This window comes from Heterocephalus glaber, unplaced genomic scaffold (genome assembly GCF_053883595.1).
Source record: "Heterocephalus glaber isolate CG9 unplaced genomic scaffold, H.glaber_assembly_v1.0 deba00001465, whole genome shotgun sequence".
Lineage (NCBI taxonomy): Eukaryota > Metazoa > Chordata > Mammalia > Rodentia > Bathyergidae > Heterocephalus > Heterocephalus glaber.
Genome location: NW_028258312.1, coordinates 4,558,474 through 4,630,562, shown reverse-complemented (window position 1 = coordinate 4,630,562; position 72,089 = coordinate 4,558,474). Strand labels below are relative to the sequence as shown.

Here is a 72,089-nt window from a genome sequence, read left to right as displayed (position 1 = left end):
GGAAAAAATGAAATCAGAAATAATTTCTCAGATAACAGCAAACATTGTGCCCATAGTACAAGACATGATTAATACATCTAGAGAAGACACAGATAAAAAAATAGAGGAGCTGAGGAACATGATGGAATCCCAACATAGGAAACAAATGAAATCCATAAAACAGATGCAAACAGATTTGCAGGAGATTAAAAACTCCATCAAAAGTCTGCACAGCAGAATGAACCAATGTGAGGATGGAATTTTTAATATAGAAGATAAGATTTCAATTAGTGACCAGGAAAAGAAAAATTACTTCAAAATTGTAAGGGACCATGAGAAATCAATCCAGCAGCTGCTGGACAGTGCAAAGAAAAATAACATAAGACTGCTTGGAGTGAATGAAGGAACAGGAGAGTGCAGATGACATAAAAAAGCTGTTCAGAGAAGTGATGGCAGAAAACTTCCCAAGGAGGGGGAAAGAACTTGACATACAGATAAATGAGGCATATAGGACTCCAGCTAGCCTGGATTAAAAAAATTTACACATAGGCATATAATAGTTTGGATTCCAGAAACCCAACAGAAGAACAAAATTCTACAAGCAGTGAGAGAAAAGAGAAAAATCACATACAAAGGAAAGCCCATCAGAATCACAGCAGACTTCTCAATGCAAACCCTCAAGGCAAGAAGAGCTTCGAGTGATGTATTTCAAGCCCTAAAGGAAAACAGCCTCCAACCCAGATTGATGTACCCTGCAAAACTATCTTTCAAAATTGATGGAGAAATAAGATACTTTCATGATAAAGAGCACCTTAGGAACTTCATGCATACCAAACCAGCACTCCAAAAAGTTTTAGACAGTATCCTAGGAAAAGACAAAGAGGATGACAACCCCAGGAAGTCCAGCAGAATGAATCCATTGAGTGTGACAAGTTAAATGCAAAGGGGGAGAGTCCAACAAAAAGAAAAAGTCATGACAAGGCTTTTAAAACTTTTTACTTCATCTCCCTAATGAGTGTATAATTCAATCTTGTTATTGTACTGATTAGTATTTTTCTGATTCTAGTGTTGGATACCTTTCCTTGTGCTGTACTGGCTATTTATCATCTTCTTGTGTCTACTTTTTAATTGGGTTGTCTATTAATGAGCTGTAAGAGTTCTTTATATATTTTCATCATAGGTTGTGTGCATTGTAAATATGGTCTGTTTAAGGACTACTTTTCATTTTAATGATGTCATTTAAAGTTCTAAATTTTGATGGACTCTCGTTTATCAATTTTTTCCTTTTATACATCATGATTTTGTATCCTAGGAAGTTCTTGCCTACCCTAAATTCATAAACATTTTCCTTTATAATTTCTTCTTAAAGTTTTATAGTTTTAGACTTTCATATTTAAGTTCATAGATCCTTTCAAGTTATTTTTATGTATGAAAATAAAGGGTTGAGGTTAATTTTTTATATACGGATTCCAGGTGTTCTAGTGTCATTTGCTGAAAACACTATCTTTTCCTCTGCTCTTGAATTGAGTTTATATTCTATAAAATGTTAATGTTAAATAATCTTTCAAAACTCAGTGGGCCATATATGTGTGGTTCTATTTCTAGATTCTCTGTTTTATTCCAATGATCTATATGTCTTTCCTTATACCAACACTGCCTTGATTACTGTAGCTTTAGGGGAAGTCTTAAAATTAAGTACTAAACGTCTTTCAACACTGTTTTTTTGTTGTTGTTTTTTGTTTTTTGTTCTACTTTTCTAGGTCCTTTTTACTCCTACATAACTTTTAAATTTCAATATCCAATTCTTCTTTTATAGCAAGTATACATAGACTTGAATTTTTATATATATCTTGTGTTTTCTAATCCTGCTAAATTCAAATACAAGTTCTAGGGGCTCCTAGAGATTTCTTAGTATTTTCTCTGTAGATAACCATTTCATCTATATATAAAGATTTTGCTTCTACCTTGACAATCTTATCCTAATTGTGTAATTTTATTGCCAGACTATTTTGGTTTAGGCCTATGTTTCAAAGTTTAATGGACAGATGAAGAGTAAGCATATCTGCCCTTGTTCTCTACCTTAAGGAGAAAGCATTGTATCTTATCCATTCATATAAGGCATTCTTGCTGGAAGTATGGAGTACATGTCTTTATTCTGTTGAGAAGGTTCTATTATACTTCTAGTCTCCTGATAGCTTTTACCATGAACAGCTGTAGAATTTAGTCCAATACTTTTTCTCCAACTAGTGACAGGATCATATGCCTTTTTCCTTTCCTCTGTTAAAATGATGACTTTTGGGGTTGGATCTTCCAATGCTGAACCAACACTTCCATCCCTATAATGAAACCACTTTCTACATACTGCCAGATCTGACTTCTAATAGTTGGTTTTGTTAAACAAATTTCTATGTATGTTCATACTTTTTTCTCCTATTATTTTTATCCAGTTTTAGTATTAGCACAATGTTGATTTCCTAAAATGAGGGGAGAAATGTTCTTTTTTTTTCTGCTTTAAATATTTGATATAATTTATCAGTTAAAATGTATACAAGCCTGTTGTTGTCATATAAGTAGGTTTTCAAGCTAGGAATATACTTTCTTTAATAGGTGCTACTCAAATTTTATATTTCCTCCAGAGTTAGTTTCATTAATTTGTCTTCCAAGGTATTTCTTAGAAGTTGTCAAATTTATTTCAAAACAGATTTTTCAAATATGCTTTCTATATCCTTTTAAATTCTGTAAAATCTGTGGTAATGTCTCCTAGATCTTGATATTGTAATTTAAAAACTGCATAATTGATATTGTGTAATAGGAAGAAAGGTCTAAAGGAGCAGGGGAAGTGGGAGGGGTAGGGGAAAGGAAAGAAGGGAAAAGAAAAATATGAGAAAAGGACAAAACGGAAACAAAGTCTTTGCAAATAGGGAAGGGTGGAGGGGGTGAAGCAGGGCATGGGAAGGGGAAAAAAATACAAACCGAGATATTCATGTAATGGTACAAGATCCCAATGATGTATGTAAATGTATTTTATAGGTAAAATATACAAATAAACTTAATGGGGAAAAAAATAAAATCAAATTAAATTTAAATATGACTGTCTAGTCACATTTCAGTATTTTAGTACAGAAAGAACATTATCCTTGAGATTTTTTACATATTCTGATGTTCTTTTGCTTTTCTCAATCTGGGAACATTGGATTGTTCAGGTAAATATTGTACTATGACTTTGGTTGTGGTTCCAGCCCTTCAGCAGTTGCTGTTTCGGAGAGTATTGTTATTCTAGTGCTGCTTCAGTCTCCTTTGTAATCTCATTAATCCAAAACAAGGTTTACTGAATGCTACAGTTTCAGTATGGCTTAAATGTGTTCATTCAAACATTCGCTTGCTGGAAGTTCAGTCCCTAGCGTAGTGGTAGAGAGATAGATGGTGGAAATTTAAAGAGAGAAGGTGGTTAGGTATTTGCAGGTCCCAATCTTGGCAGGGTTTTAAGTAGTTCTCTTGGAACCTCAGGTAGTTCTTGAGAGATTGGATTGCTACAAAAAAAAATGAGGAAGAATGGCCATTGAATTCTTTTGCTTCCTTCTTAAGTGTGACTGGTGTCTCTGTCTTGTATGTACTTCCACCATGATGCATTCCCCATGTTGTGATAGAGCCAGGAGGCACCAGAGGCTCAACTGATAGGGCTCACAATCTTTGACTTCCTGCCTACAAATTGTGAGCTGAATAAATCTATTTTTTTGTTCATTACCTAGCCTCTAGTGTTTGGTATAGGAACAGAAAACAGACTAAAACACTGAAGATTTGAAGGTTTGGTATTACAAAACCAATTATTCAGATCCACTCACATTATCTCCATTGAGATTAGGTGACTTAACTACGTAAACAGAACAAGTAATTCATTACTTTCTCATTATCATTCTCTACAACAGCCCTTTCTCAATCAAAAGCTATATGAAGAATATAATTCAAACTTCGTGTAAGAATAAACAATCCAATTTCTTTGCATGCCAATAAGAATCAAACCACAGGGCCGGTGATTTAGCTCAGTGGTTCCGCCACCTGCCTTGCAAACACAAAGTCCCGAGTTCGATCCCTGGTACCAAAAAAAAAAAAAAAAAAAAGAATCAAACCATGTGGGTGACTGAGGAAACCTATTTGGGCTGATTTGGCTAGCAAATATAAATGCAAAGATATTCTTTACTCACTTCTCTAATACATTGTTTTATATCCTTTCTTGGCTACAGTTTCCCTACTTGCTCAAATATTGGTCATAATAATCACCTTTTACTTGCTTTCCTTATGAACAAAGTACTAGTTCCTCCAGCACATCTAACTCTCATAGAACCATATTTACGAGTGTTTCTTCGCCAAAACTCCCTATTATCTTAGTAAAAGATTTTTCAGGGGCTTGGCTGTTTATTAAAACTAATCCTAGAGGGAAACACCAAAGATCTACATCATTAAAATGACCCCATGCCCCTCAAAAAAAAAAAAAACTAATCCTTGATCATTATAGTTCACAGAACCATTAGTTTAGGAGAGGAAGACAAATTTCCATGGATATGGCAGTGTTGCTTTTTCTTCCCTTAGGTGATTCACGTATTTATGCCCTATTTAATTGACAGTAATTGTGTCTAATGATAGCTTTTCATTTCCATTATTTTCTAAGATATAATGAGATAGCATGGACATAAAAGGTATCTCAGCTTCCCTCGACTACAAATCTAAACCAACATTCTTCATTACACTAAAAAATAAAAGAGCACTTGGATTGATAGAAGCTAATTGTTTTAACAATTGAAGTTTCGAATATTAGTGTGGTAGATAAAGCTTGATATATATCAGACAAAAAATGTAAATAACTCCTCTCTGAAACGACATACATTTTTGTAAATCCAAGTTGATTAGAAAAGTAACCTCAGTCCTGAAAATGCATGAAAGCTGACCGTTCGTGTATATCATTATATCAGAACCAGAATCCTTCTTGAGTACTTATATTCTGTATTTAACCAAAAAGCATAAGCATGTTCTGAAGTTCTTTATTCAGCCTATATGTATACTTAATTTGTTTTTATAAATAAAAATTGATGTTTTTAATATATCAAAAATCTAAACCAAGTGAAAACAGGACAAGAGATGAGTGTGCATTAAAATTTACCACCCTCTTTAATGTTTTTCAAAGTTGAATTGAAGGGTATAACTTGGATCTGTCACCAATTCAAGGGCCTACTACTACTTTCTCTCAAATCTGGTTTGGGATTCACACATAGGAAAAGTGAAATTACAAAGTATCTTGCTCATATTTAGCCATCAAATTCCCAAGAAAGTGAAGATTCTAGCTTGTCAAAACATCAGAATGAAGAGAGAAAATCACCTGACTAAGTCATAATTGTCAATGTGCTAACTCCACCTGAGGAGACTCAGTCATTCCCAGGATTCTGTGCTCATCTTGCCAGAGAGAAAATTATGTAGAGAAGGGAGTACCTCTTGGGCAGTGGAATGGAAATTTCCTCTCATGTACGGAAATGTGAGATACGTGGTATTAAGTCATTTCCCTAATAAAACAAAATCAAAGCCAAGAGTTAGAAGCCAAGTTAAGAAAATTCAGTAGCAAGTTAGTTGAAGTAAATTTTTGAGAAACATAAGGATGTCAGAGGCCAATTCCACTAAATTTTGGTAGCATATACTCTATATCCAACAAATATTGTAAATACATTGTAAAAAGAGAATAGAAAAAATGTTTGGTGATTTTGTTTTGTGTGGTTTCTATTGTTTGAATCTGAATATTTTAAAGCAAGAAATGTTTCCACACTCTTTCAGTCTTCATCACTTATTATTATCTGTACCGGGTCAAATTCCCTCATCCAGCTACTTATAAGTATCTACAGGCATTTGAGCTGGTGGCCCTTTGCCTTTAATGAGGCATGCTACCTGCTTATTTATAAAGTAGAATTTACTTTTTCCTAATGACTGAAGAGTTTTCTTACTCAATACATTCGATTTTATCTTTAAATTATTAATAAATTACTCATACGTATGTGATTTCATTTTATGCAGTGAATTCATGTTGCTTTCATTTTAGGATATTTTAACCCGACTTTTTTCTGTGAAAAAATGGTATTTAGTATCCTATGAGCAACATGAGAGATACAAAATAATGCTCACAAATACAAAGATTATTCACTGATTCCATCCTGTTCCTGAAAAAGAAGTCAGTCATTTGAGATCCAGCATCACCTTCTTTTATCCTAAAATGCCATTTCTCACACAGGATGTGTGAGCCCACCCCTTCTTTATAAAATATTTAATGCATGATCATGATGTGGTCAGTGATGTAACAGTAGAAAATTTTAATATTTTTCTGTCTTTCAAATACAGACCTTTAATCGTGTTTACTGTGAAATGAATTTTTGACAGATCTTCTGGCAGAAAACACCATCATGGGCCAGGGATTTAACTCAGTGGCAAGCACAAGGTCCTGAGTCCAATCCCCGGTACCAAAAAAAAGAAAACACCATTAACTGGCATTGTGTATATTTCTTCTTTATCTTGAGCTCTGTTCCTCCTTGTGCCTTTCTTTGATCCTTATATTCTCTATAGACTAACTTTTCTATGCATTTTTCATGCATATCCTTTCTCAGCTCAAATCCTATTGCAGACTATTACCATTCAATTCCAATATCAAATTCTTCCAAAAGAGAAAGTCTAGCTCATTTTAGTCAGCGATCTGTACAATCCCTAAATTGTTTGAGAAAGTTTGGTTTTCACAATGCAAACATATTTCTATGTAGAAACAGAGGACTGTTCTTACTGAAAAGCCTCCTTACAGATTTCCATTTATACTTGAACTAAAAACATACATAGACATGAATTGTTTGTGTAAACATACTGATTTGTATCAACTAGTTGGAATCTTTAATGAAAATATATTTCTGACTAATCTATAATAGATAGTTAAGATTCAGTAGATTCAATGACCCATTAAAGTTCAAACTTTTTAGTTCAAAATAGACTTGAAATATTTTGGTATAGTGGTACTGACGCATTTGTATATATATATATATTTTTTTTTGGTGCCAGGGATTGAACTCAGGACCTTGTGCTTGCAAGGCAGGTGCCGGAACCACTGAGCTAAATCCCCGGCCCTGTATATCATTTTTAATTAATTAAATTTAATTTGCCTTCCATGGTACCATTTCTCACTACTGTCATTTTCAGTAAGTACATAAAGGAAAATCTCACACACACCCCAAAAAATAAAATAAAATTTAAAAGTTCATGAGGCAGCTTATGTTACATTTTCTGTAATATTTCTAAGATTTTTTGTTTAATATAAGTACCTGTGAATATATAAATTTTGTTTCAAGCAATATAGTTACATCATTTATTCTTTCATTTCTACAGTATAGGTAATTGGATTTCAAAACATCCTGAGTAACATGTTCTGAAGAAATAATGGAGTAAGTGCTTGAAGGTAGATCATTTGTCAGTCATGCCATTATTTGTTATTTTAAATGAAAAAAAGTAAGCCTTTGGTGGGGCATGCATCTCAAAACTGGGGTGCAGCAGGTAGACAGATTTTCCAGGAAATATCAGCAGATATGTAACTAATGTGTTGTCCAAAAACTTTTCTTCTTTTATTAAAAATTCATTAAGTTTGGGGGCCGGGGATTTAGCTCAGTGGTTTTGCCGCCTGCTGTGCAAGTGCAAGGACCCAAGTTCGATCACTGGTACAAAAAAAAAAAAAAAATTCATTAAATTTGTTGGTACATTTTAGGTATACAATATGATGACATTAATCATGGGGAATTTGTACTTTTACATGATATATCTTGGTTCTTATTTTTTTCACCATTCCCCTGCCCTCCCTTCAACCCCTCCAGAACCCCTCCCTATTCACAAAGACTGTTTCAGTTTTTTCCTTTTCTATTTATTCCTTTCCCTTCTTTCTTTTCCTCAACCCCACCTGCCTTTTCCTCTTTTAATGAGGGCAAATATAGACAAACTGACATTTTCCTAAATCATATGAATGGTTCCTGTTTTGTTTTCTGATACTTAAATCTACAGTGCTAGTTGAATTAAAACTAAACAGACTGCTACAATGAGCTATCTCTTCTGATTCTTTTATCTTCTGATAACTCTTGAGCTGAGAACACCAAACCCTAAAAATTGGAGTCCTTTGGGCTTGATCAGCATGTACAAGATATAATCAAAATGGAAAATGAATTTTAAAATTATTACACATAAGTAAAAACACAGTGCCATTAATCTCTCTTAAAAAAAACTCCCCTTCACTTTAAATATGCTTATCCCATCATTCTTGCTACTTTACAGAGAAGTTCTGGAAGTATATTTCATAAATGCCTTTGCAAGATGTGATTTAAAAAAATATGTTGAATGCTGCTACCAAGTGCCATCCAATAGAAAGGCAAGCTCCTAAAAACATTACAGTGTGTCCTCATCCACTTTACTCACTAAATCTGGCACTGTGTGACCTCTGTCTCTTCCCCAAAGTCAAAATGACCATAAAAGGTAAACATTTTGAATCAATTCAGAACATTGAGTTAGCCATGATTGCACAACTAAAGAGACTCTGTTGCAGGAATGATGAAATAAGTGTGTTTAAAGCCAAGGAGAGTATTTGGAGGGGGATTAATGGCACTATGTCTTTCAATGTAATAATATTTTTTTAAAGAATTTAAATGTATTTTTATTCACACCTGTATTATGATCTATTTTATTATTTATTCATTTATTTTATTTTATATGATTCTTGAATTCTTGGGGATTACTTGGCTTCCATGTGCTCACATGTTACTCTGATGTTCGTTTTTTCACAAACACCTGCACACAAAATATTCATTTTAATCATTTTTGGATGAGCAGATTTCACTGAAAAGATGAGGACAGCAGGATGAGATTGTGTCCTATCCAGAAGACAGTCTGCCTCCTCTCCATATCCCTTTTCTGTAACTCTCTCCTTCTTCCAGAGGTTCTGCCCTACAACATCTGCTCAGGACTCAACTTCTCTTTCCATCTCTGCTTCAAATCCTGGCTCCCTCAGTTTTTCTAGGAAGCTCTAAATTTTTCTTCCAGATACAGAATGCTACTTCCTAGCTCTGAAAGTCTTGTGTTAAGTTCCTTGAGGGACTGACTCATCTTTTGTCCCAAATATTTATCAAAACATTTTTCCAAATAATACTCTTCCACCTGAAGGAATTCTGTTCCCAATTATGAAGATAATATTTTCTACTTTTCTCTCTTTCCACGCATGTAACATATACATATGTAAATACACACAGAAATATATACAGAAACACACAAAAACATAACACTTCATTTTGCCAAAGGAATTGATAATTGATTTTAGAGTTAAAGAAATACACACAGCTTATTATGATTTGGTTCCATTTTTTTTTTTGTACAAATCACTGCTCAAGAACATCAATATGTTTACCTCAACTTGGATTCGTTAACTACACTAATCCTAACATTCCTTTCTCTTGCCAAAATAATTGAGAAATAAGATATTTATATACAAACAGTACAGTACTGAATATAGAACAGGAGAGGCAAAAATAGCCATTAGATATAGGTGCACATACAACCCTGGACAGTTATATTAGAAAGGGGTTAATTGTAGAAGGTTCGGTATCAAACTGAAAGGATTTTATGAGTTTTTTTCTAGTTTCATACTTAGACCTATTATTTATTAGCATGTTTGTTAATGACTACAAAGGTTCAATTTATATTTCACTTTAGTAAAAGATTGTGCCCTTCCATTCTAGGATGATCTACACAACAGAAATAATTTAGGCAGAATGCATTCCTATCAACATTAATATGTTCAGAATGTTACATTAAGAGAAAAGAAACATAGCACCTTCATAAGAAGTAGAGTAGGATTATAAGTAATTCTGGAAAACATTGCAGAAACCCAAAAGGAGGACAATTAAATTACATACAAATTAATCAGTTAGCTAACTGTCACTGTTAAAAATAATTTTAAATATTTTTTCTTTAAGACAAAAAATATATTTTCCCTCTTGAATAGGGAAAAAAACCGAGAAAATTACAGAGTTAAGTGACATGGTTGTAATCACTTTTCTTCATTGATTACCACACACTTCCTGGAAGGAACTTAGAGGCTTATGCAAAGCAAATTAAAACAAAATGGGAAAAAATTATACACTAGCATACAAGTGACCACAAATAAAATTTTTAACTTTGAAAAGCAAATTATGATAATTACTACAAAGTTATTTCAGAGAATAAACTCTTATAAAACTTTAAAGGAAGAGGAAGGGGAGAAGAAAGGGGATTTTTAAAATAAACAAACAAATTGTATTATGTACATGTAACCACTCTCTAAGATGATTGTAAATTGCATGTACTGAAAATATGTACTAATAAAACAATTTTAAATGAAGAACTATAATCCAACTATGAGCCTGTCCATGTCAATATTCACACCATCATACATAACCAAAGCCTCACTATAATAGACAGTTTGGGGGAAACTGGACAGCTTACAAGAAAATCCTTGGTTCTACATTTGCCTCTCCCTTGCTTCTCATACTATTTGTGCCATAAAATCTAAATATCCTAGCCACTGCTTGTTGGCCCAGTAGTGCATACCTTGCCAAAGGTGGGTTAATTAACGTCTCCGTTCCAAGAATTCAAAACTGGAATTTAGAAGCACCAATTACCCTAAGTTTAACTCTTGAACATAAAGAACATAAACTTCCAAGGTATAAGGTAACCATTTTTATGAGAAAAGTCCAAAAACCAATGTAAGAGAGGGAAAAAAGATAGAGAGAAGCATACTCATGGTGACTGGCAGCTTTTCCTTTCTTGGTTGTAATGCGGTATCTTCCACCGTAGGGTACCTTGTTGTTTATTCCTTAAGAAAGTTTTCTAATAGTTTCCATTTGCTTAGCTTCTACTAGCTTGAGTTATTCTTCATTACTTGTGATGAAAAGAAACTTGAAAAAAGTACCATCATTCTTCTACTCACGGTATAATTGTATATACCTAAGCTATTATTTACACCATACAATTCAATTGAAAAGAGAGCCATATAGCATCTTCGTTTTTTGTCTGAGGAGCTTAATATACTACTTGGCATATAGCAGGACTTTAAAACCATTTTTGAATGAATGAAATTTTATATATTTTCAACAAATTCACATATAACTCCACTGTGAGAAACTTGATTTAGACTTTTGAAAGTGAGATCTAAAACTTGGCTGACCTCATGACTCAGTAAAAGGAAAAGAAAGCTATTGGACACCAACTCTTGTCTTCTTACTCCCTCTAGACCTACAAACCAACCTGAATCTGCATGCATTATGTAGGTCCCTACTCAGTTCTACTTTCTCTCTGACGTTGTTCACTCTGTAGTGTTTAATTTCCTCCTCTCTCCTGGAACATTATCATCAGTATGCAATCATTTCTTTCGTCTTCAGAAATACACACCTGTACTTTTATACACTAACTTAACCTCATAACCTTTCTGGTTACCAGTCCATTTTTTAATTTCCTTCATGAAAATTAAATTATAAAATTATCTACAGTCTCTATTTTTTATATAATGTTCACACTTAAACAACTATACTGGGCTTTCATTCCCTACTGCTCTTTGAAATTTCTCATCAAAATTAACAACCCTCATGTTACCAATTCAAAATATGGCATTTTATCCTTATTTAACTTCTCTATATCAATTCACCTAGTTGAGCAATTCCTCCTTCTGTGACAGCACACCACTGATATTTTCCTACCATCAGTGGCAAAACAAAGCAATCTCCTTCACTGGTACACCTCATCATCTTCTCTAAATTTTGGGCTGCCTTAGTACCAAGTCCAAGCATTCTCTGTTTATCAATCTGTGAATAAAGGTTGTAGTTTGTTTTGTTCAATGCAGACTGGCAGTACTCATCAAGAATCATTATATGTATGGAAGAAGTAGATCTGCTCCCTCCCAAACTTCCTGCTCTTTTGCTTTCTCCAGTTTTGACTGGGTGAGTGTAGCTGTTTCTGTAGGCATACGTTATATAAGGAAGATATAAACTTTCTAGGGAAGGCTGTTTTGGGGAACAGTGTAAGACAGTGATCTTAGATAATCTACAGTGATCTGATAATCGACATTTGCAATTGCAGGCATCAGGATTTCCACAGGAGTGAACATCATAAAAAGTGTCCAGAAATGGAGCTGAGGAAAATATTGGCTAGAGAAGATGATTAGAGCCTTTTCCTGAGAATATCTGAGATCTCTCCAAGAAACTTCCTGAAATGTTTTGAAGAATTTTGAAAGGAAGGTAGAGCATCAGCAATTTTCACATAAAACAATAAAAATGGACAAAAAACACACTTGAAATCATAACCCTTCTACCTCTTGACTAACATGGCCTGAGAAGTAATAATGCATCTCTCATTTCAGTATTCTATCATTTGAATGTATTTGCAAATCTCTCATATAAAACAAGTATTAGTCTGTTTGCTTTGAGATTCCAACATATTCAACAGCCAATATTAGATCCTGTTATGGCTCCAATATTGTCACTTTCCTTGAAACTTAAATAGCTCTAAACATCTATCATACTATTAACAATAATAAATATATTGGTACAACATATCTGCTTGACAAGTTATTGGTAATATTAAGAACAACTTTGAGAATTTAAAAGCAATGTATTTATATTCTAGTAAGTTTTATTCATAAATGATAAGATAAAGTCTAACAAATTATACTCCCAGAGTCTTTTAAGATGTAGGAGGATTCAGCTGCCACAGGCTTTTGACTTTTCAGATCAGAGTTTACAAAGATGTGTGGGTGATTTCAGTTTGAAATGCCTATCATGATCTCTCTGTTGGCTATTATTGTATTATTGTATTGTATTGTATTATTGTATTTTATAGCCTACTACTTAAAGGGAGAAAGGACAAATTAGAAAAGAAAAACTGGTGAGAATAACTGACGAAGAGGGCTATCTTTAGGATAAAATAAAATAAAAGGGGGAAAAAAGGAGAACAGAGAGAGAAAAAGAGAAAATACAGGAAGAAGAAAATCAGCAGGAAAATGGAAGAAGAGGAAAATAGCATAGGAAAGATGGTAGAAAACTGATAGAATCAGTGAGAGGAGACAAAAGAGGAAGGAAAGGGGAATTGAAAAGTAGGCAAAGAATTAGAAGACACTCTAGAGTCCCCAGTGAAAACTCTTGTCAAAAGTGAAAAATGTAGAAACCCATGTAAGTCTCTGTGGGACCAACAGAAATGGGAAATGCAGTTAATAATGTTTGCCACAGGTTTATTCTTGGAACTGTGTATACTTCAGTTCATGATCTTAGTCATCAGCTTAAAAAGACAAAATACACATTTCTAGGAGACTACTATGTCCTCAGAACCATCGAAAATGTGCTACCCACAGTATCCATGAGTTTAAAAATGGAGAAGTTCAGATTTTATTACATTACTTGGTATATGACTCGAAAAACCTAGTCTAAAGTCCAGTGAGAGGCACTGGTCTGCAGCAATAGAGGAAAACCAAAGATGTGTAATGATATTTTTATTAAGCTACATGTGTACCACTTGAGGTACAGCCCATTGTCTTCGGAATATGCCCTTTTACTTTTTAATTGACAAATTAAAATTGTATATATTTATTATATACAACATGATGTTTTATAATGTATATCTATTGTGGACTAGCTTAATTGATAAATATAAAAATATAAAAATAGAACTAACATCTAATTCAGCACTCCAACCACAGAGTATATACACAAATGAAATGAAACTGGTATTCCAAAGAGACATCTACCACTCCCATATGCATTACAGCACTATTTTCTAAGCAGTGATTTTTTTTTTTCCAGTACCAGGGATCAAACTCAGGACCTTGCGCTTGTGAGCCAGGTGCTGTGCCACTGAGCTAAATCTCCAGCCCTACAGCACTATTTTCAATAGTCCAGAAATGGATTCAACCAGTGTCCATCAATGACTGAATGGATAAAAAAACCTGATACACACACATGTACATACATACATACATACACACACAGAAGAATACTATTTAGTCTTACATTTTTTATAATACAGCTGAACACAGAGGATATTATGTTAAGTGAAATAAGCCAGGCACAAAGAGACAAATATCAATTATCACTTGATAACATTTATATATAGAATAAAAAGATACTGAACTCATAGAAGTAGATAGTAGAGTAGTAGTTACCAGGAATGGAGAACAGTGACTTTTTGTAATTTTCTTGACCTTTAGTTGATTTGAGAAATCACAAGCAAGGAAGTAGCATTATGAATATTATGATAGTTACTACTATTCACTGCAGTACAGAACAATGTAATTGGCTCTAAAACAGGAATTCATTTATTCTACAGCATGAAAACTACTGCACTTCGAGGGCAATGTTTCACACACCATGCTTACATGGGTTATCTCTAGTTATGCCTCAATAATCATGTGTTAATTTTCCTTCAGTTTTGAGCTGGAGTTTTTTTCTGAGTTGTATTTGGCTTTTATTTTTCTTGTTCACAAAAAGTTTTTGCACCAAATGCATACTATTTGTGAAAAGTTTATATGCACTAACTTGATTAGAGGAACAGTCAGTCCAAGGGCTTTTTTTTTTCAATCATTGCATTTTTTTCCATTTTGTATACCATATTTGCTTTCTGATTCCTTCTTTATTTTGCTTGACTATTTCCACAAGGAATTTTTTGAGATAAGAAACAAAAGAATAAACTTCAAATGCATGTGTGTCTGAAAATATTGTTCCACTTTTACATTTGCACTGGTTGTATATTTTTAGGTTCAAAATAGTTCATCATAATATTTCATGATATTCATGTCTTCAAGTGTTCATGGTGTCCCACAGGATAAAAAGATGTTTAATAACATCCAGATTCCTATTTCTTTACAGAGGACTTATTTTTATTGCTTCTATTTGTTTCCTAAGGAAGATTTTAAGTTTTTCTCCTTATCCTTGTATTCTGAATTGCATGGAACCAAGCATGGTAGCACACACCTGTAATCCCAGCACCAGGGAGGCTGAGGCAGAAAGATTACTGTGAGTTCAAGGACAGGCTAAACTACCTAGAGAGACTCTGTCTCAAAAAACAAACAAATGGAGATATAACCATAGGTGCTTTTGAAATTGTTGCTATTTTATTTACTTCTCATTCTATCTTCTTTTTGTCTTTTTCATTAAATTCTATAAACCCATCTTTCTTTAGCATTAGGGATTTTTACTTTATTGATAGTATTATTTTGTGTTGTTAGTGTTTCCTTACAAATATTTTCTTTTGACCTTGTGCCTGCTGGATTGGTTTTCTAGAACTCAATGTTTTCTATTGATTTCTGGCATATTACCTTTATTCTCTATGTTCTTATAATCTTAACTTTTTCTTCCAGATCTTCTATGAGTATTATTATTCTACGAGTATTATTACTATCGTATTTTTTGTGGTACTGTGGCTTGAACAATGGGCCTTCATACTGAGCTGCAATTCCCAGTTGCTTTGTTTTGTTTTGCTTCTTGAGACAGGGTCTTTGCTAAGTAGCTAAGTTTCCCAAGATGGAATCAAACTTGTGATCCTCCTGCTCCAGCCTCCCAGAGTATTGAGATTACAGGCATGTGACACGATGCCCAATAGTAACATTTTGATAATTTGTAGGAGTTCTTTCTGCCTTTCAAAAGTTTGCTTTCACTGCAGCAGATTCACTAATTTGGAATTTATAAAAGATATAATATCCCCCTAAATTTTTTTAAATTCTTTTATTGGTACATTTTAGGTATACAATACGTTTACATTTATCATTGGGTGCTTGTACCTATACATGATGTATCTTAGTTCTTATTTTTTCCTCCATTACCTGTGCACCCTTCACCTCCTCCACCTTTCCCTATTTACATAGATTTCATTTCCATTGTTTTTCTTTTCTCATAATTTTTCCTTTCCCTTCTTTCCTTTCCCCTTCCTCTCCCACCACTCCTATACCTTTGGACCTTTTCCTATTTCAAATTATCAGTTATTCATTTTAATCATTTTAATCCTTATTTACACTTTCAGTTTCTCACACTAGAGAAACTATTCAGTATTTACACATGTGTGTCCTATTTATTTCACTTAAGAGTATGGCCTCAATATGCATTCATTTAGCTATAAATGTCTCTAGTTTCTCATTCTTTATGGCTGTGTAGTACTATCTCCCTAAATTTTTGAAGGCAATAATTAACATTTTTAAACATCTAAGAAGACCACAATTTGTAAGAGTTTTAGAAATTTAAGAAAACCATATACTATGTTGTCAAAACAAGAATATTTTTCACACTGGAAAAAGTATGCTATTAATTATAACCTTGGAAATCAGAAACTAAAATTCTCAGGCAAAGGAAAAGGTACTACAACTCTTTTAAAAGTGCTTTTATATTCTTCAACTACCTCTTTCCTCTAAGTTACTTGGGCTATTCATCCTTCCTGCTACAGCCTCTGTGCCACTATTTTTTCCCCAAATGGCTACCCAATCTTAATTCTTTGCTTACAATAATTTGAAAATGGTAAAAATTTTGGCTAGCTATATTATTAGCTAAGTCTTTAGTTAACTTACCTAGATTCTTTCTCACAAATAGGAAAAGTAACCACAAACTATGAACTTGGGTGGGCCTTTTGACCTGTGAGCATTCAAAAGTCAAAATACAGAGTTCCATTGTATAATTCAATTCTGTTATGCAGGCCTTGACTTTCCAGGGTATTACTCAATTTTATTAGAGATGATTTATCTTAATTTAAACCTGGGAAATTTTTGCCAAAGTTTAGATTTAGAAGGTAACATACAGAGAATTCTTTGATAAATTCCCTCATTTCCTATCCACACCAGCCTTCTCTACCTTCAGTATTTGCTGTTCTGAGAGAGATTTGCTCTGGAAGAAAAAAACTGGCTCTCACATGTGCTTCAGTCATTTCTTCTGCTGCAAACACTGGGCTGCATCTCTCTGTTCTACAGATTTTTCACCATTACCAAATCATCCCAAATTATCTACTGAAATCATCTTATTGAAATATACCAAACTCTTTGACCCACTGATATTCCCTACTACAATTCTCACCACTTTTTCTTTATAGTAGTTTCCATGTGCTGGAAAAGGAAGAAACCTATGTTGTGCTTTGTTTATCATAATGAATGGAAAGTTGTAACAAAGCAAATATTCACCAACAATAATTGTTGATGAAATTTACTTTCCAAGTAATCATTATGCAGCAAGAAATATGTTATAAAGTAAAGACACAAAGGTAAAGAACACAGGCCCCTCAAAATGTGCAAATTTAATGGGAAATTTATTTTACCATGATCCCTCAGTTTTTAAGTTAGGAGGTAGAATTCACGACTGAACTTATCATTATGTGTATATTTTTAGGTCAAGTGCCTAAAAGTATTTCTCTAAAGTAGCATTGTATTAATGGTTTCAAATTTCTGTAACAGTGTAACTTCTTATATGCATAGAAAAATGTATTTACTTCTACTTTGCATCATATGCCAAAATATTTACTGAGTCCAAGATTTATGTACAGAGATAATTATTCTTTTACTGCGAAGTTTATAGTGGAAGGCAAATGATCTGAATGATACTGAATATTGAGAAAACACACTGGTGACTATTGGCTATGTTTCTTTCAATAGCTAATTCTATATTTTACTTTGAAAAACATACTTTCTTTTAAAGAGATTCTATAAGGAATTTTGAAGGTGAACAGACTTAGAATGCAACGTAGGGCATGGTATTAGTCAGCTCTGGCTGTCATAACAAAATACTACAAACTGGATAGTTTAAATATCAGAAATGTATTTTTCTCTCTGTTCTGGAGTCTAGAAGTCCCAGATCAAGATGATAGACGATTTGGTTTATGGTAAAGTCTCTTTCTGTCTTGTAGATGATCACATTCTCATTGTGTTCTCACACTATTGGAGCTTGTGAAGATCTCAGAAGAGGGTCCAGGCTGGAAACTTGAGCTTCTGGTAAGAGCACCACAACACTGTCAGACACTGTCCAGGTAGTCAGGCAGGGAGCTGGAGCCACTTCATCTGACCTTGTCTCTCCTAATGATTCCCTCAAGTCTTTTCAGGACAGGGAGGCACCTGGACCAGCATTAGTATATTTATTAAAGGTATAAATAATCAATATGTATTTTTCCTTTTTGATTATTTTGCATTTGCTTTGAAAAAGTTTTGTCAAAATATAAAAAGATCTTGTTGACAGAGTATTACACACAAACACTCCAATTGTGTTTATATATTTGCTTTTGCTTTGTAAAAGCTCAAAGGACCAAAAGCAAATAAACTCCAAATCTTCCCAGAGGAGAGAGAGAGAGAGAGAGAGAGAGCACCAGTGTCTCGCTGAGACTCTAAGAGATAGAATTAGGAAAGGAGGAAAGGTTGGTAAGTTCAAAGCAAGTCCAAAACTTAGAAAGGCAAATTCCCATTAGATCTTAAGGCTCAAGAATAATCAGCTTTAGGCTCCTAGCCCAGAGGTAGCAGCTTCCAGGCCACCGTTCCACTGTTCCCAGCTCAGAGGAGGTGAGCTGCCTGGGCACCAACAGATTCCCCCCCCTCCCCCATCGAAATGAGGAGACACGAAAACAAGTCTCAAAACCAAACTCCCAGATCACCTACAGCAAACCCAAAGGGAAATGGGATAGAACACTCTGATACTCAACCACCTGGACTCCCTGAACTGGCAACAAAAGAGGATCTGGAAAAAATGAAATCAGAAATAATATCTCAGATAACAGCAGAGATTGTGCCCATTGTGCAAGACATGATTAATAAATCTAGAGAGGAGCTGAGGAACATGATTCAATCACAACATAACACACAAATGGAATCCATAAAGTAGATGCAAACAGATTTCCAGGAGATCAAAATTCCATTGAAAGTCTACATGGCAGAATGAGCCAATGTGAGGACAGGGTTTCAGATATAGAAGATAAGATTGCAATTAGTGAACAGGAAAAGAAAAATTCCTTCAAAATTGTTAGGGACCACAAGAAATCAATCTAGCACCTGCTAGATGATGCAAAGAAGAATAACATTAAGACTGAATGGAGTCAACGAAGAAACAGGAGAGAGTGCAGATGACATAAAAAACCTCTTCACAGAAGTAATGGAAGAAAACTTCCCAAGCAGGGGAAAAGAACTTGACATACAGATAATTGAGGCATATAGGACTCCAAATAGACTGATCAAAAAATAAAATCTACACATAGGCATATAATAGTTAGGATTACAGAAACCCAACAAAAGAACAAAGTTCTACAAGCAGTTAGGGAAAAGAAACAAATCACATACAAAGGAAAGCCCATCAGAATCACTGCAGTCTTCTCAGTGCAAACCCTCAAGGCAAGAAGAGCTTAGAGTGATATATTTCAGGCCCTCAAAGAAAGCAGCCTCCAACCAAGATTGATGTACCCTGCAAAACTATCTTTCAAAATGGATGGAGAAATAAGATATTTTTATGACAAAGACTACCTTAGGAACTTCAGAAATACCAAACCAGCACTCCAAAAAAATTTTAGAAAATATCCTAGGAACAGACAATGAGGATCACAGCCCCAGGAAGCAAAGCAGAATGAACCCATCAGGTGTGACAAGAAATTAAATGGAAAGGGGGAGAACCCAACAAAAAGAAAAAGTCATGACAATGATGTCAACACGTACCAGTTATAACCATCAATGTTAATGGTCTCAATTCACCAATCACAAGAAATAGACTGCCAGAATGGGTCAAGAAGCAAAATCCAACAATATGCTGCATACAAGAAACACATTTAATTCAAAAGGAAACTCATAGACTGAAAGTTAAAGGGTGGAAAACAATACTCCATGCAATGGGAACCTGAAACAAAGCAGGAGTAGCTATCCTCTTGGCAGATCAAGTAGATTTCAAACCAACACTGATTAAGAGAGATGAAGAAGGATACTACATCCTTGTAAAGGGAACAATCCAACAGGAAGAGATGACAATCATAAATATCTATGCACCAAACACTAGTACGCCCAACTATATAAAACAAATACTAACACACATGAATAGTCATATATGCAGTAGTAGAACAGTAGTGGGGGACCTCAATACCCCACTGTCACAAATAGATAGATCAACTAGACTAAAAATAAGTAATGAAATAATAGAACTCAATCGAACTCTTGAACAAATGAACTTAACAGATGTTTACAGAGTCTTCCACCCCACAAAATCAGAATATACATTCTTCTCAGCTGCACATGGGTCATTCTCCAAAAGAGACCACATACTCACTCATAGAACATGTTTAAGTAAGTGCAAAGGAATTAAAGTTATCCCCTGTATATTATCAGACCATAGTGGGATGAAATTGGAGATCCATAGCAAAAGAAACTCAAAAAATTTAATAAACACATCGAAATTGAACAACACACTTCTGAATAACCAATGGGTCACAGAGGAAATTAAAGAAGAAATCAGACAGTTCTTTCAATTAAATGACAATGACAATACAACATATCGGAATCTATGGGACACAATGAAAGCAATCTTACAAGGGAAATTCATAGCAGTGAATACACATAGGAAAAACAGAGGGAGTCCAATTAAACAACCTGATGCTGAACCTCAAGCTTCTAGAAAAAGAAGAGCAGGACAAACTCAAAACTCTTATAAGGGAGGAAATTATAAAATCCAGAGCAGAAATCAATTCAATGGAGACTAAGAGAATGAAACAAAAAATTAATGAAGCCAAGAGTTGGTTCTTTGAAAGAATCAACAAAATTGACAAACCCTTAGACAACCTTATCAGAAAAAGGAAAGAAAAGGCCAAAATCCATGTAATTAGGAATGAAAAGGGTGAAATGACAACAGAGCCAGCAGAAATCCAGAGGATCATTAATACCTACTTCCAGAACCTGTATGCCAATAAGATGGAAAACACAGAAGAAATGGACAGATTCCTAGATAAATATGAATTACCAAAGTTGAATGAAGAAGACCTAAAAATTCTAAACAACCCAATATCAACCAATGAAATTGAAAATGTAATTAAAACTTACCAACTAAGAAAAGCCAAGTTCCTGATGGCTTCACTGCTGAATTCTAAAAGAAATTTAGAGAGGAACTACTGACACTACTATTTAAACTCTTCAATGAAATTGAAAGGGAAGCAATAGTGCCAAATTCATTCCTGGAAGCAAGCATCACCTTGATCCCCAAAGCAGAGAAAGACCCAACTGAAAAGGAAAACTATAGGCCAATCTCACTAATGAACATAGATGGAAAAATCCATGATAAGATACTGGCAAATAGAATGCAGATCATTAAGAAGATCATACACCCTGACCAAGTGGGATTCATCCCAGGGATGCAGGTATGATTCAACATATGCAAATCAATCAGTGTAATATACTATATCAGTAGAGCCAAGGACAAAAGCAATGTGATTATCTCCATAGATGCAGAAAAAGCATTTGACAAAATCCAACATGCATTTATGATAAAAAAAAAACCCCTACAAAAAATTGGAATAGATGGTGTCTACCTCAATCTGATAAAAGCCATCTATGAAATACCAACAGCCAGTATCATACTAAATGGTCAAAAACTGAAAGCCTTCACACTCAAATCAGGAACAAGACAAGGATGTCCACTATCACCACCCTTGTTCAATATAGTTTTGGAAACATTAACCAAAGCAATTAGATAAGAGAAAGAAATAAAAGGAATAAAGGTAGAAAATGAAGAAGTCAAATTGTCATTATGTGCAGATGACATGATACTCTATATAGAAGATCCCAAGAATGCCACCAAAAGTCTTCTAGACTTAATAACCAAATTCAAGGGCTGGGGATTTAGCTCAGTGGTTTCACTGCCTGCTGCACAAGCACAAGGACCCAAGTTTGATCCCCGGTACCAAAAAAAAAAAAAACCAAATTCAGTAGAGTAGCTGGATACAAGGTCAACACACAAAAATCAATAGCTTTCCTTTTCACAAACAACAGACTCACTGAGACAGAAATAGATCAAACAATTCCTTTTACAATAGCACCCAAAAACCTGAAATACCTAGGAATCAATCTAACAAAACAAATCAAAGACCTCTTCTCTGAAAACTACAGCACTTTAAAAAGAGAGATTGAAGATGATATCAGAAAATGGAAAGACATCCCCTGCTCCTGTGTAGGAAGGATCAATATAGTGAAAATGGTCTTACTTCCAAAATTGCTATATAGATTCAATGCAATGCCAATTGAAATTCCAACAATATACTTCACAGAATTAGAGAAAACAATCCAAAAATTCATTTGGAATAAGAAGAGACCCAGAATAGCAAAAGCAATTCTAGGTAACAGAGACATGGCAGGGGGTATCACAATTCCCAACTTGAAAGTACATTACAAAGCTACTGTGACAAAAACAGCATAGTACTGGCAAAGAAATAGACCCAAGGATCAGTGGAATAGATTAGAAGATGCAGAAAAACTCCAGACATACTCAACCACCTCATCTTTGAAAAAGGAGTGAACCACCCTCATTGGAGGAAAGATAGCCTATTTAATAAGTGGTGTTGGAAAAACTAGATTTCAACTTGCCAAAGAGTAAAACTAGACCCATACCTATCACCATGCACTAAACTAAGATTGAACTGGATTAAAGACCTAAATATGAAGACCGAAACACTAAACTTGCTGGAAGATAAGTTAGGTAGAACTCTTGAAGACATTGGCATAGGAAAAGACTTTATGAACAAATCCTCAGTAGCATGGGAACTAGCAGAAAGAATCAACAACTGGGATCTCATCTTATTAAAAAGCTTCTGCACTGCAAGAGAAACCACCAACAGAGCTAAGAGACAACCTACAATGGGGGAAAAATTTTTCAGCAGCTGTACCTCAGGCAAAGGTCTACTATCGAGAATATATAAAGAATTGAAAAAAATCAGACCCCCGAAATTCAAAGACCCAATTCAAAAATTGGCATTCAAAATGAATGGAAATTTCTCAGACAAAGAAGCAAAAGCAGCAAATAAATATATGAAAAAATGTTCAACACCACTGGTCATTCGAGAGATGCAGATGAAAACAACATTGAGATTCCACCTCACCCCAGAAAGAATGGCTGCTATCAAGAAATCAACAAATAACAAATGTAGGCAGGGGTATGGGGAAGAAAGGAACCCTTCTCCATTGTTGCTGGTAGTGCAGACTGGTGCAACCACTGTGGAAATCAGTATGGAGATACCTCAAAGAACTAGGAATAGAGGTCCTATTTGACCCATCTATTCCCCTGATGGGTATCTTCCCCAAAGAATTAAAAGAATCATACCACAGCAATATATGTGGACCCATGTTTATAGTGGCACAGTTTGTAATAGCTAAAGCTTGGAAACAGCCCAAATGCTTATCAACTGGAAACTAGATAAAGAAGATGTGGTTTTTTTATAAAATGGAGTACCACAGAGCCATAAAGAATGAGAAACTAGAGACATTTATAGCCAAATGGATGCATATAGAGGCCATACTCTTAAGTGAAATAAATAGGACACCCATATATAAATATGTAATAGTTTCTCTAGTGTGAGAAATTGAAAGTGTAAATGAGGATTAAAATGATTAAAATGAATAATTGATAATTTGAAATTGGAAAAGGTCCAAAGGTGTAGGGGAAGTGGGAGGGGAAAGGGAAAGGGAAGAAGGGAAAGGAAAACTTATGAGAAAAGAAAAAACAATGGAAATGAAATCTATGTAAATAGGGAAGGGAGGAGGGGGTGAAGGGCGCACAGGTAATGGGGGAATAATAAGAACCAAGATACATCATGTACAGGTACAAGCACCCAATTATAAATGTAAACGTATTGTATACCTAAAATATACCAATAAAAGATATGGACATTAAAAAACAATTAAAAATAAATAAATAAATGGTGCTGGAAAAATTGGGTTTCAACTTCTCAAAGACTAAAACTAGACCTATATCTCTTGCCATGCACTAAACTAAAATAGAAATGGATTAAAGATCTAAATATTAAAATAGAAACACTGCACCGGCTAGAACAGAGTTTAGGTGGAGCTCTTGAAGGCATTGGTGTAGGAAAAGACTTTATGAACAAAACCTCAGTTGTCCATGAACTAGCACAAACACTCAACAAGCAGCATCTCTTCTTATTAAAAATCTTCTGCACAGCAAGAGAAACCACCAACAGTGTGAAGAGTCAACCCACAATGTGGGAAAAACTTTTCACTGACTGTTCCTCAGACAAAGGCCTAATATCTCGAATCTATAAAGAACTTAAAAAGATCAGACCTCCCAAATTTAAAGGCCCAGTCTGAAAATGGGCATCTAATATGAACAGACATTTCTCAGACAAAGAAGTAGAAACAACAAAGAAACATTTGAAAAAATGTTCATCATCACAGGTCATTTGAGAGATGCAGATAAAAACAACACTGAGATTCCACTTCACCCCAGAAAGAATGGCTGCTATCATGAAATCAACCAATAACAAATGCTGGCGGAGCTGTGGGGAAAGAGGAACCCTGCTCCACTGCTGGTGGGAGTGTAGACTGGTACAACCACTGTGGAAATCAGTATGGAGATACCTCAAAGAACTAGGACTGGAAGTCCTATTTGACACAGCTATTCCACTGCTGGGGATCTTCCCCAAAGAATTAAAAGAATCATATCACAGTTATATATGTGCACTCATGTTTATAGCAGCACAGTTTGTAATAGCTAAAGCTTGGAAGGAGCCCAAATGCCCATCAACTGGAGACTGCATAAAGAAAATGTGGGTTTTTTTAAATAAAATGTAGTACTACTCACCCATAAAAAATGAGAAATTAGAGACATTTATAGCTAAATGGATGCACATTGAGGTGACACTCTTAAGTGAAATAAATAGGACACGTGCATATAAATACCGAATAGTTTCTCTGGTGTGAGAAACTGAAAGTGTAAATAAGGACTAAAAGGTATAATCGATAATGTGAAATGGGAAGAAAAGGGGCACAGGGGAAGGGGAAGTGAGAGGGGTGGGGGAAAGGAAAGAAGGGAATGGAATTAATATGAGAAAATGAAAAAATGGAAACAAAGTCTTTGAAATAGGGAGGGATGGAGGGGTTGAAAGGCGGGCAGGGGAAGGGGGAAAAATAAGAACCAAGAGAGATTGTGTAAAGGTGCAACTTTCCAATGATGAATGTCATTATATTGTATACCTAAAATGTACCAATGATTAGAATGAATAGTTGATAATGTAAAATAGGAAGAAAAGGTCCAAAGGGGTAGGGGAAGTGGGAGGAGTAAGGTAAGGAAAGAAGGGAAAGGAAAAATAATGAGAAATGGAAACAAAGTCTTCGTAAATAGGGAAGGGGGGAGGAAGTGAAGGGAGGGCTGGGAATGGGGAAAAAAATAAGAACAAAGATATATCATGTAAAAGTACAAGATCCCAATGAGAAATGTAAATGTATTGTATATCTAAAATGTATCAATAAAAGAATTTAAGGGGGGAAAAAAAGAATAATCTTCTTTGGCTTGGTGTTCTATCTTCCAAGGTCTCTGGGATAGCTGCACATTGTACCTTTGAACAAAGTCTTGCACTTTTGGATCATTGAGAAGACCCTGCCTTTTACATATGCAGATGCAGCACTGTCCCCATGTTTCTCTGTGAGGCCACTGTTGCTAGAGCTCTCCATGAAAGCTCTATCCTCTGAAACCCAGGAGGGAATCATATTTCTTTTGGAGTGCAAGTAACAGATTTCTGAATCACACATTAGAAATATTCCACTGAGTTCTAATCAATGTTGGTGCTATACTTTCCTTTCCTTAAAAATTATTTTACTTTGGCAGCTGAATAGCTATCAGGTCTAGTTATGTAGAATCCAACAAGTTAAAAAGTCTTCTTTCCTTCCATCCCACTTCCTATGACAGCTTTAGTTCAAACTGGCAGTGCTCCAGCTGGTTTAACTCCACCTCTTTTCCTGGTTTCTCCTGAGATAATAGTAGATTATGTCCCTCAGTAATACATATGATCTCTATACTTAAACACGAGAGTCCTTCATGTTACCCTCAGAACAAATTTTCTCATTTTTTGCAGTATAGATAGGATGAGCTTTATTTTTCTCTGAATCCCTTAACTTTTGATTCCTTTCTGTTTAATAGCTCCTTTCTTCAATTCATCTCTCTTTTCAAATCTTATTGAAACCAACATTTTATTTAGAAATATTCCCTGCTAAATACCCAATTCATCACTCAACTTCCACACAATAAACACAATTCATTCAAGTGTCTTGCTACTTTATACATAGATCACTTTTTCTTCAGTTTTTAATAACCTGTTCTTTCTGTCTATCATCAGAATGGCCTTAAACATCTGTATTTCTACCAATATTCTGCTCATAATCATTCATAGCTTGTCTAAAAAGATGGAAGCTTTGTCTTTAGCTCTCCTCTTTTTTTCTGAACCCTCAACAAAATCAGCCCTAGTATCTATATTTCTACCAAAAATCCCTTCACAACAACATGAGACTGTTTCTTGTTAGTACTCGAAAACTCTCCAGTCTTCACCCATCTATCAGTTCCAGACATACTTCTACATTTCTAGCTATTCTTACAGCAAAAATCTATTTTAGTCCTCTCATGTTTCCCTAATAATATTGAATATCTTAAACCACTAGCACCTTTTTGGCACCAAGAACCAGTTTGTGGAAGACAATTTTTCCATGGACTAGAGAAGGGGATAGTTTGAGGATTATTCAAGCACATTACATTTATTGTGCACTTTATTTCTATTATTATTACATTATAATATATAATGAAATAATTATATAATTCACCATAAGGCAGAGTCAGTGGGACCCCTAAGCTTGCTTTCCTACAAATAGATAGTCCCATCTGGGGGTGGTGGGAGAAAAACACCCCCCAAATGTGTTGCTTATGCCCAGTCTACATTGTAATCACATTTTGATCTGCCACCAGATACAGCTTAATTATCACTCGCCCCACCCTTTTGACTTCAGTAGCCTTAATTCCTTCCTCATGCAGGCGCATTGGGGGTCAGGGCTATAATATATGAATTTTGGAGGAAAGGGTGCAAACAGTTCAGTTTTAACAGTCATGTTCAGGTCTTTTAAATAGGACCTCAAATCAGCCTTCCCACTTTGCTTAGCTCATGCTGATCACAGCCTGAAGTCAGTACACGTTAGGTATTAAAAGCAGCAAAACTGACAGTAAGTTATATTCCATCTTCAAAAAAAATCAAAGAAGTGACTACAGTAAAGACACCTTTCTTGTTCATTAAGAGAAGTGTAGACTGTGTCACGAGGGTTCAGCAGAGGGAACAATCAATCAGAAGAGGATCATGAAAGCCTTTGTAGAGAAAGTCATGTTTGAACAAGATGGGAGAATGTACAGGATTTCAGAAGGGAGGATTTCCGGATTTCAAGTGGTCAGTTTCTAATGAAAAGGAAGTGCATCAGCAAAGGCTCAAAAAGAACAAAGTGTTATGTAAGAGAAACATGGGTAGTCCAAAACACACAGGATATTACTAAAACACAAGATAAATAAGGATGGGAGTGAGCCATAAATCTATAAAGGAAGGGATGGAAACAGCTTGGTTCAGTTCAATAGCATGTTACAAAAAGGAATGAATGCTAGTCTAAGACATTTATAACTGAGTAGCAATGTGAAACAAGTGAAAATTTCTGAAAAAAAAAGAGAAACAACAATATGACCACAGCCAGGGTTTACAATTTATAACTAAGTAGCAAGAGTAAAAGCATATCCACATATTGTAATTCAGATAAAAGCAAAGAAGAGAGTTGAGATTACAAGTTTTTTTCAATAAAATTCATCTTATATTCATTAATAACTCAGGTTTTATGAGGTTACTCTTTAAAGATGAAATTCAATCACACTCACAATTACTATTCCCCATTTTATCTACTAGTTGAGCAGTGCTTGGTGCAGTAGACAAGCAATATAAATACTATAAAACATTTACAGATGTAGTTTACATATAGTTACATTTACATTAAGTTACATATACAAGCTTATTCTAATAATATTATTTTATAATCTTAGAAAACTACAAAAAAAGCATTGAAATTATATAATGTCACACAGAAATATCTCGTACTTTGCCAAATATATTATGGTAAGCATTTGTCTAAATATAAATATTATGACAAATATACACAAATACATTTCAGTTGCTCCTGTAGTTGCATGAGGAAATTGATTGTCCTAATCCATTATTAGTACCCAGGCACAGAGAATGAGAGACTTACAACCTAGAAAAGCAGAACGACTTCCTACTGGAAACTTTACCTTTGTGGGGGAGAAAATTATTTCACCATCTTCCATCTCCCTACTCTACTTTCTAGAAGCAAACTCGCTCAGAAGAATCATGAAGCAAAAAGATAAGTGGAGGCCAATACAGTACATCATATGTCTGAATATTTAAAAGCATGGAAGGATGATGTCAGCAAGATTGTGAAATGAGAGACCCTAGATCCTCATTCCCACCTGAAGACATACAGATTCAACAGTACACTGGACAATATCCTCTGTGAGGAATTCAGAACCAGTTGAGAAGTACAAAAGCAGCACATTGTGGCCAGCAGGGATAGTCAAGACACCCTCTCCCTGTGAATCCTACACTCAGCACATATGATCAGGAGGAATTCTCCAGTTCCAAGATTCTCCCTAAAAGGGGAACAAAATAACTTTATCATATATCCAGCATTCTGATTTATGTAGGGTGTCTTAGAACACTAAGTTCTATCTCATCTAAATCAGAGTATGGTGGGACTTGGCATTAGGTAGTTACCTAAGAGCTACTGAAAACAAAAACTGCAGTTTAAACTAACATGCTGGTGCATACCATAAACCCACATACAGCTTAATGCAGAAAGAGGGCAATAGACAACAAATACTACCTCATAAAGGATTAATGTGAGTCATTTGTAGGAACACAGATGCACCTTGAAAGGAAAATGTTAAGTGAAGCAGATCAGATACATAAGTTTAAATATTGCATGGTTTCTCTTACATGAGAAACACAAAATATAAATAAAGAGTAAAATAAAAGCCAGGCAACAGGAAGTAGGGAGATAGATCTTTCTCAAATGTGAAGAGGGAAAGGGGGTGAAAAAAGAAATTAGGCTGTGTTATGTACATGTGCCAAATCTACACAAGGAATGCAAACGTTATACTGTACTAATAAAACCTGTACTAATAAAAATAAATAAATAAGACATTGGTAAATATTAACTAAAGGATACTAAATTACTAATGTGAGAGTAAAATTCTAGTTGTATAGTAAAGTGACTATAATTACCCTGACTTGAACATTATGCAATGTACACCAGTATTAAAAATCACACAGCACTCCATAAATGTGCACAATTTTATGTATCAGTTAAAAATTTTAGAGCACCATTACATATATATAATATGGATAATAGTAGCTCAGAAAGAGAATAGGGAGAGGAGTGGGTAGAAAACATATTGAAAGAAAGAAATATTGTTTGCAAATTTACCACATATGGGGAAGCAAATGCACATCTAAATCCAGAATACCCAGTGTACCTCTATAAAATAAAACCAAAAACGTCCATACCACAGATCATTATAATAAAAATGACAGAGTAAAAGACAAACAATTTTGAAAGCAACAAGTAAAAAGCTACTTGTCACACTGGAGGGAACCACCATAAGACCTACAGTGGATTTCTTCAAAAACACATTGTAGACCAGAAGAAAGTGAGATGATATATTTAAATGCTAAAAGAAAATAAAACAAAAACAAAGACTTCTGTCAATGAGGAATATTATATCTGGTAAAACTGTCCTTCAAAAATCAAGCCAAAATAAAGATTTTCTCAGACAAACAGAGCTGAGAACTAATCACTAGACCTATCTTTCAAGAAATGCTTCCACTTTAAAAAAAAAATAGATGTTAAATAGCAATATAAAGACATATAAAAGTATAAAACTTATTGATAAAGGTAAATATACAGACAAAAACAGTGTTGTGATACCGTCATGGTGCTTGGTAAGTCACTTAACTGTAGTACAAAGATTAAAAGGCAAAAGTATTAAAAATAACTATAAATAAAAATATGTTTAGGGCCAGGGATTTAGCTCAGTGGTTCTTCCGCCTGCCTCACAAGCATAAGGTCCTGAGTTCGATCCCCAGTACCAGAAAAACATGTTGAAATATATACAATATGAATAGATGTAAATTATGACAACAATAACATAAAATATGTACCTGTAGAGTGAGAAGAAGTTACAGAATTTTTGTTGTGATTGAAATGAAATTGTTATCAGCTTGAAAGAAACTGCTGTAAGTTGCTTTATGTAAGGCCCATGGTAACTAAAAAGGAAACACCTTCTGAAGAGACATAGAAAGAAAGAAATGAAAGAGTATCAGCACAAAAAAAAATCAGGTAAGGGTGGGAGATTTAGCTCAGTGGTGCCCCGCCTGCCTTGCAAGTGCAATGTCCTGAGTTTGAGTCCCTCTACAGGGTGGGAGGGATATAGGATCAGGTAACAAAGACAGCAAGAGAAATAAATGAGGCAAAGAACTATAAAACATACAGAAGACATTTAACAAAGGCAATCAACAATCAATTTAAATAGATTAAAATTTCTAAACAAAAGACATACAGTAACTTAATAGAAAAATGTTCAACTCTATGCTGTCTACAATTGATTCACCTTACATTTAAGTACACACATAGGCTAAGAGTGAAGAGAGAGAAAATCTCTTCCACTCAAATGGTAACCAAAAAAAAAAAAAAAAAAAAAATGCTGTTAGAATAGGTTTTAAGTCAAAACTGTCTTAAGATTTTTTAAAAAATAGAAATTACACCATGATAAAAGACTCAATTCACCAAGAAGACATAACCAAATAGGTATGCAGTAAATAATCAGAACATCTAAAAATATAAAAGAAACACTGATGGAGATAAAAAATAATTAGCAATACAAAAATAGTAGGAGACATTACTTTCAATAGTAGGTAGAACATCCAATAGAAAATCAATAATGAAACAGTGGTTTTGGCCAGTTCTACAAACTAAATGGACCTAACAGGTATATACAAAACATTCCACCCAACAGCAACTGAATACACATTCTTCTCAAGTACCTTATGGAACTCTCTTTGGGATAGATCATGTTAGGTCATAAAATAAGTCTCAAAAATTTAAGAAAATTTAAATCAAAAGTTTCTTTACTGGTCAAAAGGTAGTGAAACTGAAAATCAGTAGCAGAAGAAAACTGGAAAATTCACAAATATGTGGAAATTTAAAACACATTCCTGAACAACCAATGGGTCAAAGAATAAATCCAAAGCCAAATTAGAAAACATCTTGAGACCAATTAAAAAACCAAAACCACAACATACCAAAATTTATGCAGCACAAAAAAAGCAATAAGAAGAAAGTTTATAGCAACAAACATCTAAATTAAAAGAAACATTTCCAATAATCACCTTTTCTTAATAGCTTAAAGAACTACTAAAGGAACTAACTAAAGTCAGAGAGAATTAATAAATATTAAAGCAAAAATAAATGAAATAGAACAGAAAATACCAATGAAATAAGTGTTGGCTTTTTGAGAAGATAAACAAAATTGACCAACTAGTGGCAACACTAAACAAGAGAGAAGACCCTAATTAATAAAATCAGAAATGAAAGAGGAAATATTACAACTGATACCATAGAAATAAAAAATGATCATAAGCAACTACTATGAACAATTATATGCCAACATATTAGCTAAGGCAGAAGAAATGGATAAATTCCTAGAAACAGCAACCTACCAAGAGTGAATAGTGAAAAACTAGAAAATCTGAAATAAATTATATATACATATTCCTAAAATTTATGTGGAATCATAAGAAACACAGAAGAGCCAAAGTAATCCTAAGCAAAACAAAACAACATAAACAAGAAGTATCACAATACCCAATTTCAAAATATATTACAAATCCATAATAACAAAACAGCATGGTTGTGGAGAACACTTTGAAATAAGATGGAATTGTATAACCCTAAGAGTGCTGTAACCCTAAAGTGTGCTGTGACTTTAAGAGTTCTGTAACCTAAGTATGACATAATCATAAGAGTGATGTGTAACCATAAGATATGAAAGTAGAACCTTAAGCAGTATGGAACTGATAAGGGTGTGCCCTGAACTGGACAGGGTGTGCCCCGAAATGGACAGGGTGTACCCCGAACTGGACAGGGTGTACCCCGAACTGGACAGGGTGTGCCCCGAAATGGACAGTGTGATAATATGTAATAAGTCTGAACCAATACCACAAGCGCCCAGTTAGAGTAGTGTAAAAGGAGCTGAAGACCCCAAGCAAGTCGACGATCCGTCCCACCGACCAGTCGACCAGTCACTCTGCTGATCTGACTATCGACCAAGACATCTGCACACCCCCGCTGGAAGGAGCATCGCCTCCGACCAGACGAGACCAGAGGACGAGGCAAGCGGAGAGGGGGATAGCCCAGCGCCGACTCGACGCCCTTCCCTTCGTCTACGGATCGGACCCTCTGACCCTACGGGAGGAAACGTCGCGCTCCCATAAGGACTTGCGCAGTACAGGTACAGGGACGTGGTAATTGGCAGACTTAATATTGTGTGATAACTGTATTGAAGTGAATTATGATAATATAAGATAAGTGCGTGAACTGCCATCTGAGTCCGAGTCCTCTTTACCCACGGTACCTGCTCGCGACAATGGTACCTGCATAAAAATAGATATATAAATTGATCGTCTAGAGTAGAAGACATAGAAACAATCCCACACAAGTACCAAAAGTTCTTGACACAAGGACCATAGTATATGTTGGAGGAAAGAGATCCTCTTCCACAAATGGTGCTAGGAAAACTAGTTATCCATATGTAAAAGATTAACATTAGACCCTTGTTTCTCACCTTACATAAAACTCAATTCAAAATGGATCAAAGACCTAGGTATAAGAACTGAAACTTTGAAAATCCTAAAAGAAACCATAGGGGAGCAGCTGGGCATGGTGATGCATGCCTGTGATCCTGATACGGAAAAGTTTTAGATAACTTAATAGAATGAATATTAAGGTAGTTGTAGAAGCAAAATAAGTGATGTGTTCTTTTAAGATTTGCTTTTCCTCTAACTCCTTGTTTAAGGTGAAGATTATCTGACTCTAACCAGTAACTTCATTAACCTAACAAAGTTACCTTGCCAGGGTGAATTTACAGTGTATATGGCCTATCTTGTGCCTGCGACTTGTAAATAGGAACTGGAATTGTATTTACATATCAAAGACCACTAGGGATGAGATAATGGCTAAAAAGGATATAAAAAGGGAAATGCTGAACAAAGGGCGCGCGGATATTGACCAGACTGGTTTCTGGCATGCCCGTCCGCTCACGAGAAGAAATTTTATTATTTTATCCGAATTCTGTGTCTCTGTGTATTTCTTTCCGAGATTTCCGTAACAATCCTAGCACTCAGGAGGCTGAGGTGGTTGAGATCACTGAGAGCTCAAGGCCACCCTGGGCTACATAGTGAGTTCAAGGCCAACCTGAACTACATAATGAGATCCTGTCTCAAACCCCTTTCCCAAAAAAAGGAAAAGAAAAGAAAAGAAAGCATAGGGGAACACTTGAAACCATAGACACAGTCCTGAATAAGACTCTGGTAACATAGGAAACAAATGGGACTACATCAAAATAAAAAGGGTTTGCAACCTAGCAATTGCTTTATCAATAATTTTCCTTGTTAAAAACAATAATTTCCATATTTTTTGCTCTAAGTACCTCTACAAGTAAAACAATAAAATAATATATGTGAGATACTCTCCCAATATAATATAAAATAAAATAGATTCTGCACAGTAAGAAAGAATCAACAGAATCAAGAGCCTACAAAAGGAAAGAAAATCTTTGCCAGCTACTCTTCTGACAGAGGGCTGATATTTAAAGTATATAAAGAACTCAAAATATTTAACACCAAAAAAATCAAATAGCCCAATCAATAAATGGGGAAATGAATTGAACACATACTCTCAAAAGAAGTACAAATGGCCAATAAGTGTATAAAAAGTTTAAATTTTTTATCCATTAGGTAAATACAAATCAAAGCTGCATTGAAATTTCATCTCAGAATATTCCAGTAAGAATAGCTGTCATTAAAAATACAAAACCAATAAGTGCTGGTGAGGATGTGGGGGAAAGGGAACACTTTTACACTGCTGCTGAGAATGTAAATTAGTATGCCTACTGTGGAAATAATTATGGAGATTCCTCAAAAAGCAAAAAAAAAAAAACCCAGATTTATCATATGACTCAGCTATACCACTTCTTGGTATATCCAAAGGAATTAAAGTCAGCAAGCAGTGATAGCAAAATTTTTAGAGCCTTCAAGCAGCCAGCTGTGGCAAGCATGCCATAAGTTCACCTATGGTATAAGGATACCTGCATACCCACATCTATTGTGGCATAATTTACAATAGCCAAAATATCAAATCATACTAGGTCAACAAATGAATGAATAAAGGAATGGTGGTATATATACACAATGGAGTATTATTCAGCTGTGAAGAACAAAATTGTCACTTGCAGGAAAATAGATAAAACTGGAATTTAAGCCAGACTCAGAGAAAACTTTTACAAGTTACTCTTTTGACAGAGGATTAATATCAATGTGACTGTTAATTATGACTGTCAACTTGATTAAATTAAGAAACACTTAGCAGATTAGTGACATACACTCCTGAGTATATCTGTGGGGTGTTTTCAGACATGATTGGCATTCGGTCAAAAAAGCTGAGGTGGGTGAAGAAGCCCTCTTGATTGTGGCTGGTGCCACCTGACAGGCTTGCAGCCTGCATGGAACAAGAGAGGAAGAAACAGAAAGTCTGTCTGCATTTTCGAAAAGCTCCATTCTGCTTGAATGAGTGTCTTTTGCTACTGCAATCTGCTGTGGACCCCAGACTTCAACTTCTTCAGCCTGTCAAGCGACTCTCCAGTGAGCTTCCAAGCTCTCAGTCTTGGACTGCTGCTGCATTCTTGATCCTTCTTGTTCTGTGCCTTTCAGCTTCTTGGGCTGAGCAGCTGCTAAATCCTCTGCCTCTCCACCATGAAGAAGACCATTGTGGACTCTTCCACCTCTGATCCTGTAAGCCTATAATACATATATAGATCTCATAGATCTCATAGATATATATAGGGAGCCATGAATATATATTATATATATATCAATATGTTGATATATATAGCAACAAATACATAAAAGGTATTTCATTAAATTCACCATCCTTTTAAGATAAAAAAGGTTCTATACATCTAGATATGGAAATTACTTCAACATAATATGGGACACAATTGAAATACCCATAGCTAACATCATAGAAATGGTGGAAAGTAAAAGCTTTTTCTCTGTGATAAGGAATAAGAAAAAGATGGCTTCTTTTGCTGCTTCTATTCAACATATGACTAGATGTTCTAGGCAGAGAAACTAGGGAAGAAAAATATACAAAGACATATATATCAGTAAGGAAGAAGCAAAATTATGTTTGCAGGTGATGTGACTTTAAAGCTATAAAGCCCTAAAACTCCACATTTTTAAAAGACTGTCAGAACTAATAAATGAATTCAGAAAAATTGCAAGATAAAAAATCAATATCCCCAAATCAGTTGCATATTATACACTATCAATAATATTCAAAGGTTTAATAAAATAATCACATTTACAAGAGCATAAGAGAGTAAAAAACTCAGGAATAAATTAAGGAAATGAAAGACATATATTGAACACTCTAAAGTACTGATAAGAAAATAAAATTAAGAGAAAACCCAAATAAATAGAAATCCTGTACCATATTTATTGATGAAAAACTTATTTGTAAAATAGCCAATTATTCAAAGTAATTTACAGATTCAGTGTGTACAAACAGTCACACAAAAGTTGGTGAGGATGTAGAGAAATTGAGACAGCTATACACTGTTGATAAGAATATAAAATGGTGCAGCACTATGGAAAATAGAATGCAAATTCCTCAAAAAATTAAAACCTGGAAGGCTTTCTTATATAGCAATCTCATTTCCAAATGTATATCCAAGAGCTGAAATCAGAATCTTGGAAAAAAATATTTACTCTCACATGTTCATTGCAGCTGTATTCACAATAGCCATTTGGAATGAGTTAAAAGATGTGTTATATTAAGCTGAGCATGATGGCACATCCCTAAAACTCCAGCCCTCTGAAAGCCTGAGGTAGGAGGATCATAATTTCAAGCCCAGAATGGACCACTTATCCATTTAGAGAGACACTGTCTCAAAATGAAAAAAAAAATAGAAAAGAGCTAGGCATGTACCCCGGTGCAAAGGTCCTAGGTTCAATCCCTAGTACTAAACAAAAAAGTGGTATAAACATACAGCAGGTAATTAGCCTTTAAAAAGAAGTAAATCTCGTTATGTACAGCAGCATGGATGAACTTGAAAATATTACAGTAAGAGAAATAATCCACACACAAGAAAAATGCATCCTGATCTCACTTATATAAGGTATCAAAAATAGTTAAACACAGAGCAGCAGAGTAGAATAAGGATTATGCTTGCCAGGTGCACAAGGAAGAAAGAAATAGAGTCATTATTCAATGATTAGAAAGTTTCAGTTATGCAAGATGCTTAAACTACAGAGATCTGTTATACAGCATTGTTAACAATATTGTACCATACACAGTATTGTTTTTGTTGTTTTGTTTTGTTTTGTTGGTACCGGGGGATCCAACTCAGGACCTCGTGCTTGCCAGGCAAGTGCTGTGCCGCTGAGCTACATCCCCTGCCCACGCACTATATTGTTAGTAATATTGTGTTGTTAAGAGGGTCAATCTCCCGTTAATGTTACTAATACATGAAAAATTATAAGTCAAGCTCTAAAGTCTCTTAAATATTATATTTTAACATTATATTTTAATACATTTAAAAATATGTCTTCCTAATTACCTGCAAGTCCATGGTGTACTTTATTGTTTGTTTGTTTGTTTGGAACCAGGGATCAAACTTGGGAACTTGCACTTGCAAGGCAGGTGCCAGAACCACTGAGCTAAATCCCTGGCCCTCCATGGTGTAATTTAGAAATCTCAATTTTTCTATTGTGATGTGGCCACACAGTTCCGGCCCACAGTTCACAGCTATCTCCTATCTTTCCACTATATCCCAGCCTCGTCAGCCATATAGACTTATACTCATTTGTTCAATATTTAAAATCATTCAGCTTAACACACCCCCAGAAGCCATATTTAACCCACTCTTTGGGCCATGGGATACATGCCTCATCAGAGGAATCACTAGACTCTTCTCAAGAAGACACAATGAGAAAAAGAAATGTGCAGTCCCTAAAAGTGCATTTGGAACCATGTGCATGGGAAAATCTGGACCCCCGGGTGTTCTTTGTGTTATTTCCAAGGGAGAACATGGGCTTTGAGTACACACTTTCTATGGGACCCACTACTGCTTAACCCCATAAGTTTGGGTATGACTAGAAATAAGCCAGATCTGGTTTTCTAAAATATGCAACTATTCAGGGCCCTCATCCCAGGCTCAGGGTTTTGTATCATCTGAGAGATAACTCTAAATTTCAGAAAATTCTTAACCAGAAGGCAAGGGAAAGCTATCAAACCAATGAAGAATCTAAGCATTTCAGTGCCCACAGTTTAAGCACCACAGGAAAAGCAAAATAGCGGAGATCTTGTAATGACAAATCCTGGAATTAAGTATCACATAGACATCAGTTTACACTAGCATGCAGAAGAAATAGAAGATTCAATGGACAATATAGAAGAGGTGAAATTATCTTATTAACTAGATATCTAATGGCTGATGGAATCATCAGCCTTCAATTGTAGAATTAAGCAAACAATTCAACTTTCACTGCAACAGACAGTAGTAAGATATGATTGAGTCTGGATCTATTTCAATTGTATTCAAGGACACAAAACAGAAAACAAATATTGAAAATGAGATGCGTTAAAAATGGGTACATTTCTGGGCTGGGGTTTTAGCTCAGTGGTTCTACCACCTGCCTCGCAAGTGCAAGGTTTCGTGTTCGATCCCCAGTACCAAAAAACAAAACAAAACAAAATGGGTACATTTCTTTTCTTTTGACAATCTTTTTAATGCAAGCCAAGTCGATATTAATAAAGAAAATACAAAACAGTTCTATAAAAATATTTTTTCAATAATGAAAATAATTAACAAATAACAATGGTAAATACATTGTGTATATGATCTTAAAAGAACATATATTCAATTGCTAATCTATCTCTCAACCCATTTCCTAACAGTACTATACCCTTTCATTTTGCATAAAACATTTTAACTGTTAACAAAGTATCTCACACTTTCTTCCTATTTCACAGTATCAATTATTCATTTTGGTCCTTATTTACACTTTAAGTTTCTCACACCAGAGAGACAATGTGATATTTACACATGTGTGTTTGATTGATTTCACTTGAGAATGGTTTCAAGATGCATCCATTTACCCAGAAATGACTCAAATTTATCCTTCTTTATGGCTGAATAGTACTCCATTATATACAAAAAAGCACTTTTTTTTAATCCATTCATGGGTTGATGGACATTTGGGTCATTTCCAAAATTTAGCTATTACAAACTATGCTGCTATAAATATGGGTGCACATGTATCACTGTGATATGATGCTTTTAATTCTTTCAGGAAGATCCCAAGAAGGAGAATAGCTGGGTCAAATGGGACCTCTAATCCCAGTTTTTTGAGGAATCTCCACACAGATTCCATAGTGGTTGCACCAGTCCACACTCCCACCAACGGTGGAGAAGCGTTCCTTTTTCTCCACAGTCTGGCCAGCATTTGTTGTTGATTTCTTGATTGCAGCCATTCTTTCTGGTCTGAAAATGGAATCCTAGCATTGTTTTCATTTGCATCTTTCGAGTGACCAGAGATGCTGAACATTTTTTCATGTGTTTATTTGCCATTGCTACTTCTTCATCTGAAAAGTATGTATTCATCTCAGATGCCAAAACTGGGTACATTTCTAAAAAAAAAAAAAAAAAATAGATGTCATGGTTTATATCTGAAGTGTTCCCAAAAAGTCTCACATGCAGAAGTGGGGATCTGGGAAGGTAACCAGATCATAGGGTGGTATTCTCATCAGTGGATTAATCTAATGATGACTTCATAGTTCCGTGTGCTCCTGGAACATGTGACTTGATCAGAGGCTGATCACAGAGGCCACAACCTAAAAGAATGATGTGTTCTTGTCTCCAGCTGCTTCCTGCTGTCTCTGCTTCCTGGCTGCCATAGGTTGAGCATCTGTCCTCCACTAGGCCTTCCACCTCCTGTTTCTACTTCGGAGCCAACTGACTATAACCTGAATCCTCTGAAAATCTTGAGTCAAAATAAACTACTCCTTTAAGGTAGGGGGTATTGGGTTTTGTATCCCAGCCATGAGAAAGTAACTAATACAATGAAAATTCTCAAAGTTTATGAAAACTTCAGTAAATAAATAATCTGAACTAAAATTTAATTTTAAAACTCATACTTCAAAAGCTTTGCATTCAGGAATTTTAAGGAATAAATTCTAAAATAACTTTGACCAGTAGATCATCCCCATCCTTATTCTTTTCCAGAACAGAAAAAAAATTAAAAAGACTACTTAATTTTTATAAAACCAACATAATTAGCTGATGTCATAGGCCAAACATGACTAGCACAAAAGAGGGAAGCTGAAGGCAAAACTTAATTGTGAATATTTATAAAAATTATAAATAAAAATATTGCCAAAATCAATTTATTAGTGTAAAGTTTTTTAACTAAAAAAATAGGTTCCGAAAGCTCTGCATGTGTGTGCAGAGGATTAAAGATTTCTCTCAGCCGTAAGGCAGCAGGATGAAGGCTGGGCAGCTTGAGTCCTAGCACTTCTAGCTAAAGACAATGCCAATCTTGTTGGTGGAGTAGAGCATCTCAGTGGGCCGGGTGGGAGAAGCAGGATGCCATGCCCAGTGTTGCAGCAGACAGGAAATAGATGAGGGACAAACTGCAACTGGCTCTTCCAATTCTGCCATGACTTGCCAAGCACGGCCAAGGAAACATCACCACTGGACATGTACTTCAGCAGTCAGATGTCAAGAATAGCCACCTTGTTCTCAATGGGAAGAGAATCCTGGAGGACCATCTCTGGGCTGTGGGTCCTATATATTTGTGGTTCATGTTCATTTCAAAAGGTTTCAAACTCATGATGAGGTAAAGTTACTATAATTAACATATGCTTTTCAAGCCAGAGCTGTACCTTTCTTTTCCAAAGCTCAGTGTTAAAAGTGTAGTTAGGTTCATATTAATGGAGTAAAATGTAAGCACTTCAGTCACCAATGGAATAAAAGAAAAATGTTTTATCTTAAAATGTAAATTTGGTTGTTGTAAAGTAAGTTTTTCAGAGATATCAAGTGTATTTCTGTGTATGAAAAAAGTTTACCACTGGTGATGATTGCCAAGAATGTCTGAGTCCCTGCCAATACTCATGTTGAAACTTAATCCCCAGTGCAACAGTATTCAGAGGTGGGGCCTTTAGCTGGTAATTAAAGCATGAATGCTCTCTCTCATGAATGAAAGTAATAAACATAAGGGGCTAGAGAAAACCAGATAGATAGGTCCCATTGTTTTTTCATCATTTCTGCTACGTGAGAAATGACTGCTACGTGAGGACTGAGCATTCATCTCTTTTGGAGGACACAGCAAAAAGATGTTATCTTGGGGAAGGATGCCAATACCTCTCTAATGAACCTTGCCAGCACCAGCACGTTGGTCTCAGAATTCTCAGCTTCCAGAACTGTAGGAAACACATCTTTATACTCCTCACATTTCCCATGTTTATAAATTCCTCTAGTCTCACATGTTTGGTTTTCTTTTTCTTTTTACGTGTTTTGTTATAGCAATATATAGGGACTAAAACAAAGAATTTAGAAGGCATCGCCAAACCTTTTATCAGGTAATTGTATGCAATGATTTCAAGCATAAGACCTGATATTTATAAAAATAAAAATTATGTCTATGGGAGCAAGATAAACTTTTCATTATAAATTCAGTCATAATTTATTTGTAAGTTAGAAGTTTTATTCAAATTCAATAATTAATATCTTCAACATATTGCATTTTATTTTTCTTGTAAAGAAAACAACAAATTTTGTCTTCTTATTTCTTTTAGATAATCTGAAATCCCTTTCAGTTTATCTCAAGATAACAGCAAGTATTGCCATTTTCTATGTGTGCCATGACCAAATAGGATGACAAAAAGTTTAGTAATATATTTTTTTGACTCAGAATAATATATCATGGCTAAACTATTTTCCCAGTAATAGACCCATTTGAAAATGAATTATAATATTATATTAAGAAAACTAGACATCTCAAGAAGTGCCAAACCTAGCCAGTGAAATTCAACATCTATTTCTAATTTTAAACAATAAATTAGTACATTACTGACCAAATAAGAATCTCCATCTGATGTGAAATAATAGTCAACTTCACACTACAATTTGAAATTGGAAAAAAAATCTCACTGAAGAGTTGAATTCTCAGCCAAGAGTACAAGTAGGAAAGAAGGCTGTGTAGACAGGTCAAGTTAGGTGTGTATACTTTGAAGAAATCTTAATGGGGATTCTGAAGTGCATTCTTCCCTAAAATTTAGAAAAATACTCTAAAGTTAGAAATGAGATGGGGATAGCAGCCATTATTACTATATAGCTCAGTATTGTTGTATCATCTTTATTTGTCAGATAAATAACTCATTAAAATGAATATTATATATTTGAAATACTATTATGTTCTGTCATAGCTCAATAATATTAAAAAGAGTTACCATGCACAATTTGCAACCCTTGTGGCAAAACAACCAACATTAAACACATTTGTGTACTACCTGGAATTCCTAAGAACTCTACTTAAAGTAATATTTGGAAAAGAGCACAGACATGTATGGTCAAGATTGCTCTACTTTTCTGTAATAACTAAAACTCCCTCAAAAAATCTCCAATGTCTAACAATAGGAAATTGGTTAAGTATGATATGCCTATAATATCAAAACACTAATCATTAAGAGAGATTAATTAGGCAGCACAGGTTCCAGTTATCTGTTGCTATGCAACAAGACATCACATATCTTAATGGCTTAAAACAACAACATTTATTTTCTCACAAACACAATTTTGTAGGCTTTGGCAGAGATGGCTTTGTCTCTGCTTCATTCAGTGACAACTGAGGTAGCTGGAAGGCTGAGGGATGAAGTCATCATAGCCTGGTGATTCATGCAGCCACTGGAGCATTTGGGGGCCAGGATAGTGGTGGTTCCTTGGAACACTCTTTGTCAATATAATTTCTCCTTTAGTTCTTTCCAGCATACCTGCTTCAAGACAGTCAGGCGTTTTACGTGTGCGCTCAGGGCTCACATGGTTATGTGTATTTTCCAAAAGAGAAAAATCAAAGCAGAAGCTGTCACCTTTTATAATGTATCCTCATAATAAACATAGATCACTCTGCCATATAAATTCACTAGAATCAAATCACTATGGCCAGGACATATTCAAGGAAGAGGAGAATTAAATTCAAACTTTTGGTGGCATAGGATTGAATAAAAGCATCAAAAAACTCACAAAAAATGTTTTAAAGTATCAACAAGATGTATACTTACTGACTTTTAAAAGTCATACACTGTGCAGGTAAAAACATTTTAATTATTCTCCATTTAGTAAGTTGTTTTTTGTGAATTCATGGAAATACTTGTCTACATGAAGATATAAGATATTTTAGGGTGATCTCAAATCATATCTCCTCTTTGTGGTTCACAAATCTGGTGCAAAACCCCTTTGGAGCTCCATTCTACCCATATCCCCTTCACTTGGCACTCGAGACTCTATGTGAATCTTAAGCTTCCCCACACCTGCATAATTCATATCTACTTCATCAATCCTACCTCTTCATAAAGTACTACATGAGCGTCTCAACTGAAATTAATCTCCTTACAAATCTTCACACAAACTTAGCTATGCCAATTCTAAGGCATTTATATTGTCTGATATTAATTGTGAAACCACAGATACATATTGATAACCTAACACACACCTCATAGTGTCATGGAGAGCATTAATGAGCTGAAGTATTTAAAGTATATTCAGTCAATACCTATCACTCAAAATGTGTTTAGTGTGATTGGTTTTTTTTGTTTTGTTTTGTTTTTTTGGTACCAGGGCTCGAACTTGGGTCCTCGCACTTGCGAGTCAGGCTGTAGAACCACTGAGCTAAATCCCCAGCCCGCTTCCAATAGTTTTTAATTGAATATTCCTATGAGAATAAAATTTTGGACCCACAGAAAGCACACACATGTTAATTGCTGGTTGTTTTGTATGAATGTGTAACTACCCAGTAAGCTAAATGTAACCTCAAGCTTATCAAAGAATTACTACTTTTTATATGTATTTCAAAGGGAAATTCATTTATTTTGGTTTTTAATAATTATAATAAATGTACACCTATGTGAAGTTTAAAAATAGTAAACAAATAATTACAGAAATTTGTAAAATTTGTGAAGAGTCTCAGATAAATGTTTAACTTTTTAAAAAAATTCTGAAATAGTCACTTTGTCTTCAATGGGTCAAAGCCAGTCAGCAAGAAATTCTGTAAAAACAGAGGTAAAAATTTGACAAGAACCCAAGCAAAATTGTAAATTCAATCATGACAGGCCTATATCAAACTCTCAGAAGCCTCATTTTTCAAGCCTGATTAAATAACTTTCACCTCTGCAATTCCTTCAAAGACACATCTAGTCCTCATCCTGATTGTCTTCTTATTTGGAGCTAGATGCTTTGCAGACACAATTAAGAATCTCAAGATGAAATCATTCTAGATTTGGAGTGGGTCTTAAATTCAATCACTGGTGCCCTTAGAAGAGAAAAGAGGATACTTGAGACACAAAAGGGAAGGCCACATGGATAAAGGGGCAGAGATTAGAGTGGCAAATCCACAATCCAAAAAACAGCAAGCATTGCCAGCTGGGCCAGAAGCTAGAAGAGGGGTAGGGGACAGATTCTTCCTCAGTGCCTCTAGAAAGGACCAACATTGAAAACACCTTGACTTTGGACTCCTGAACAATAAATCTCTATTGTTTTAAGTCTCAAATTTTGTGGTACTCGGCCAGGATAGTTTTAGGTAATTAATGAAACCAGCTTTCTATTAATATTTCTCAAATCACTAGCAACTTCACCAGCTTTAAGACCTTTGAAGGCTGCCCCATAATGGAAAGCAAGAAGCCTGCGAAAACTGAACCTACTGTTAAACCAAGAGAACAGAAGAATAAAAGGAACATACACTTGATAGGATGGGCCTGCTGCAGTATCCCTCAAACTCCAATATATGCAGCCTGCCTGGTGCTCATTTGTAGAACACCAGAGAAACATTCTTTCTCAGAAAAAAGACATTTTATATATGAATAAAAGGGTAAAAATTCACCCAATACAAAATCATTTAGTAAGTATCTGAGAAATACCTTTAGAGTCATGCTTTTTTATTGTTGTAGAGTATAGAAAGGGGGTAATGGGAGTTGCCAGAGACTCCTGCAGTGATCCTGGCCTTCTGCAAGCTAGTACAATGTCTGTGAGATAGGAAAGTGGGAATTAAAAGAAACAGAGACAGAGTCTTGGAGAAACTGAGTTTTGAGCTGACCTAAGCTGCTCCAGGCAGCAAAGACAAAGGACCCCCAGGACAACCAGTGTTTATTCATTACAAGTGTGGGAAGGGGGGAAACTGGGCAGGTCTTGGGATACCTGTTGATAACATGTATCAAGCAGGTAGGACTGTAGAATGAGGACACAAGCATATCTTTGCTACAGAGAACAAATGGTTAATTCAAAGGGGAAGAATTTAGCTGGAGTCAGTTGACCATAACTGGGAGTGAACTCAGGCAAGCTCTGCTACTTCCAATGTAACACAGCTGAACTATGGAGAGGAAGAAGCTGTGCCACTATAACCTGCTAATACTGGGCAGAGGTGTCTGATACATCTCCTCCTTTATTTTTTGGAAACAGCAGCAGCTTGAGCAGGGTGAGTCAAGGTAGCATGGCGTCTAGACATTGGTTGGTAGCAGTTCCTCCATGGCACGATATGTCTGTTTCTGGATCTCAGTGGCAGGTGGTGCATCAGGTCTGGTGATCTCCACAGGTCTGAGTTTGTTTTCTGTTGGAACACAAGCATACTCTGGCCCCTATATTATTAATTGTACTGAGTCACTTTACCTTTTAGTTAGGACATCTTTTGATAACGTGTGACTAGGACATATCTATAGATTTATCTTTGTATTAATGGAGTTTTGATGGAGTATATTTACTTTTCACAAGTGGACTTAAAAAATTTAAAATGAAGGTAACAAGAGAAGGTAACAAAATCTGATTGAGCTTGTGGAGGCATTCATACTCCCTCTTTTTTTGTTTATGTAATTGTGTTTTTAGGGAAAAGTGAGTACTTCCAACAATAGTTTGTCCCTGTGGATTTTAAAGACCTATAATGTTTGACTGACTAAGCTATCTATAACATCTTTTTAAAGAGCTATCCCCAACTGCAGTTAGGGGAGAAAGGGCATAGTTTCAATCCAACTGCTTCAAGCTGAGAAGGGTCAATGTGGGGAACACCACAAATAGGAACCTCTTCTAGAGAACTAATTTAATAGGCCTTAAATCAAAGTCATGTTGTAATTTAGCAATTTAGAAAAAATGTTGTTGAGCTCAAACAAAACCAGACAAATGGAGAAACAAACAAACATATAAGACAATTTATTTATAAAACTAGAGTGCACTCGAATACACTTGGTCAAATTTAATTATAATATACCTTTTAAATTTTTAGGTTCATAGTTGTAAATAGGACTAATTTTTCATAAGTTTCAGTTTCTTATTTTTATTAGTTTCCATGAAAAATTGATTTTCTTCATGCTAGACAGAGACTGTAGCTTTCTACTTAGACCATGGCAGGTGAGGGTTTCTTCCATGAATATTACACAGATCCATAAAAACTATGAAAAGTTTTGGAAGAAACCAAAAGGGAAAAATCAGTCTATTAAGCTCTGCTTTTTCTGAGATATTTCTAAAATGAGTAATGCTTTTTCTGAAATTCCCAAATTAAAGGGCATATGCTTTGCAGAAAGGAAAGGATGAAGATAATGATAGTAGGAATTTCCCCTGAGTAAGAAAAGGTAAAACTTTATAGAAATTAACAAGTTCCTCAATAGAGAGTAAAGAATAAAAAGCATGTTCTGTTTGGGAACAACTTGCTTCAATCCTTGATTTTAAAAAACTGTATAAAAAATGTTGCTTCCTAGTCACACAAATAAAGCAGTCCACATTTCTTTCATGAAAACTGCATAGAAAAGGCAATAAAATTGATCTATCATTCATCCAAATACCTGTCATGTACATTTACTTTCCTTTTCAACTCATACCCTATACTATTCTTTTATTGTCTAACCTCACTTCTGCAAATTAAAAATTCTTTAAAGTCAAGAAATGTAATGTCTATAACTCTCCAGGTATGTAATACTAGCTAAATAATATTCACTTTATCAAATGTATCCATTGTTCATGAATCCATTTTTATCTATTTAATAAATTTCATATCCAAAGTGTTACCACATGTGGTTGAGTACATATCAAGAAACAGCATTCCTATTGTGAAGACCCTAGAGAGAAATAGTTCCTAATCATCACCATAATAAATACGGGAAGTGTAACCAAGCAGGTGTCTCATAATTCATGAGCACTTTCACCATCTGGTTTAATGTCCTCCTCTTACCCAAACTTCCCAGCAACCTGGCTGACATTAGTGTACATATCAATAGCTCATCTAGATCTTAGCATCTGCTTTTTCTTATCATTTTCATCATATTCTTTACAACTTAGCAAACTACCTGGGGAGCCAGACCCTAGAACACACCCTGCAATTATCCATTCTTGAAACATGAAAGTAAACCTTGCAAATATCTGCCCTTGACATCAGACTTCAGTGCCATCACATGGATTTATTTTCCAAAAAAATTATTTGGATCTTTTTTCTCCCAATTCTCCTTTTTTTTGTATATGCCATCCTGATTATATCATTCACCCATCTCTTCATCCTCTAACTCATCATCAGCATGACTACTCTTTTTTAGCCTTTTTTCTTAGCATTTACTTTTCTTTTTCCTGTCACATCTCCCTGAACTGAGGTTCATTAGCATCATAATTGCAGAGTACCGATAGTGATATCACACAGTATTACAGCCTAGATTGTAGCAACTAGAAAATTATGCTCTTTATCCTCAACTAGGACCTTCCAAAATGGCCAGAAATTGTTTCGTTAGTGTTACTTTTGAATCTTCACTCATCAATAGTGGCAGTAATATGGTGGGCTTCTATTAAGTTGTCTGTAAAAAGTAGTATCTCCCATCTCAGAAACTCATCTTTGGATGGGAGATGTCAACTTCTTACCGAGTCTACCTCCTTCTCCATTGTTGATGGTTGTGGGTACCTGAGACAGCGTAAGCAGCCCTTATTACCCAACTATGCTCAACTGACCCCAAAATCATACTGTCTCATTAAAGTTGTATTAATGCCATCCTTACAAATTTTTTTAGCAGAAGCTTGGCAGTAAGTCCAAGAAGGAAAGAGAAAAAGAAAAGAGAAGAAAAAGAAAGAATATGAAATTACCACAGAAACGAGTGAACAGATGAACATGTACGTTATCCTCTGGAGACCAGGACCCAAACCTAAATGTCCCTGCATTGAGCCAGAGTTCTTCATCACTGTCCCACAAACATTCACAACTCTCTCTACACTTCCTACCTGCCAACTCTTCCTCTCACTCAGAAGATGACTTTGATATCCACTTTAAAGAGAAAATATAAATCATAAATAATAACAAAGGAGCCCCTGCCAGTTCCAGCCACCATGACTGCACTGCCTTCTATACTCACACCTCTCTCTTCCTCTCACTTTTGATAGGGTAAAGAGAAGCCCCTCTAAATAGCTCATCTCTCTCAGTGTTCTGATTCCAACCTCCCTCAGCAGTCTGTTCCGGTTATTCTTCTTCATTTTTTCCAATTTTTATTAGTACATATTTGCAGTACATAATAATTACGTTCATCATGGGGAATAGGTACATGTACATAACACATCTCAATTCTTTTCTTCAGCCCCTTCTTTTCCCCTCTGCTCTCTTTATCTCTTGCTCCCCTCCCTTTTGTAAAAGATCTGTCTCCCTATTTTCTATTATCCATCATTTATTTTGTTCTTTTATTTATATTTTGGGTTTTTCATATAAGAGGAAACAATGCAGTTCTTCATGGAGTGGCCCCTGATTTGTTTCACTTAGCACTATGGTCTTGAAGTGCATCCATTTTCCTGAAAATGACTCAAGTAAACTAGTACAACCACTAACAAAATGAGTATGGAGATTCCTCAAATATCTGAAACTAACTCAACACACTATTCCCCTTCTAGACATCTTCTCCAAAGAGATAAAGACAGGATACTACAGCAATACATGTTTATTCTTTTTCTGTCCTATGTCCCCAGCCTTATTGTCATTTCTATATTTTCCCTGTCTGTATAAAATCACTTTCAAGCCCTGCAATCCTTAAAAAAATAACAAAAAAAGTAGCAAAACCAAATTTCCCAGAACTATAAGAACTATCTTACTGTTTTCTCCTCCACATTATGCTTAAATGTTTTTCTTTCCTTTGACCTCAGTTGCATGAAATTGAACTAATCCATAACTTATGGTTCATGATATATATGTGATCATCACTCCAAACCCGATTCACTTTTTTTGGTTGATTCCTTATATTTAATTCTGTAATAAGATACTATGAAAGCACCGTCCTCCAAAAGCCAGGTTTTCTCAAAAAGCATTGTTATGGCTTATGTCTAGATGTGCGCCCCAAAGCCTCGTAAAGTCATGGATGGGGCTTTTCAGAGGTGGCTGGACTGAGAATGTATGATACTGGGGTTGATTCACGGTGCAATGCTAGGCTCGAGGGCACTAGGATTAAGGGTGTGAGTGCTACCTGCCCTAAGTAGCCTGGATAAGATATAAGGGATAGAAAGAGCTGTGGTCAACTTTTGTTGCTTTGCTACCTTCTGCCCCCCCATGAACTGTTTCTTCTCTGAGATGTCACCTTGCCTTGGAGCCAGCAATTATGGACTAAAACCTGTACAAACTGTGAGCTAAATAAACCTTTCCTCCTTTAACATTGGGCATCAGGTATTTTGTCTCAGCAATGAGAAAAGTAACTAACACAAGCATCTCGCATCCCCATCTCAGGCCATGTTTTTTCCCTTTCAAGGTGCCATCCTCCTGAATCTCTTGTCAATCCTTCAGTAGCTTCCTTTTTAATATAGTTTTATTGCATTTACATATAGATTGTCTTCAATTTACATTGGGTAATATCTCAATGAACCCTTGGTAAGTCAAAAATATTATAAGCCAAAATAACACTTATTACATCTAACCTATCAAGCATCATAGCTTAGGAACATACTACACAGAGCATTAATTATGGTCATTTACCTTCATGATTGTGCGGCTGGCTGACTTGGAACAGTGGATTGCTGCAGGCCCCAGCATCACAAGAGAGCATCTCATTGTAACCAGCTACCCAGGGAAAAAGATCATAATCCAAAATTTGTAGTAGAAGTTGTAATGGCAGTGTATCACTTTTTCTTCTTTTTTTTTCCTTAAATTCTTTTATTGGTACATTTTAGGTATACAACACAATTACATTCACCATAGTAAATTTTAAGAAATCTTAGGTTTAGCCATTTTAAGCTGGAGATCTTCATTATTTTTTTAAAAATATGTTGTTTTACTTCAGTTGTTTTTACTTTATGAAAAAGATAACATTTAATGTTATACTGCTAAGATTTATATATCTTTTTAAATGTCACTATGTTTTTTTTAGTGTTGTATGGTGTGCCATTTCATTAACTATTCATTAGATTGAGGAATTCTGTTCATTTAAATTTGCAAATAGGTTTAAATAATGAATATTAAAGATTAACAAATAATTTCTCTGTCTTCTTTTAATCTATTAAGGGCTTTAATACATTTCTGTATTTTTCTAGTATTAAATTAATATTCTGGGATAAACAAATTGGCTGTAGTTTATTGTTTATTTTATATAGTGTTGGACTTTCTTTGTAAATGTATTTTTTGTATTTATATTAGTAAACACAATAGTCCTATAACTTGCTTTTTCCATATTGACTTTTATTATATTTTGATATATATATGATATATAATATATTTGATATTGTATTTTGATATTTAGACCACACAGAAGCATTTTGAAAGTAGTTCCTCTTTGTTGTTATCTGCAAGAATTTGCATAAAATTGGAATAATCTATTATTTGTTTACTCATTTATAAATGAAGACCACAATTTGGAAAATGATTTCTTGGGTATGATATTAAACACACATACACACACACAAAATGGATAAATTGAACTGCATCAAAATTTAAAACTTCTTTCATGATAGGACATAATTTACAACCCATAGAATAGCAGAAAATAATTGCAAATCATATATCTGAAAATGTGTCAATATCTAGAATACCTAAAGATGTCCTATAACTCAACAACCACAACAACAAAACCAATCTAACCCTAATTTTTAAAATGGCTAAACAACCTGATTAGACTTAGCTCCAAAGAAGATATGCACGTGAAAAAGTTCTGAACATTACTAATCACTATTGAATTACAAATCAAAACCACAGTGAAGTACCACCTCACAGGCATTGGGATGGTTTTACACACGCGCACACACACACACACACTAATTAACACGAGTTGGCAAGTCCCTCAAAAATGTAAACACAGAACTATTTTAACATCTAGCAATTCCAACTCTGAGTGTATACCCAAAGATATTTTCACACAATCTTCACAGTACCATTATTCACAACCTAAGTTTCCGTTTCCAAAATCAGTATATTTATACAAATAGAATATTATTCAGCTTTCAAAGGGAGTCAATTCTGACACATGCTACAACATGGATGAACTTTTAGGACATTATGCTAAATATGAAAGCCAGTCACAAAAATAGAGATTCTATATGGTTCTATTTACATAAAGCACCAAGTACATAAAGCACTCACATTAATAGATACAGAAAGTAAACTGGTGTTTTCCAGCCACTGACAGGAAGGAAGACTCAGAACCTATTGTTTAATGGATACAAAGTTTTAGTTGTGTAACATGAAAAGAGTTCCAAATATGGATGGTGGTGATGTTTGCACAACAGTGTGGATATACTTAATACTACTGAATTGTAGGTCTACAAATGATTTAAGTGGAAAATCAGAATGCGTATTTATCACAATTAAAATACTTTTAAATGAAAAATATTGATATCATTTCTGTATAGCTGACACTGCTTTCCTCTGCTTCAGATAGAGACTTGGAATTAACTCTCCTAGTTTCCACTCTACCTCTCACCAACACCCATAGTGTTGCTAAATCTCAGTATGGCCCCACTGTTACTTCCATTAGTACAGTAAGCTCCTACCTCCACAACAGAATTTCCAGAATATGTTCTCTACTGTGCAACTCTTTACTGCATTTATCCATGAACTTATCTCCAAACACTCTCTTTCAAATTGGAAGATTTCTTGTCTGCTGATGTCCTCTACTCTCATACTATCACTATCCAGTTTACTGAAATAGAAAATAGTTCATACAGTCTTTGCTGCCTAGAGCAGCATTCATCAGGCCGAAGCTCAGCTTCTTCTCTAAGTCTAATTTCTGTCTATATATTAATGAGTTCACTTTGTGCTGTTGTGGCTTGCAGGAGACTAGGACCTGATGCAGAGGTTCTAGTAACATCCCCTTTCCCTGTTCCCTACATTGGTGCCCAACGTGAATGTGAGTCAGATCCACAGTTGAACTTGCCTGTGAGACAGACTCAGAGTAAAAGGGATAGCACATGAATCTCCCAGGACAATTTCTGAATGCAGACAAGAGACATGAGTGATTTCTTCTTGGAAAGCCTGATCTTTGACCAAATGACAGTAACATTTGAAGACGTGACTATTACTTTTACTTTATAGGAGTGGAAATTCCTGGATTCTTCCCAAAAATATCTCTACTAGGAGGTCATGTTGGGAAAACTACACAAATGTCATGAAACCTGAATGAAAGCTACAAACCACAAGGAGAAATACTCAAATACTTACAATATGAAAATTTTCCTTGCTGGCAAGTCTGAAGGAATGCTGACATTCAGATATATGAGAATCAGAGCTATAAGGAAACCATTCAACAGGGAGATTCCAAAGATTCTTCCCAGTGTCAAGGGTTGTTAATTTTCTCCACACCGGCACCAGGCTATGGGAACTATGAACTGACTTTTGAAGACAAAAATTCCAGTAACTTGAATTGCAAAGAGTGTATACCTTGGCAGTCCTTAAAACAAACAAAAAAAAAAATCAAGACTATGTTAGAGAAGTCTGTATGAGTGATTCCTATGGTTTTCAAGGGGACCAATTCTTGCATATTGGTATATGCAAGAAAAATCTCCCCATCAAAAAAAAACCAAGAAGCTTGTTGTTCACCACTCTTATATCCCAGTGGAGGAAACATTTCCAGGGTACATTGTGGAGCTATGGCAAAATAATCTACTGAAAGACTCTATGCAAGAGAAATATTGTGGATGTAGTAAATGGAATGAGGTTTATTTTTAGAACTCACAATATGTTCTTCACAAGAAAAATCATCTTGGAGAAAAGTTCTATCAATATTTCATCAGTACATCATGCTTCTCTGAGAGATCAGATTTATACAAACATGCAAGAATCCACAGGGAGTAAGCAGTATGCATGTGATGAAGTTGGCAGTAACTCTAATCAGAGCTCAGGTGTTCACTTTCATCAGAAAGCCTGTGCAGAGGAAACATCTTATGTCTGTAATGCATGTGGTAAGAGCTTCAGTCAGATCTCCTGTCTTCACAATCATCAAAGAGTCCACACAGAAATGAAACCCAAGGACCTCAGCAGAAAATCATTACTTCACATTCACAAAAGATTTCACCTAAGAGAGAAGCCTTTTAAGTGCGATCGGTCCAGTAAGAGTCACAGCTCAGACCTTCGAATTCAACAGAAGGTCCACACAAGTGAGAAACCCTATGCTTGTCATGAATGTGGGAAGGGCTTCAGCAAGAGTTCGAAGCTTCACACTCATCAGAGAGTACACAGTAGTGAGAGACCCTATAAATGTGAGGAGTGTAGAAAAAGATTCAGTCAGCGTTCACATCTTCTCATTCATCAGAGAGTGCATACTGGAGAAAAACCCTATAAATATGATGATTGTGGAAAAAACTTTAGTCACAACTCTAATCTTCACATCCATCAGAGGGTCCATAACAGGAGAGAAGTCTTCTCAGTGTGTAAAGTGTGACAAGGGTTTCAGTCATAGCTCAGCTGTTCGAATTCATCAGAGTCCATAAGAGAAAAAAAAACCTAACAAATGCTATGCATATTATAAGGGATTTGACCAGAATTCACACCTTCACAATAATCATGGCAGAGAAACCTTGTAAATCTTGTTCATTTAGTTAATATCTTTAAACAAATCTTAACCTTTAAACTCAGTAAGTGCTGCTGGAAAAGAAAGCCTATAGAAAACACAAATAATGCCAAACAACAATTACAGTTTCTCCTAACTCCTACTAAGAATAATTTTCTTAAAAAAAAAAAAAAGAATAATTTTCTTCAGGGGGAGATCATTAGGAGGATTATTATATATTTAAAATTAAAGTATATTCTATGTACTATGTGTATTACACATAATCATAAAAACTAAGAAGATAGGTCACATAAGCAATGACTTTATTGCATCATACTATTGGAATGAAACAGCCATAAGATTAAATCTCCAGCCTTTTCTTTTTTTTTTTTTTGTATTAAATTCTTTCATTGGTACATTGTAGGTATACAACACAATTACATTTCTCATTGGGAATTGTACCTTTACATAATGCATCTTGGTTCTTATTTTTTCCCCATTCCTAGCCCTCCCTTCACGCCCTCCACCCTTCCCTATTTACAAAGACTTTATTTCCATTTTTTCCATTTCTCATCATTTTTTCCTTTCCCTTCTTTACTTTCCCCTGCCCCTCCCACTACCCCTACCCCTTTGGACCTTTTCTTCCTATTTTGCATTATCGATTATTCGTTCTAATAATTGGTACATTTTAGGTATACAATATAATGACATTCATCATTGGAAATTTGCACCTTTACATAGTCTCTCTAGGTTCTTGTTTTTCACCTTGCCCAGCCTTCACTTCAACCCCTCCAGTCCTCCCTATTTACAAAGATTTTGTTCCTATTTTTCCATTTTCTCATATCAATCCCATTCCCTTCTATCCTTTCCCCTAGCCCTCCCACTTCCTTCCCCTTTGCCCCTTTTCTTCCTATTTCACATTACCTATTATACATTTTAGTCCTTATTTACACTTTCAGTTTCTCACTCCATAGAAACTATTTGGTATTTACACATGTGTGTCCTAGTTATTTAACTTAACAGTATCACCTCAGTGTGCATCCACTTAGCTATAAATGTCTCTAATTTCTCATTTTTAATGGCTGAGTAGTACTCCATTTTTTAAAAAAAAACACATTTTCTTTACCCAGTCTCCAGTTGATGGGCATTTGGGCTGTTTCCAAGTTTTAGCTATTACAAACTGTGCTGCTATGAACATGGGTGCACATATATCACTGTGGTATGATTCTTTTAATTCTTTGGGGAAGATCTCCAGCAGGGAAATAGCAGGGTCAAATGGGACTTCCAGTCCTAGTTCTTTGAGGTATCTCCATACTGATTTCCACAGTGCTTGCATCAGTCTACCCTCCCACCAGCAGTGGAGCAGGGTTCCTCTTTCTCCACAGCCCTGACAACATTTGTTATTGGTTGATTTCATGATAGCAGCCATTCTTTCTGGAGTGAAGTGGAATCTCAGCATTGTTTTCATTTGCATCTCTTGAATGACCAGTGATGTTGAACATTTTTTCATGTATTTATTTGCTATTTCTACTTCTTTGTCTGAGAAATGTCTGTTCATTTCAGATGCCCATTTTTGGATTGGGTCTTTAAATTTGGGAGGTCTGACCTTTTTAAGTTCTTTATAGAGTCGAGATAGTAGACCTTTGTCTGAGGAAGAGCAGGTGAAGATTTTTTCCCACATTGTGGGTTGTCTCTTCACACTGCTGGTGCTTTCTCTTGCTGTGCAGAAGCTTTTTAATAAGAACAGATCCCATTTGTTGATTGTTTGTGCTGGTTCACGGGCCACTGAGGTTTTGTTCATAAAATCTTTTCCTACACCGATGTCTTTAAGACTTCTACCTAACCTCTGTTCCAAATGGTTCAGAGTTTCTATTTTAATATTTAGATCTATAATCCATCTTGATTTTAGTTTAGTGCATGGTGAGAGATACAGGTCTAGTTTTAATCTTTGGCAAGCTGAAGCCCAATTTTTCCAGCCCCATTTATTAAAGAGGCTATCTTTCCTCCAGTGAGGGTGTTTGGCTCCTTTGTCAAAGATGAGTTGGCTGAGTGTGTCTGGTGTTGTTTCTGCATCTTCTAATCTGTTCCACTGGTCCTCAAGTCTGGTTCTTTGCCAGTCCCATGCTGTTTTTATCACAGTAGCTTTGTAGTGTAGTTGCAGGTTGGGGATTGTGATACCCCCTGCCATGTCTCTGTTACCTAGAATTGCTTTTGCTATTCTGGGTCTCTTCTTGTTCCAAATGAATTTTTGGATTGTTTTCTCTAGGTCCGTGAAGTATGCTGCTGGGATCTCAATTGAAATTGCATTAAATCTCTATAGCAGTTTTGGAAGTATGGCCATTTTCACTATATTAGTCCTTCCTACCCAGGAGGAGGGGATGTCTGTCCATTTTCTGATATCATCTTCAATCTCTCTTTTCAGAGTGCCATAGTTTTCAGAGAAGAGGTCTTTGATTTCTTTCATTCAGTTGATTCCTAGGTATTTCAGTTTTTTGAATGCTATTGTGAAAGGAATTATTTGTCCTATTTCTCTCTCAGTGAGTCTGTCATTGGTGTAGAGGAAAGCTATTGATTTTTGTGTGTTGACCTTGTAACCAGCTACTTGACTGAATTTGGTTATTAAGTCTAGAAGACTTTTGGTGGAGTTCTTGGGGTCTTCTATATCATGTCATCTGCAAAGAATGACAATTTGACTTCTTCATTTCCTATCTTTATTCCTTTTATTTCTTTCTCTTGTTTAATTGCTGTGGCTAATGTTTCCAAAACTATAATGAACAAGAGTGGTGATAGTGGACATCCTTGTCTTGTTCCTGATTTGAGTGTGAAGGATTTCAGTTTTTGACCATTTAGTATGATATTGGCTGTTGGCTTTTCATAGATGGCTTCTATCAGTTTGAGGTAGAGACCATCTATTCCAATTTTTTGTAGGGTTTTTATCATAAATGCATGTTGGATTTTGTCAAATGCTTTTTCTGCATCTATGGAGATAATCATATAGTTTTTGTCCTTGGCTCTATTGATGTAGTGTATTACATTAATTGATTTTCGTATATTGAACCATCCCTGCATCCCTGGGATGAATCCCACTTGATCAGGGTATATGATCTTCTTGATGATCTTCTGCATTCTGTTTGCCATTATCTTATTAAGGATTTTTGCATCTATGTTCATTAGTGAGATTGGCCTATAGTTTTCCTTTTCAGTTGGGTCTTTCTCTGCTTTGGGCATCAAGGGGATGCTTGCTTCCAGGAAAGAATTTGGCAGTATTGCTTCCCTTTCAATTTCATTGAAGAGTTTAAACAGTAGTGGCAGCTGTTCCTCTCTAAATGTCTTATAGAATTCAGCAGTGAAGCCATCAGGGCCCGGGCTTTTCTTAGTTGATAAGTTTTTAGTTACATTTTCAATTTCATTGGTTGATATTGGGTTGCTCAGTATTTTTAGGTCTACTTCATTCATCTTTGGTAATTCATATGTATCTAGGAATCTGTCCATTTCTTCTGTGTTGTCCATCTTATTGGCATATAGGTTCTGGAAGTAGGTATTGATGATCCTCTGGATTTTTGCTGGGTCTGTTGTAATTTTACCCTTTTTATTCCTAATTGCATGGATTTGGGCCTTTTCTTTCCTTTTTCTGACAAGCTTGGCTAAAGCTTTGTCAATTTTGTTGATTCTTTCAAAGAACCAACTCTTGGCTTCATTGATTTTTTGTTTCATTCTCTTAGTCTCCATTGCATTGATTTCTCCTCTGATCTTTATAATTTCCTCCCTTGTATGAGCTTTGCATTTGTCCTGCTCTTCTTTTTCTAGAAGCTTGAGGTTCAGCATCAGGTTGTTTAATTGGGCTCATTCTGTTTTCCTCATATGCTTATTCACTGCTATGAATTTCCCTCATAAGACTGCTTTCATTGTGTCCCATAGATTCTGATATGTTGTACTGTCATTGTCATTTAATTGAAGGAACTGTCTGATTTCTTCTTTAATTTCCTCTGTGACCCACTGGTTATTCAGAAGTGTGTTGTTCAATTTCCATGTGTTTATGAAATTTTTTGAGTTTCTTTTGCTATGGATCTCCAATTTCATTGCACTATGGTCTGATAATATACAGGGGATAACTTCAATTCCTTTGCACTTACTTAAACATGTTCTATGTGTGAGTATGTGGTCTATTTTGGAGAATGACCCATGTGCAGCTGAGAAGAATGTATATTCTGATTTTGTGGGGTGGAAGACTCTGTAAACATCTGTTAAGTTCATTTGTTCAAGAGTTCGATTGAGTTCTAGTATTTCATTACTTATTTTTAGTCTAGTTGATCTATCTATTTGTGACAGTGGGGTGTTGAGGTCCCCCACTACAATTGTATTAGTAGCATATATGACTTTTCATGTCCATTAGTATTTGTTTTATATAGTTGGGTGCACTAGTGTTTGGTGCATAGATATTTATGATTGTCATCTCTTCCTCTTGGATTGTTCCCTTTACAAGGATATAGTGTCCTTCTTTGTCTCTCCTAATCAGTGTTGGTTTGAAATCTACTTGATCTGCAAAGAGAATAGCTACTCCTGCTTCTTTTTGGGTTCCCGTCGCATGTGGTATTGTTTTCCACCCTTTAACTTCAGTCTCTGAGTTTCCTTTTGAATTGTGTTTCTTGTATGCAGCATATTGTTGGATTTTGCTTCTTGATCCATTCTGCCAGTCTGTTTCTTTTGATTGGTGAATTGAGACCACTAACATTGATGGTTATAACTGAAATGTATTGACTTCTCATTGCCATGACTTTTTCTTTTTGTTGGGTTCTCCCCATTTACATTTAATTTCTTGTCATGCCAGATAGGTTCATTCTGCTGTGCTTCCTGGGGTTGTGATCCTCAATGTCTGTTCCTAGGATATTGTGTAAAATTCTTTGGAGTGCTGGTTTGGTATTCATGAAGTTCCCAAGGTGCTCTTTGTCATGAAAGTATCTTATTTCTCCATCCATTTTGCAAGATAGTTTTGCAGGGTACATCAATCTGGGTTGGAGGCTGTTTTCTTTGAGGGCTTGGACTATGTCACTCCAAGCTCTTCTTGCCTTGATGGTTTGTGTTGAGAAGTCTGCTGTGATTCTGATGGGCTTTCCTTTGTATGTGATTTGTTTCTTTTCTCTGACTGCTTGTAGAACTTTGTTCTTCTGTTGAGTTTCTGGAATCTTAACAATTATACGCCTATGTGTAGATTTTTTTTGATCGAGACTATTTGGAGTCCTATATGCCTTACTTATCTGTATGTCAAGCTCTTTTCCCCTGCTTGGGAAGTTTTCTGCCATTATTTCTGTGAAGAGATTTTTTATGTCATCTGCACTCTCTCCTGTTTCTTCTTTGACTCCAATCAGTCTTATGTTATTCTTCTTTGCATCATCTAGCAGCTGCTGGATTGATTTCTCATGTTCCCTTATAATTTTGAAGTAATTTTTCTTTTCCTGTTCACTAATTGCAATCTTATCTTCTATATCTGAAATTCTGTCCTCACATTGGCTCATTCTGCTGTGTAGACTTTCAGTGGAGTTTTTCATGTCCTAGAAATCTATTTGCATCTGTTTTATGGATTCCATTTGTTTCTTATGTTGGGATTCCATCATGTTCCTCAGCTCCTCTCTAGATTTATTAATCATGTCTTGCACTAGGGGCACAATTTCTCCTGTTATCTGAGAAATTATTTCTGATTTCATTTTTTCCAGATCCCCTTTTGTTGCCAGTTCCGTGGGTCCAGGTGGTTGAGTATCAGAGTGTTCCATCTCATTTCCCTTTTGGGTTGCTGAAGGTGATCTGGAAGTCTGGTTTTGAGACTTATTTACATGTTTTCTCATTTCGACTGGGGCGGGGGGCTGTTAGTGCCTGCACAGATTACCTCCTCTGAGCTGGGTGAAGTGGAACAGGGGCCAGGAGCAGCGGTAGGGATGGTGACCCAAAAGCCCTTTCCTGTGGGCTGGGAGCAGTGGGAAGGATGGTGGCCAGGAAGCCCCTTCCTCTGGGCCAGGAGCAGCGGGACAGAAGGTGGCCCAAAAGCCCTTTCCTCTGGGCTGGGAGCAGCGGGAGGGATGGTGACCAGGAAGCCCCTTCCTCTGGACCAGGAGCAGTGGGACGATGGCTCAGAAGCCCCTACCCCTGGGCTGGGAACAGTGGGACTCAGTACCTTGGTCTGGTGGTCTGGTGTCCTCTGCATCTTTGTAGTGTGGAATCAGGTGGCTGCCTCTCCAGCCTTTTCTTTTGGAAAGTGCACTGGTTAGCTTTAGATAGACAAATTAGTGCAAGTGTCACATCTCATGAATTTATGCATCTCATGGTAATGTAGGCCATTGTCTTTGGTAAAATAAAGAAAATTCTTCTTGCTTAACTAGATGATAAAGGTGAACATTTATGAATAGTTCTTGTAAAAATAAAAAGACATACTTTACTTCTAAAATTACTTTTAGATATCTCAATCACCTGGGTTTTTCTGAGTTAAAAATTAAAAATAATTTTCCCTGCAGTCTTCCCCCACATCTCATGTATTTCATAAGGATCACTATTCATTTCCAAACTGAATTCCAATTTCTTGGAATTTGGTCAGAATTCCATTTTTTTCCCTGAAATAATTGTAATACTCTTTTTTCGAATTTGTACATCTTCTTGTAATTAATGAAATATTTTAGCACATAGGAGAGACAAATGTCTGTACTGAATCAAGGATTATATACTCTGATCTACTTTTAATTAGTCCCTTCTTGACTTAAAACTATTTATTGATAATATTTATAAATTCTTTCCCTCACTTGTTGTGGAGAATATAGTGTTCTACATGCTGAGAACAGATTTATTGTTTAAACTACATTAAAATTACCTCAATTCATGTCCTACTACCTAATTACCATTATAAAAAACAGCCAGAAAACCAGCTACAGAGAAGTCAATAATAGCACTTTGGGTGGATATCATCCAATAAATTATTGGTATATCTCTAACAACCTAATTTGACAGGTCAAGGTATTTAGGAATAAAAATCCACATTGTAGATCTTAATCGACTTTAAAGGATCACCAAGATTAAAATGAGCTATGTTGTTTTCAGTTAGTTTTGACCATGTAAGATATTGCTTAGTTCTCTTTTTGAAAATTGAACAGATAAATTATTGTAGCTGTTTCTGTGATAAAAAGGTATAACTATCAGCAGCTCCTCTCCACTGTACTAGAGGAGGCTAGAAACTAGCTTAAGCTTTGACCAATCTTTATGTAATAATGGGACAACCATCTACTCAGATATACATTTTATAATAAATTCAATAAACATATCTCTAATTTTTACAAAGCATGTCAACTTCATATTGATTTTCATTGATAATATATAATCTAATTTGCCTTTTAGGGAACAGTGTTTTACTACCTGCAAACCAGGATTAATCCAGAGAGAAATTTGAGTGATTCTTTAAAATAAGAGTGCACAGACGTCACCAGTCATGCTGAAAACACTGAATCAGCCCGCATCCCAGCAACAATCCACTGGACGCCCCCCCACCCTGCTCCTTTGGCCTCTTCTCTGTACAGCCACCTGGTTCCAGCCACAAAGATGCAGAGGACACCGGACCACGAGACCACTGTACTGGAGCTAATCAAGTTCTCAGCATTTAAAGAATTTCTGCCCAGAGGTAGGGGCTTCTAAGACTCTGTCCCACTGCTCCTGGTCCAGGGGAAGGAGCTGCATGGCTACCATCCCTACCTGAGCTCCCAGCCCAGAGGAAAGGGCTTTTGGGGTACCAGCTGAACTGCCACTCCTGGCCCAGAGGTAGGGGCTTCTGAGCCCCCATCCCACTGCTCCTAGTAAAGAGGAAGAGGCTTCTGGGCTGCCAAATATCCCACCACTCCTGGCCCAGAGGAAGGGGCTTTTGGGTCACCATCCCTACTGCCACTCCTTGGCCCTGGGCCACCTCTACCAGCTCAGAGGAGGTGAGCCGTGCAGGCACCAGCAGCACCTGCCCTGCCCCCCAAGTCAAAATGAGAAAACAAGTAAATAAGTCTGAAAACCAGACTTCCAGATCACCTACAGCAACCCAAAAGGGAAATGAGATGGAACACTCTGATACTCAACCACCTGGACCCACTGAACTGCCAACAAAAGGGGATCTGGAAAAAATGAAATCAGAAATAATTTCTCAGATAACAGGAGAAATTGTGCCCCTAGTGCAAGACATGATTAATAAATCTAGAGAGGAGCTGAGGAACATGATGGAATCCCATCATAGGAAATAAATGGAATCCATAAAACAGATGCAAATAGATTTCCAGGAGATGAAAAACTCCACTGAAAGTCTACACAGCAGAATGAGCCAATGTGAGGACAGAATTTCAGATATAGAAGATAAGATTGCAATTAGTGACCAGGAAAAGAAAAATTGCTTCAAAATTATAAGGGAACATGAGAAATCAATCCAGCAGCTGCTAGATGATGCAAAGAAGAATAACATAAGACTGATTGGAGTCAAAGAAGAAACAGGAGAGAGTGCAGATGACAAAAAAAAACTCTTTGCAGAAGTAATGGCAGAAAACTTCCCAAGCAGGGAAGAAGAACTTGACATACACATTAAGTGAGGAATATAAGACTCCAAATAGCCTTGATCAAAAAAATCTACACATAGGCGTATAATTGTTAAGATTCCAGAAACTCAACAGAAGAACAAAGTTCTACAAGCAGTCAGAGAAAAGAAACAAATCACATACAAAGGAAAGCCCATCAGAATCACAGCAGACTTCTCAACACAAACCATCAAGGCAAGAAGAGCTTGGAGTGACATAGTCCAAGCCCTCAAAGAAAACAGCCTCCAACCCAGATTGATGTACCCTGCAAAACTATCTTGCAAAATGGATGGAGAAATAAGATACTTTCATGACAAAGAGCACCTTGGGAACTTCATGAATACCAAACCAGCACTCCAAAGAATTTTACACAATATCCTAGGAACAGACATTGAGGATCACAACCCCAGGAAGCACAGCAGAATGAACCTATCTGGCATGACAAGAAATTAAATGTAAATGGGGAGAACCCAACAAAAAGAAAAAGTCATGGCAATGAGAAGTCAATACATTTCAGTTATAACCATCAATGTTAGTGGTCTCAATTCACCAATCAAAAGAAACAGACTGGCAGAATGGATCAAGAAGCAAAATCCAACAATATGCTGCATACAAGAAACACAATTCAAAAGGAAACTCAGAGACTGAAGTTAAAGGGTGGAAAACAATACCACATGCGACGGGAACCCAAAAAGAAGCAGGAGTAGCTATTCTCTTTGCAGATCAAGTAGATTTCAAACCAACACTGATTAGGAGAGACAAAGAAGGACACTATATCCTTGTAAAGGGAACAATCCAAGAGGAAGAGATGACAATCATAAATATCTATGCACCAAACACTAGTGCACCCAACTATATAAAACAAATACTAATGGACATGAAAAGTCATATATGCTACTAATACAATTGTAGTGGGGGACCTCAACACCCCACTGTCACAAATAGATAGATCAACTAGACTAAAAATAAGTAATGAAATACTAGAACTCAATCGAACTCTTGAACAAATGAACTTAACAGATGTTTACAGAGTCTTCCACCCCACAAAATCAGAATATACATTCTTCTCAGCTGCACATGGGTCATTCTCCAAAATAGACCACATACTCACACATAGAACATGTTTAAGTAAGTGCAAAGGAATTGAAGTTATCCCCTGTATATTATCAGACCATAGTGCAATGAAATTGGAGATCCATAGCAAAAGAAACTCAAAAAATTTCATAAACACATGGAAATTGAACAACACACTTCTGAATAACCAGTGGGTCACAGAGGAAATTAAAGAAGAAATCAGACAGTTCCTTCAATTAAATGACAATGACAGTACAACATATCAGAATCTATGGGACACAATGAAAGCAGTCTTATGAGGGAAATTCATAGCAGTGAATAAGCATATGAGGAAAACAGAATGAGCCCAATTAAACAACCTGATGCTGAACCTCAAGCTTCTAGAAAAAGAAGAGCAGGACAAATGCAAAGCTCATACAAGGGAGGAAATTATAAAGATCAGAGGAGAAATCAATGCAATGGAGACTAAGAGAATGAAACAAAAAATCAATGAAGCCAAGAGTTGGTTCTTTGAAAGAATCAACAAAATTGACAAAGCTTTAGCCAAGCTTGTCAGAAAAAGGAAAGAAAAGGCCCAAATCCATGCAATTAGGAATAAAAAGGGTAAAATTACAACAGACCCAGCAAAAATCCAGAGGATCATCAATACCTACTTCCAGAACCTATATGCCAATAAGATGGACAACACAGAAGAAATGGACAGATTCCTAGATACATATGAATTACCAAAGATGAATGAAGTAGACCTAAAAATACTGAGCAACCCAATATCAACCAATGAAATTGAAAATGTAACTAAAAACTTATCAACTAAGAAAAGCCCGGGCCCTGATGGCTTCACTGCTGAATTCTATAAGACATTTAGAGAGGAACAGCTGCCACTACTGTTTAAACTCTTCAATGAAATTGAAAGGGAAGCAATACTGCCAAATTCTTTCCTGGAAGCAAGCATCCCCTTGATGCCCAAAGCAGAGAAAGACCCAACTGAAAAGGAAAACTATAGGCCAATCTCACTAATGAACATAGATGCAAAAATCCTTAATAAGATAATGGCAAACAGAATGCAGAAGATCATCAAGAAGATCATATACCCTGATCAAGTGGGATTCATCCCAGGGATGCAGGGATGGTTCAATATACGAAAATCAATTAATGTAATACACTACATCAATAGAGCCAAGGACAAAAACTATATGATTATCTCCATAGATGCAGAAAAAGCATTTGACAAAATCCAACATGCATTTATGATAAAAACCCTACAAAAAATTGGAATAGATGGTCTCTACCTCAAACTGATAGAAGCCATCTATGAAAAGCCAACAGCCAATATCATACTAAATGGTCAAAAACTGAAATCCTTCACACTCAAATCAGGAACAAGACAAGGATGTCCACTATCACCACTCTTGTTCATTATAGTTTTGGAAACATTAGCCACAGCAATTAAACAAGAGAAAGAAATAAAAGGAATAAAGATAGGAAATGAAGAAGTCAAATTGTCATTCTTTGCAGATGACATGATATAGAAGACCCCAAGAACTCCACCAAAAGTCTTCTAGACTTAATAACCAAATTCAGTCAAGTAGCTGGTTACAAGGTCAACACACAAAAATCAATAGCTTTCCTCTACACCAATGACAGACTCACTGAGAGAGAAATAGGACAAATAATTCCTTTCACAATAGCATTCAAAAAACTGAAATACCTAGGAATCAACTGAATGAAAGAAATCAAAGACCTCTTCTCTGAAAACTATGGCACTCTGAAAAGAGAGATTGAAGATGATATCAGAAAATGGACAGACATCCCCTCCTCCTGGGTAGGAAGGACTAATATAGTGAAAATGGCCATACTTCCAAAACTGCTATAGAGATTTAATGCAATTTCAATTGAGATCCCAGCAGCATACTTCACGGACCTAGAGAAAACAATCCAAAAATTCATTTGGAACAAGAAGAGACCCAGAATAGCAAAAGCAATTCTAGGTAACAGAGACATGGCAGGGGGTATCACAATCCCCAACCTGCAACTACACTACAAAGCTACTGTGATAAAAACAGCATGGGACTGGCAAAGAAACAGACCTGAGGACCAGTGGAACAGATTAGAAGATGCAGAAACAACACCAGACACACTCAGCCATCTCATCTTCGACAAAGGAGCCAAACACCCTCACTGGAGGAAAGATAGCCTCTTTAATGAATGGGGCTGAAAAAATTGGGTTTCAACTTGCCAAAGATTAAAACTAGACCTATATCTCTCACCATGCACTAAACTAAAATCAAGATGGATTATAGATCTAAATATTACAATAGAAACTCTGAACCATTTGGAACAGAGGTTAGGTAGAAGTCTTAAAGACATCGGTGTAGGAAAAGATTTTATGAACAAAACCTCAGTTGCCTGTGAACTAGCACAAACAATCAACAAATGGGACCTCTTCTTATTAAAAAGCTTCTGCACAGCAAGAGAAAGCACCAGCAGTGTGAAGAGACAACCCACAGTGTGGGAAAAATTCTTCACCTGCTTTTCCTCAGACAAAGGCCTACTATCTAGAATCTATAAAGAGCTTAAAAAGATCAGACCTCCCAAATTTAAAGACCCAATCCAAAAATGGGCAGCTGAAATGAACAGACATTTCTCAGATAAAAAAGTAGAAATAGCAAATAAATACATGAAAAAATGTTCAACATCACTGGTCATTCAAGAGATGCAAATGAAAACAATGCTGAGATTCCCCCTCATCCCAGAAAGAATGGCTGCTATCATGAAATCAACCAATAACAAATGCTGGTGGGGCTGTGGAGAAAGAGGAACCTTGCTCCACTGCTAGTGGGAGTGTAGACTGGTGCAAGCACTGTGGAAATCAATATGGAGATACCTCAAAGAACTAGGACTGGAAGTCCCTTTTGACCCCACTATTCGACTGCTGGGGATCTTCCCCAAATAATTAAAAGAATCATACCACAGTGATATATGCGCACCCATGTTCATAGAAGCACAGCTTGTGATAGCTAAAACTTGGAAACAGCCCAAATGCCCATCAACTGGAGACTGGATCAAGAAAATGTGGGGGTTTTTTATAAAGTGGAGTACTACTCAGCCATAAAAAATGAGAAATTAGAGACATTTATAGCTAAGTGGATGCACATTGAGACGATACTGTTAAGTGAAATAAATAGGACACACATGCATAAATACCGAATAGTTTCTATGCTGTGAGAAACTGAAAGTGTAAATAAGGACTAAAATGTATAATAGGTAATGTGAAATAGGAAGAAAAGGGGCAAAGGGGAAGGGGAAGTGGGAGGGGTAGGGGAAAGGAAAGAAGCGTATGGGATTATTATGAGAAAATAGAAAAATAGGAACCAAATCTTTGTAAATAAGAGAGGAATGGAGGGGTTGAAGGGAGATCTGGGCAAGGGTGAAAAATAGAACCAAGAGAGTTTATGTAAAGGTGCAAATTTCCAATGATGAATGTCATTATGTTGTATACCTAAAATGTACCAATGATTAGAATGAATAATCGATAATGCAACATAGGAAGAAAAGTTCCAAAGGGGTAGGGGTAGTGGGAGGGGCAGGGGAAAGGGAAGAAGGGAAAGGAAAAAATGATGAGAAATGGAAAAAATGGAAATAAAGTCTTTATAAATAAGGAAGGGTAGAGGGGGTGAAGGGAGGGCTAGGAATGGGGAAAAAATGAGAACCAAGATGCATTATGTAAATCTACAATTCCCAATGAGAAATGTAATTGTGTTGTATACCTACAATGTACCAATAAAAGAATTTTAAAAAATAAGAGTGTATACATTCTCTCAGGCATTTTAGTGTGTATACACTTTTCCAGGTATTCTAGACATTATCTTACATCCAACCATAATATTGAAGGAATATAATTATAACATATTACTGTGGCTGTTTAAAATAAACTCCATCTGTACTAAAGTTGATGCTGGAATAGCTAGTCACTTTGAGAAATATGAAAAGCAACCAAAGGATGCTACTTATTACAAACTTAGTGGAGCATTTTTCCACCACCTCACTTGGCATCTTCGTGAGGAAGGCCTGTTTGTATAGTTTGGGTCTTAAATGTCCCCTAACAGCTCACTCATGTGTTGAAGGCTTGGTCTTCACCTGATGGCACTAATGGAAGCTGATAGCAACTTTTAGTTGGAGAAAAAACAGTCAGGCCCCTGCTTCCCTTCCCTCTCCCGCAGTTACCATGAGCTACTCAGCCACCTGCTCCCTCCCTCACTATTCTGCCTCCCACATAGGCCCATAGCAATGGGCCAAGGGACTGTAGACTGAAACACATGAATCAAATGAAATTTTTTCATTTTAAGTTGTTGTTAATCTCAGGTATTTGTCAAGGGAATGGAAAGCTAACTAACACACTCATAATAGAAACTTCTCTCAGGTATGATATTTTCTAAAAGCCTAACTAAGGATGAAATAAAAACTAGATTTTACCTCAGTATCTGATTTGTGTTTTTTCCATCAAAACTGGCTTGTTTCTCTTTGTTTTTTTTTAATGCCTGACTTATTTTATTTTATTAGTACATGTTTGCAGTACATGCATTTTATACTCATCTTGGAGAATTGGTACATGTACATGACTCAGATTGTTTCTTTTTTAAACCCGTTCCCTCCCCTCTCTCCCTCATCCTCTAGTTCTACTTTTCCTCTTTTCATTCTTGTTGATATTGTTAATATTATTTCATGTTTGTGGCATATAAAGTTCATGTTCATTGAGGTTATTAGGACTTTCTACCTAGCATATCTTCTCTTTGTTTTGTCAAAGGAAAGCTCAGAATCATTTTATATATTCTTTCTTATCCTCTATCTCACAACTTTGTGGTATGAACTTTTTATATCAACTGTACCCCTAGTATATCTTAATTTCCTACCATAGTTTTACCTTTACTCATATTTATTCACCATTATATTTTTATCCTACTTTATGCATACATATGACTCATTTTATTCATTTAGGGGGAAAAGATGCTATAAAACAAACAAATCAAAACACATCACCACATAGGACACTCTCTAACTTGGTACCTGTGCTATCATAATGATTATAAAAACAGAGATCCCAAAAAGCATTCATCCTACATTTGTTGAATAATTTGTTCAGAAACTTTTATGGTATGCATACACTGTCCCAAGCACCATGGTGTCTGTAAAGCTTGAAGAGATATGAGATGTAAAGTCAAGATCCCAAGAATTTAAAGCAGATACATACTGAGATAAGCATAATAGAGTGTGGTAAGTATAATAGCAATAATAGAATAAGAAGCCCCAGATGTCCGTGGAGATATGGAAAGCTATAGGTACAACAAGCTGGGCACCCTTGCACAGCACATTATTAATTCGATTGTCTACCCCTAGAGTTGAGGTCAACCTAAGAGAATAAAGAGAAGTAATAGAGAAACAGGACTAATTTCTTTTCAGTTCACCATATTAAGCTTGAAATCACTATTTCCATAGTACAGCCTCTTCTTCCTAAATTTTAGATTCAGGCAGAAGTATAGTTTAGATAACATATGCCCTAATGTTCTTCCATACCTCTCAGCAAACAGTCTAGAATTTAAATACCTAAATGAGGGTCTGCTGTGTTGCTAGTTCTAAATTGATCTTTTTGATGCCTTTGACTTGCATAGTTTTTTGCCCCTGAATTTTTCAGCCCCTACTTACCATATATGTTGGTTCAGCTATAATCAGAAGTAATAAATGCAGATAGACCATGGTAGTCTTACAAAATTAAGTCTAAATGTAATGATCAATGTCACAAGGCTATTGACTAATTTCTTTCAACAAACATTTATTCAGCACCTATTACAAAGTTCTTTTGCTGTTTCCCAGTATCATTTCTCCTTTTCTAACAGCAGTTGGTTTTCTTTTTTAAAAATTACCTCTTTTCCAATACATCTTTTTAGGCTTTAATTAGTGACATTTTCCCTATAGGAGAGAGGCAGACATGAAATTTCAAGTAGGCAATTACCTCTCATTTAAATTTCCCGTAAAGTGTCTGAGAGATTGTTCCATACAAGTTTTCAGAGAAGAAAGTGGAGTCTGTAAAGAGTGTACCTTAAAAGATGGGTGTAAAATACAGTAGGACAGGAAAATGGAAATGACTTTTTTTTTTTGTACAGGGGATCGAACTCAGGTCCTTGCACCTGCACAGCAGGCTGCAAAACCACTGAGCTAAATCCCCAGCCCCTGGAAATGACTTTTTAAATACAAGTAGTCAAATAAACCAAAACTTTGAATACAAAATGAATAAGCTTTGTTGCAAGAGTAGTAAGAATTGACTGCTAGAAAGTCTTATTAGTAAGACAAGGCCACTTTTTAAAAAAACAAATGAATAGAGAGAGAAAATGAGAACAAATGACTGTCATGAGGAACAATGAGCTCATAGGAAGGTAGCAATAAAGGGATGTCACCATGGACTCCATTAAGTTAGACAAGCAAGGCCATTGGAACTGGACGCTAGGCAAATGTCTGAATTGTCTGGTCTTCAGTTTCCTAATCTGTAGAACAATGATAATCAAGGTACCACTGAATAGAGTGCTGTACGGAATACATGAATTATTATATGCAAAGCATTTTTAAAACATTTAGACTAGATTAATGATGTAAGACCTGGAGTTTCAAGGACATTCTATACTGATCTCCATTGTTCAGTCCTTCAAGAAATTCAAGCCAAGAATAGTACCTGAATTTATTTACTAGATCATCATTGATTATCAAGAAAGAAATTTGAACCAGAGCTGTGGATACAACAGTTTAAAAGAATGTGAGTGGTGAAAATATGAAAGGTGTGGAGTTTTTTTCATAAGTTTGGCAATGAAATAAAGTGAGAGAAAATGGGCTGGGGATTTAGCTCAGTGGTTTCGCTGCCTGCTGCACAAGCGCAAGGACCCGAGTTTGATCCCGGTACCAAAAAAAAAGGGGGGGGGGAGAAAATGTTTTATGATGTGCAGGCAGGGATTATGAGATTTCGAAGGCATAAGAGAAGGATCAGCAAGGAGAAACAGGTATGAATGAGAACAGGATGCATCTCAGCCCAAAGTTTTCATTAGAGCCAAAGAAAGATTCAAGACATAGCATAGTTTATCTCGGGGAAATAAACCTTCCTCTGAATCTGAAAGGAAAAATAAATGCATGTTAAAGAAGAAAAAGGTCCATTGAAGTGAAAAGTTGATATGAAATAGGCACGGATTGGATACACCTTATCAGAAAAGGAGAGACCAAATGAAGTGGTAATGAGGTTATATGAAGTTGTACAATGCTAGAAAATGACAGATCTTTGTACACCTTGGTGAGACCCTATTGCCTCAAGAAATTTAAGTAGGTTGGGCCGGGGATTTAGCTCAGTGGTTCCGGCGCCTGCTGTGCAAGCGCAAGGACCTGAGTTCGATCCCTGGTACCAAAAAAAAAAAAAAAAAAAAAAAGAAAAAAAGAAATTTAAGTAGGAACTTATTCCTATAAATTGAAGGAGTAAGATTAAAAAAAATGTATTTTAAATGGGCTATTAGGCTGAACCATTAAAAACTGAAATTCTAACTTATAAAGAAAGAAATTGTTATTGGGAGGGCTCAGATTGGAAAATACGCACCATGATGTATATTTTTGCACAGAACAAAAGGGAAAGAAAAGAGAACCTGCAATGCCCCTTCCATTTCTTCAACTCTATGAATTTAAATTAAGAATTAGTAATATTTCCATAAGGAATATCACAGGAATTCCAAGGAATCAGGGACTTCTGCATGACATGAGAATCGCAGAAAAAGAAGCTTCCATTTCCAGGAGAATAAGTCCTCTTTAGTTTCAGAGCAATGCTATATTGTCTTACTTATTACCTTACTTGAAGCTGATTCATAGAAAGGGCATAATAATTCCCCAGAATTGGCTTTTGGAAAGGAAAGGAATCTGCTAGTGACACAGCACCATGAATTTTTCTTGCAGACTACTCTTTCTCAAAGATTCTCCAGCTTCACAGAAATGTCAGGGCCTCTTTTTTCCCCACAGCTTCAGGTCTGTTTCAAAGCATCAGTTCTTATTTCAGATGTTAAGAGAGAAACGCAAAGTTGGTTCTTAATCTTATTTCTGGCATGAGCCCCAGTGAGCATATAAGGAGGGCATTAGAGTGGCTTCCAGATAAAATATGAGTTCAATTTCACTGAGCTCAAGTCCTGCTTAACAACTATGTATAGATTCGGTCAAGAGACAATGGCTACTTGGTTGAGACATTGTAGAAATGGATATTCCCCTAGAAAGGTACATCCTAAACTTGCTTATACTGCTTTACAAAAATAATAATTATGATTTAAATAACAGAGTTGATAATTCTATCATTCCATACTATTGGCTTAAGCTAAAGAGTGACTGTAAGATAAAAGCTATGGACCTATTTCTCTCAGTTGGTCCCAGAGTGTTTCATAGAGCATAGTGTCCTCAATTTGCTAAGTAGTGTACTAATTTATACCACATAGTTTCTAAATGCTAGACATTTATTTCCCACTTAATTAGAGAAAGAAAGAAAATGATTTTTTTCCTGAAAGACTGACAATACTTGTTGGTTTGTGTAACTCCTTTCCATCCATTCATAATATCCTTTAGTAGAATTTCCCCATGACTAAGTTTCCTAGTCAAAAACAAATCGTAAATCAGGCCCCTCATCCTTTGTCACACCAAAAAGTCCAGAGAACCACATTCTTTGAGTGCCTCCCGGTACAACTAAGCAGTGGGCAACATCACCTGTCATGACCCACTAAAATCTTAAA

At 35.9% G+C, this 72,089-nt stretch overlaps 1 pseudogene; it reads left to right on the top strand.

The window, feature by feature from the left end:
* Nucleotides 1–52,107: 52,107 nt before the first annotated feature.
* On the top strand, nucleotides 52,108–53,678 carry LOC101709929 (uncharacterized; annotated as a pseudogene).
* The last annotated feature ends 18,411 nt before the right edge of the window (nucleotides 53,679–72,089 follow it).